Source organism: Acipenser ruthenus, chromosome 10 (assembly GCF_902713425.1).
Source record: "Acipenser ruthenus chromosome 10, fAciRut3.2 maternal haplotype, whole genome shotgun sequence".
Classification (NCBI taxonomy): Eukaryota; Metazoa; Chordata; class Actinopteri; order Acipenseriformes; family Acipenseridae; genus Acipenser; species Acipenser ruthenus.
In genome coordinates, this window is record NC_081198.1 from 38,957,669 (window position 1) to 39,029,757 (window position 72,089).

At 37.4% G+C, this 72,089-nt stretch overlaps 2 protein-coding genes across 5 annotated transcripts in view; both read right to left on the bottom strand.

Moving 5' to 3' along the window:
- znf385b (zinc finger protein 385B) overlaps window positions 1-15,403 on the bottom strand; it is an 85,427-nt gene extending 70,024 nt beyond the window's left edge. The window contains exons 1-2 of one of the 3 annotated variants that reach the window (XM_059032198.1): window positions 15,258-15,403; window positions 8,309-8,411 (exon numbers count right to left, since the gene is read on the bottom strand). The gene's annotated coding sequence lies outside the window, so the exon portion shown is untranslated. Of the gene's footprint in view, window positions 1-8,223; window positions 8,412-15,257 lie in introns of all 3 variants that reach the window. The other 2 variants (XM_059032196.1, XM_059032195.1) reach the window with 2 other exon arrangements.
- A 5,067-nt stretch (window positions 15,404-20,470) lies between these two features.
- Window positions 20,471-58,073, bottom strand: LOC117400668 (pre-mRNA-splicing factor CWC22 homolog). 2 transcript variants are annotated; one of them, XM_034000944.3, is made up of 21 exons: window positions 57,952-58,073; window positions 56,212-56,305; window positions 53,959-54,158; window positions 52,658-52,713; window positions 52,211-52,342; window positions 49,152-49,433; window positions 48,192-48,320; window positions 46,517-46,685; window positions 46,367-46,420; window positions 45,890-46,025; window positions 45,599-45,805; window positions 44,544-44,606; window positions 44,152-44,250; window positions 43,368-43,452; window positions 37,030-37,090; window positions 32,690-32,767; window positions 31,075-31,227; window positions 30,752-30,879; window positions 30,463-30,564; window positions 30,163-30,371; window positions 20,471-21,639 (listed from the first exon to the last, which is right to left on the bottom strand). In XM_034000944.3, the coding sequence occupies exons 1-21, from the start codon at window positions 58,012-58,014 to the stop codon at window positions 21,053-21,055; spliced, it is 3,087 nt and encodes a 1,028-aa protein (XP_033856835.3). In that variant the 5' UTR covers window positions 58,015-58,073; the 3' UTR covers window positions 20,471-21,052. The 2 variants fall into 2 exon arrangements, with proteins under 2 accessions (XP_033856835.3, XP_033856827.3); XM_034000936.3 differs by having other exon boundaries at window positions 53,959-54,161.
- Window positions 58,074-72,089: the final 14,016 nt, after the last annotated feature.

Here is a 72,089-nt window from a genome sequence, read left to right on the forward strand (position 1 = left end):
GAGCTGGATCTCTGTGGGGAAACACTGCACAATGACAGCTTCCTCCAATATTTAATTTAGGCACCTCTCCCCAGGACAGTGGAAATTCTAAACCTTGTCCATCTGTTAGCATTAATATAGCAGAATAATGATTATATAGATAGAGGTCACTCTGTCAGTGAAACAAACACTTACTTGTTACATACTGTTAAGCAAATGAAAAAAACAATGAACTGATGACACCTGTCAAATGATTAGTAAATCGATTTAAGAATGAAAACCTAATGGACAGCATGTATTATTACTGGCTTGGGATGCACGCTTCAGAATTCTGCACATGTCAGGGTTATAAAAACATCAGCAAGCAATTCAGCAGGCAGAGGGAAAGACCTTTGTACTACATATTAACCTGTCAGCAGGTTCCGTTACTTTGTTCATACTAAGTCTTCCCGACCATAAATGAGTGCTGTGTCAAAAGGGTGGCCTGGGGATCAGTGGCTCCCGCCACTCCTGAAATGTGTCCGCCCCCCCACCCCGTAACCCCTAAAATATGTCTTCAGTTACTAGCAGAGAATGTGAGTGGAACAGTGACAAAATTCCGCTCACCCCTCGTAATATCCTCCGCTCCACTCTTTCTTCCATTCCGCTCCGCTGTTTGCAATTCCTGCTCCGCTCTAGACAAAATAGGCACGCTCCACTCCACTCACACATGGTATTATTATTATTATTATCACCACCACCACCATTGTGTTGCCGATTGCAGTAATGTACATCCCCAGCTATGATCAGCAAAGAAAAAAGCCTACATGAAGTACTCAGAGAAGTTATCAAATTCAATTTGAAGATGCTTTTTCATTATTATTGATTGGCACTGAAAAAATGTGTAAATTGAAAATAAAAGTAAAAAGTTAGGAAATATAATCTTGCAATTAAAAGGTTTTTAACAGGTTCCTACAATGTCATGTAAGGTGTACTCACCTATTTCAAACTTTGCATATTATTATTCGTATCAAATTAGTTTTATACTGGGGTTTGTTTGTATCCGAATATTTCATGGGGCGTTCAAAGCAACCCACAAACACATGAGTGAGTCTCAACGGGGCTGACGGACCACTCTGTAGTGTATGAACTATCCTTAAGAGTGCAGAGAATATAAACCTTCTTCACAGCGCTGTATTGGGGCATAACCGTAGAACTGTGTACGAACAATATAGGCTATGTAATTACCATGGACAGATGGACACACTGATAATAATAATAATAATAATAATAATAATAATAATAATAATAATCTTTATTTTTATATAGTGCCTTTCATAGTGGACCACCATCACAAAGCGCTTTACAAGGTACGAAACTAGGGTGTGTGAACTATGCATCAGCTGCAGAGTCACTTATAACAACGTCTCACCCGAAAGACGGAGCACAAGGAGGTTAAGTGACTTGCTCAGGCACACAGTGAGTCAGTGGCTGAGCTGGGATTGGAACCGGGGACCTCCTGGTTACAAGCCGTTTCTCACATTTTTATATGGCACAAATGCAGCTCCACAATTGGGAGAATATATATTTTCCCCTCCATAATGAATTATAAAAGTGCAATACCAATCACATTGAATATAAAAGAAAAAGAAAAACTTAAAAAAAATGCAATTCTCAAGTTTGCAAAACATAAAAAGGGTCTAATTTTGGTTTGAAAAATTATTGGTTAACATGCACAGGCATGATAGAAAATACTGTAAAGTGACTGTATCTATATTTTTAAAACCTTTGTGCAAACTCCATGGCCGAACATATATTTAAGAAAAATAAAACCGTGCTCAGTTCTTCTCAGAGCGAGACAGAAATGTCTGCTCCGTGCTTCACTCCCCCGCTCCATATACAATTGATGCACTCTGCTCACATGCTCTGGTTACTAGACAATAGTACACGAAAAAAATCCAACCAAAGCAATCTATGGTTAGCCGTGTTACATTTACAGCCAAACACATTAAGAACTAAGAACATTTGAAAGCTACATATTCCATTTAAAATGATATGCTTTCATTAAGCCAGTAAAAAGGTAAAATATGTATGAATTTGTCTAGTTTCCTTTCCAATGCAGAGACCAAACTTTCTCCTTTAGGAAACATACAACAGCATGTTATGTGTGATGGTTTACAGGCACATTTTCTGTATTGCTTGGAAATAACTAAATGCGTAAAAAAAATGATGAAAAGAAGATTTATGTTAAATAAGAATGCTATTTGAAAAGTAATAAAAAGCAGATGAATGTGTTTTGTTGTCTTGGAAAACTGTATTGCCGGAATGTGCCCACAGTTTGAAAACTATTTGTTTAATGTCGGAACTGGAGATGAAACGGGACCCATATTAGAAATTTACATTGCATTCATATGTAACATTATCACGATAATTATTAATGTTTCATATGGATAAGCTAATGTCATGGATGGATAATGTTCCGCTTCAGACTGCAGTACATTTAGAGAGGTTCTGATTATCTGTAAGGTGAAACTATTTTAAAAGTTTAATTTATGGCAGTAATATTATATTTTATTGTACACATTACAGTAAGTAAGAGCTACGTATTATACAGAAAGATTTTTTTGTCAAATAAACATCTAGACTAGTGTTTTTCCTGAAGAATTTCCACCTGTTTTTTATTGTGTGTGTGTGTGTGTGACACACATTCTCTCTGTGTGTGTGCTGGGTTAGGGTTAAGGTTAAAAAATAAATAAATAAATAAATACACCTGCCCAAGCCCATCTGTCTGCCACCCCATCACCTCCCCTCTTCCAGAATCTTAGAGTCGCCACTGTTGGGGATACATGGTGTTAAGTTAAAAAATACAATTTGAAAAACATTCAAAACATCCCATTCCAAATTAGAATACTTTAGCAGTGGTGTTTAAATCTATAATATTTTTGTTATCTGTGAATCTGTGCTAAACCCTGTGATGTTTTCCTTGAACGCTGTGCCAACTGCTTAACCCTTATCAAGTGCCAAAGGCTGGACAATAAATCAAGTATATTACAGAAATACAAGAAATGCAGGTGGCTATATTCCTTCAAGATAATCTCCAGTAGTTCAACACTGCCATGGTCATCTTTATATCGTCTGTTTCTTATCAATTCATTTAGTGATTTTCTAAACTGTCCCAGAGATGACTTGATGTTGTCCTGTACTGGTATCAAATATATAACAAAATTGAAATGTCAGTTAACAGACTAGTTTTCATTTTGTAATCCCATTTGCTCAATCTGATCACCTCTAGATATTCCTTGTATATTTTGGAGCGTATATTTTGCAAGCATATTTTTTTAGAAAAATAAATTATCACTCTTAAATGGTGACTATGTTCAAAATATAACAAAGCACTGACTGCTTTAATTTCTAAAACAAAGTGCCATTAGTGGTGCAGGTACAGGTTGTACATCAAGTGTTTTGATGCCATCAGTGCATTAGGTACTTACTGTACTAGGACATGCACTGTAAAATGGATGCATTCACTTCATCTTCAGCCCTCTGCCACATCTCATTTAAAATGTGCATTTTTTTCATTGCACGCTTCATACTGTATGCTGACCTTCTAGGATAAATAGCCTGGGACCTACTGTTTCTCTTTCATAAGTGACAAGATTAGGAACCATCCTGCTGATCTTTTAATTCTGAGACAAAACCAAAAGCGACTACATCAAATACATTCCCCTGGACAAAATACCCGCCAGTTTGAGTCTGAAAGGAACAGAACAATATGTAGTCAATGTCTATAAGATTCTAAACCAGGAATGATATGAAAAAAGCCAACATCTGGTGAAAATGTATGCTGACTTTTACAAAATAATGCAATCACTGATTTAATATTTTGGTTTTCAAACACAGAAATGGAACTGGTCAGCATTAATACATGTGCCATACTACATCATAAAACAAACTGAAAATACAAATGTTTTGTTAAAAAAAAAAAAAATCAGTATTACAGCAAGTCAAATAAAATACTCATTTGGCTGTACAGCTCCTATGCTTTCAGGATTTGGATCAAACCTCAGAATTATATTTCAGTTAACAATCCTACATTGACTAATCCGATGAGAAATGCTGTTTGCAAAGCCAGGCTGTTAACCCATTTGTACAGTATAGCCCTATATGCTATAATTTGTACCTCAAAGCAATCAGATTACTTTTAATCTAAATGACTTGTTTCCTGGGTGGACAGATAATCTTTAAGCACTGGGTTCATAATGTATGGTAAGCCTACAGGCTGCATGCGGCCCTGGTGCAGTTATGTGTGTTTGTTATTTTATGCAGCATATTGTTTACTTAGCCTCACACATAATACTGTGTGTACAGCAACTGGCACTTTAATACTTGAATTTAATGACTTAAAGCAATATCAAATGTAGCTACTGTACTTTTATTTACTGTGTGAGCATTGCTGCTCAGCACAAAAGAACACTATCTAATTTACAGCTACTTTGAAGAAAATGTAACTAGGCTAGTTACAATTACAAATAGTTACTTTTCAGTAACTTATTACACATTTTATAGAGATATTTACTCAGTTTGGTCTGGCTGCAACTCAAAAAATATTATTTGAAGATTGAGCTATCAAACCCACTTGTTCCCTCTTGCAATGCAATTTTTAGGCAAGATGATATCCAAAGTGCATTCACGTGAGATTTAAGGTTTCAACTGCACTGTTGAAGCGTTTCTGACTTTCATGTTATGCAGTCACGGTCTTTTTTTGTTTAAAATGTAACTAAAGTAATTGTGTTACTTTTTCTAGTTCTAAACACTTTGAGGTGTGCTGCTAAGATTATTATGACTAATAATTTAAGCTATGCCCTAAAATATTTTACAGGAATGGTTCTAGACAAAATGTGTCTAGACTATAAATATTGCTTGAACACTTAATTAACCCTAGGATTACATTACCTTAATAGAAGTTTTTACTAAATAACAAAAAGTATAAGAATTATTTGCAATCATTTTATGCTAGCACTGCATAAAATATTAATTTGTGTCCTGTCGAACTGTTCTCTAGTGTGGACAATTTGTCCAGGTCACCTTTTAACCCCCGTTATCATTTTAAAAGCTTCTACTAGCTGGCAATGGTATCCCTTCAACCCTTCAAGGCATTTTCTATTTTTTTTGCCTACTGTCAGTTCTTATTTACTGAGATTACACAAAGGCAAATGGAGAGAGAGAGAGAGAGAGAGAGAGAGAGAGAGAGAGAGAGAGAGAGAGAGAGAGAGAGAGCACTCAATTAGTAATTCCTTCCTACAGCAAAACTGTGAAATCAGCCGATTTCAACAATAATGTGTAGCTGTTTTTCCAGGGATTTCTGTTTGGTTTTCTTATCAGACCCATTATTTAACTACAAGGCAAATGCATTTTTGGGGTCATGATTTTATCAATCACCACTGATGGAAAACTTTTCTATGTATTTCTTCATTGAAGGATATTGAATATGTATAAGTATTCAATACATTAGCACTCATTTCATCTCTGCAATAAAACAAATAGTTCAGTGAAAGCTTTACATGAAATAACCATGAGGCTTTGAAACAAAATCTGATTATAACCGTTTGCTAAGCAATACAAATTAGTTAATGCAAGATTTGAACTCACAGAACAGCTTTAACCAAAGCATTTACTCTAAATATAATTTTTAGACTGCTGAACTGTACTCTCCTAATAGACAAGATTTCCTTTTCCCTTAACTGCTTACAGATTGATATCCTAGCTGTTCCGTTGTGTCAGTAAAGCCTGGGGGGAGGGGGAAGGGGGGGGGGGGGGGGTAATAAATTAGAAATGGCCTACCCGGAGGCATTAAGGGGAATCGTGTGTGTCAAAATTAAGTACAACAAATGGTTTAAATAAATAAATAAATAAATAAATAATAGTGAATATACTGTAGTAAGCGGTTGGACTGAATTGTAATGACTAAGGCCACTGGAGTCATAGTTACAGTTTATTTATTATTATATGCAACTTCACAAGTTTCAAGACGTGTTTACACTCTATTGCTTTTGCCACCATCCCCCTCCTCCCAATTTCTCACTGTACAACTTTACTGTTTGTGTCCTGTCCTCACTTGGTAACCTACAAGCTGCAGACAGGCTCTTGGCGTGGAGTGCCAACTCACTAGGCATAAGAACAAGACAAATTGCTATGGATGTATTTAAAGCAACAAAGATAATTTCTAATGGCTACCACTGAACTGACCAGAGAGAGAGAGAGAGAGAGAGAGAGAGAGAGGACTGCCACAGACACACAGTCTTTGAAAAGTTTGTATTTTTAATTCAGGAAACATTTGGTTAGCATCTTTGAGGTAAGACTGTCTCTGGCAATGAAAGGCAATGGCACCCTGCTAGCTTAAAATACATACCATCTGAAGTCCGAAGGATTTTAAGCTCAGCCATTAAACACCATTTAAAATAGATTAGATGAGACAGATTGTGTTAAAGTTTTTAAGTTTTCTGATTACAGCTTTTTAAAGTCATGTTACTCTTCCATTTCTGCTGGTCTATAAAGTTTAAGTATGTCCAATTGATTCATAAAAATCAGGACCAAATTTTGCCCTCATCAAAACATATAACTTTTTCATCATGACTCCTGTAAATGTAATTCCATACCCCCACAATATCTACTAGATTTTGTTCATGTCCATTAATTCACTATAACTGCATTTGGAGGCTCTACTACTGACAACCCCCAGGTGTGCGATTAAAAAAAAAAAAAAACTGTTGTGGCTTATTGCTTAATTAGGACTTCAATACAAATTAGCAAAACAGAGACAGAAGATCTAACGCTACGTACACACACACTGTAGTTAGCTCGACAACCGTATTTACAAACAGCACTCTGCAGTTGTTTGTTGTACACACACACACACCTTTCATTACTGAAGTGAGTGACTCCCTGTTTAAACAAACCACTGAACTCGGGCCATCATTACATGCCAATCATGAGGTTTTGTGTGAGAACATGGAGGCTGTTTTTGTTTATGCTTTTGGAAGAAAGTACTGTACGTAATCAATCGAGAGCTCATCAAGCACAGCTCTGCTCTTTTCTGCAAAACCAGCAGAGACGCCGTTTTGCTTTTTCTGCACTGCTAAATACAGTGGTGACGATCTGCAGTACCATGACGGTACATCGAAACATTTGGCCAATCTTCCGACCAGAAGGCTGGTGGGAACGACTTGAGTGGTTTCCAAATGACTGGGTTAAAAATGTACGTATGTCTAAGGAGTCGTATATGCGTCTTTGTCATTTCCTGAGACATTCCCTGGAGTGCCAAAACACACAGATGAGTCGTTCGGTATCGGTGGGAAAACGAGTTCTGGTTGCACTGTGGTGTTTGGGGATACGAATTGTCCCATGTTGTTTTGTTTTTTTTCTTACAACAAAATATGCGCTCGTTAACCAAGGGGTCATGGTTGACGGTATATAAAGGGGACGTAGTGAGGTGATCTGTTCCTTGCTATTGTTACGATGAAACCGGAAGGACCTGTTATAGAGAAACGTGAGTTTTTTATTTGTTTTGTCTGTCTGTCTAAAAACTCTGTGATTGTTCACTGTTCACCAGACTAGACAGCTAACACCATTATTGCACGTAATAAATTGCACATCACCACAAGCACTACAGCACTCACTTTGGACTTGTGAACGTGTTTTGTGTCTAATTGTGTTTGGTACTGTGCTTATTATTATTTATGGGACTGCAACCCTTTATTATTACTGTGCAATACACATTGCTTTGTATTGCAAGCTCCTTATTATTTACTGGTTGGTCATCAGACTGTTGAACAAACCATTTCACCCTTACTTTGTTGTCTGTTTGTTTCATTGGATTACTGCACCTGCACTTCACCTGCGCACTAATTACCACTTTGCCACACCTCATTAACAAACCTTAGGTCGACAATACTTTATTACCCTTAAGTCATTAGCTGACCATTTAGTCCTTAGCTAACCCTAATACATTCTCTGAAAAACAATATAGATTAACCAATATTTTATTTGGAAATATCTGACCTGAAACAATAATGATGTGTTGTAAAAGGAAAAAAAAATGGCATTTGGTAAGAAACAGCAAGTGCACGAGATGTCAAAATAGTAACACAATACTATTATATAAAAAGATGATGCTCACAGCAATAATTCACTCTCAACATTCTACCAACATTTTATGAACTGTGTTTTACATCAGCAGAATGCCTTGGGCGAATTAAGTTCTTGTACCTCAATGTCAGGTAGGCATAATTCTCTTTGTTTTGACCTTTGCAGGCGGTATGCTATAGTATCAGGTGTTTTCATCTCAAGTTACCAGTGTGGTTGGAATCAGAAAGACTTAGATGTGTGGCAAGTTTCCAGATCCCTGCTGCACCTGGCAGGGGGTCACCACTGACAGACGGTGTGAGAGCTTGAATCTTGGGGAAAGAAGAAAGGAAAGATCAATCTGTAATACTGAGATACTGAGATACTGAGACAACTGCTTCCAGATGACCCAGAAGACAAATGTATGTATCATTCTGCACCAATACACAGCCCATGTTGGATGCATGGCAAATGGCATGGGATAAATATTCAAAACATACCCATATTTGCTTCCCAGTTACATAGGTTTTGATAATATATTTGGTCTATTCCTATATATAATAGCTGCCTGTCAAGAACTACCGCTTGGCAATGATTAATTACCCATAATAGGATCTCTTCGTTTTTTCTCCCCACCTTCAAGCCTGTCCTTGCTGCTAATTACTGAAACCAGCTGACCTTCTCCATAGCCTAGTTTTTTTGCCATGGCTATCATTTGTTAAACTCCACAGAGACACGCAAGACATGTAGCCAATTTATTTCTTCCATATTCCCACAATGTTCTGAATTGCTGCCCTCAGGCTCCTACAAGAATAAAATAATAATTCCTACAGTACATTAAATATTTCCATACATTCTACAAAGGCAGAGTAGCAAGGAAGCAATGCAATCAGAGACACAGGCAGGCAGCAACCTGAACAGGGACAATATTCTTATTGCTAAATAAATAATTAAAAAAAAAGAACAGATACAATATGTCGGGTTATGAACAACACTGCTAACATGGTTCATGGGTAATTTATTGCATGTTGTTAATTTTCTTAGTATGGTCTAACAACATAGCATGCATGAGCCACATTACATGTAAGCCTGCAGCAAGACATTTCAGTCTGCAGAGTGCATTAACAAATAAATCATAAACAGAAAAACACCATGAAAAGGTGTTTTTGTTTTTTTAGCAATAAACCCTTTTCCCGCTGATGATGTCACGGATGATAAATGAAGTCAGATTTTTACTGGTGCTTCCCTGTCAGCACACACACACACACACACACACGCAGGTTAGTTGATCGTGAAAAACCATTGAGACAATTACAAGTACGAACCAACACGGTTGCTTCATTAAGCCGTACATCATTTTAACGTAAGAGTTAGAGAGTTATAAATCACCACAGGACAGAATGAGAACTAATTAAAGGGTCACTTAAGCATATCATTTTGAATGGTTAGGAAACTAAACAAAATTACTAATGACTATGAGTATGTATTTATAAAATATGATGTTTTATTTGCAATGATTTATATTTCAATGACGAAAGCAAAATGTAATATTTGCTGCATGGGTTGAAGAAACCACTTCGCTGAAGAACCCTACTTATTGGTTATTGATACTGCTACACTGTCACATCCACGTACTATTACAGGCATGGGAACCAGTTATCTGTGATAATTACTTTCAAACGCAATTTTGCAAGTGAATGTTCCTGTGGTAGCAGCTTACCATTTAATAAATGTATTTCTCTAATAAATATAATAAATCAGCTTTCTTTGTGCAAGAGAGACTTCATGCAAAGGCAAGGACTACAAATCTATTATATAAAGCTTCTGAAGAGTACCAAACTTAAACAATATTTTTTTAAATACTATCTGTAAACTTTAAAGTTCAGGTAAAGCCAGTTCTTTGCTACATCAGTGCCTTAGTGCTCCCTTTGCAGAATCATCTTCAAGGGGGTTCATTCAGCAATAAGGGGGTCACATATTGCACTGAGGGTTGTGGGTGGAAAGAGCAACTGGAAGAAAGCAGATTATCATTACTGTACTTCATAATAGCCCTAGGAGGAAGCAGTGGTCCGGAATATCAATAAGAGCAGAGTGTAGCCTTATAGCAGATTTACTGGCTGTTCTATTGAGAAAGGTTTATGCAGTATATCAGTAGAGATTTGTTTACACTGTCTTGCAAAATAGGCTGTGTATTGCAGCAATCAAAGACAGGCCTGACATGGAGTCCACACATTGGAAAACAGCACTCCCTTTACAAACCCTGTCTAATCTTCTGGGCTGAGAATTCCATGTCCATGATGTTGGATACCAATTGAATTAAGATCTGATGTGCTCAGGTGAGGTCATGTGCTAACCGTATCTTAACATCTTAGCAAATGAACACCACATACTCTTTTCTGGCAGGGATGGGTACAACCAACGTATCTGCAAGGACCTCAAACACCTCATCTGGCCTGCCCAAATACAGGATACTGTATCTACTGAATCTAGTGCCTCGTGGGGGGAACTTGATCAATCTCTCCAGACAAAATGAACAACCAGCCCAAAGTTGTTGGAAAAAACATAATTCTAAATAAAATCTATTTACATTGATAGTTTATGATTTTGTGAAAAAATATTCATAACAAATAACACATGCAGAGATCATTTAGAACAGTATTACATAAAAAAAATGGCTTTCTTAATTTGTATTATATAATTTATCTTATGTAACAGGGACATTCAACTAGGGATAACATCTGAAGTTATTAAGATTAACTATGCATATTATAACCCAGTAAAATTAAATAGCTACAACCAAGACAAAAAACCCATTCCAGGTTTTTATATGTGCTTAATTAGCCACAGTGTACAGGTAACAAGCTCAGGTGTGTCTTATTAAACCAATAATAATGGATCAAACTGCTATGCAATGGGAGACTTATTTCCATCCCTGCAGGTGTTCAGTGACAAATGGGATCAGTAAAACATTCACTTGATTTTATTATTATTATTTGTTTATTTAACAGACGCCTTTATCCAAGGCGACTTACAGAGACTAGGGTGTGCGAACTGTGCATCAGCTGCAGAGTCACTTACAACTACGTCTCACCCGAAAGACGGAGCACAAGGAGGTTAAGTGACTTGCTCAAGGTCACACAATGAGTCAGTGGCTGAGGGGGGGTTTGAACCGGGGATCTCCTGGTTACAAGCCCTTTGCTTTAACCACTGGACCACACAGCCTCCTGATTGATTAATTGATATATGAATCAGTGTGTGCTAGTATTTCAAAATTACAAGCCATATATATATTTAAAAAAAAAAAAAAAGGTGGTGAATTCAGGCCCAAGCTGGATCTAAATTTAGCCCAAATTATCCAGTGGGATTTGGTCTCTATAGAGTGTACAAGATACTATTTGGATGTCCTTGGCAGAGAATGAATGCATTTTTTTTTTTAGAACTTGGAAACTACCACTGTATGTTACTGAAGCTGCCATCAGCATATTGTAGAACACTCCTGATTGATAGACACTAGATGCTTTTGGAGCCCAAATCACTCAGGCCTCTCTTTTACTAACATTAATCACTTTCGACAGCCATCAGAATTCTGTGCGTGTGGATAAGGGGATAAATGCCATTATACAATTAAACAAGCTGAATTCTATAAATAATCAAATCAGATTATTACCCCACCCATTCTAATAAATCTGTTCTCAAAATGGACAGAAAAGTCAAAGAACAAATAAAAAAAAGTACTAGAAGTACAGTAGTAACATACCAGTATTATTACTAGATTGCTCAGGCAAGTTTAGATACTGATAAAATGTTAGTATTTAAGTTTGAAATAAATTAGAAAATAATAAATAAACTCGAAATTGTATGTTCCTGATTGGCAATGTAATTTAAAGTGCACTGCTAAAAAAATTAATGTTAGAACATGGAAAATATTAGAGCACACAGAGTAACTACAGCACATCAATCAGATAAGTTATAGCACATACTGTAAAGTAAACCCACCAGTGTCATTTGTACTTTGTCCAAAATCCTAAGAGAATACCTTTCCAAAGAAATTATTTGGGGTCCTACAGAAAATGACAAACCATGCTTTTGTACAGGAATAGTTAATACTTTACCAAGTAGTACCAATGTACCATATTTGACTCGATATGTTTTAATGAACATGAGCTTGTTGTAAAGTATATTAAATTTTATTTTTCTTTTTTTCTCTATGCACTGTATTTATTTATTGTACATTTGTTGTACAGTTTGCAGAATAGCTGAAACAAATCGACATTATTTGCACTGGCCGGATAGCAACTCTGTCTTGCTGGAAAGAGAGTGATGTCATCTTCAGATAATACAACTAGGAAGAATCACAATGACATGTAAAATGGGAAACAATTGTGTAAAGTACAGGAGTTCTACAAAAAAAAAAATGCTCCCTGCATTTCATTATTTTACAGTACAACAGTGCATTACATCAAATTCATTCTTCTAGCCTAAATCACTTTGTAAAGAATGTGTCTTAAGAATTGGAACTACACACTGAGTGGTTAAATGTGTCATTTCAATTCATCATAACGATTACAATTTAATGATTAAGTTTCCTAGAAATGTGTAGTGTATTTGTTTTATGGATTATGGTCGATTTACCCTGATAATTAATCAAGGGCATCAACATGGTAATTGTATATCATCAATTTAACACAATGCAATCATTACACTGAGGTGTCAAATTAAATACTAAAAATCAGTGGTAACATGACTTACACATTTGAGTCAATTTGGGTTAATTACAACACCACACAAAAAGAATCAAAAGCCAATATAACTAATTAATAACACACAAGCCCAGTAACAAGCAGTCAACATACAGGCTACAAAGCACAGTACTGATAAGCACCACGTGCCACTATCTCAGTCAATACTCAATGTACTGCAGTGTTACATCAGTGTTAATTCTGACATGGGTTGGATGGTGTTTACTAAGGTGACGCATCGCCTTATTCATCTGCCTTAGTCCATACTGGCAACATGATCTGCCTGAGATATTTAAAGGCACAATACTAGTAGAAACGTGTAATGCTCAAATTAACACCACATAGCTTTACATTATAAAAATGTACAAAGATGTTAATATATTTAGATGCCTCTGTATTGTTGAGGTCACAGTCAGCATGTGTTTTCTGTTAATAGTAATTACAATTTCCTCTTTTTCATCACAAAACAAAGTGACATTAAGCATGTTTAATTTAAAGCATAAAGAGCAACCATTTCAAAGCTTTTTTTGTATTCTTTTACATACAACTGAAGTCTACTTTGAGTACCTATGTGTATAAACACATTTTGAAACACTGTGTGTAAGACTAGGTTTATAGAACAGAAGAAAGTTCATCTTTGTTCTCAAAAATATCTATCTACCTCTCTCTCTCTCTCTCTCTCTCTCTCTCTCTCTCTCTCTCTCTCTCTCTATATATATATATATATATATTAAAAAATCTGGTATTTAAAAACTATGTGATACCCTATGATGAATATAAACCCTGCATATATCAAGAAGTGTACAGACACAGAAGCCTATTTTAATGAACTAAACAGTGAGGATCTAAATACCAATATTAATCCAGCAGAGGTTTCCCCCTGTGTAATTAAGATCTGCTACTCTTTAAATTGTAAACCTATAAGGTTGTTAGTTAAGTTTTATTTACAATATACACCTGCCTCAGACAAGATAACCCCAGTGAATGATAGTTATACTGCATTAACAAAGGTTTTCATAGGCAGCTTTGTAGCCTAACCATGAAATATGCCCAAAGTGATGATAACAGCATGAGACTTTTTACCATCTGTTTTAATCTTGGCAGCATTATTTTCGTATTGTGTGGGCATGCACCTTGTTATTTTGTTGACAATACCCTTTTACATGAAATGCTCTAAAAGGGCCAACACTTAGAGCATCACATTCCAGTTGTATTTTTTTTTTTTTAAATGTACTAGCCACAGAATAACATAGTATGGTGTAGCCGTCATGCATTTTATCCACCAGCTAGTGCACCCAGGTATGAAAGCAGAACTGCAAAGCTTTTAATGACAGGTCACTTTATCCCGATGCATCTTTATACTATATTTAGATCACAATGATTGATATAGAACCGAAGAGGATTACAAATGTGGCTTTGGCTTTCCACTGCTGCCACCACAGCTTGACAGATTGAAGAGGTGCCTAAATCCTCCCACTCTGTTATCAATTCAACCAGTTTGTCAGAGGATTACAAACAAAATGGGCTGTTACATTATTTATGAAGGTCAGGTCTATCTAAAATGTACCTTGTTTTATCAACCTAAAACAATGCAGTAAACTATTTGTTTGCCCTTTGAAAAAAAATAATAATCATCATTCTGAACAACAATTAATAGATTTAGATGGAATATTACTGAAAATCCGTTCACGCTCTTTTGACTGGGAAAGGTTTGTTGTAGTATTAAGATGTTTGCAAAGGAGCAAACTGCTTTACGCGGGGTTAAAAATTATTTTTAACGGATAATGTTACTTTAATGTATTGCAAAACTCGTCACATTAGGTGTTGATGAAAAATCTGTGAATAAACGTGACTACGATATATAAAATACTCATAATTTCGGTATATACATTTAGGTAAGTGCAGAGCGTTTTTTTGTAGTTCTAGAGATAGTATCGCGTAACCGATGCAACTCATACACACAGCTCTACAGCATACACTGCACTGACTTAGGTAACGTCAAATGCAATATCAGTTCGACTTTATCAAAACTTTCTTGGGATGCGGGACGCGGCGTTTCCATTACGTAGGAAAAACAAATACAGTAGAAGCGTAATCTATTTTATTAACACCATCCTACCAAATCTCTCTCACATAACAACCTTTGCTTTCTGTTCTCTGCAACTTTTGAACAGTAAATGATTCCAATATCGTTAACAAAAAAAACAAAACAAAAAAAACACCATGCATCTCTAAAATTAAAGAACTATAACATATTGCAAGTATGCACAGCAATAAATGTATTTTTCTATCATGTGTTAATTTGCATTTCACATGCAGTCTCAAAATATTATTTCTCGGTTCCAATCCATGCAAAAAAAAAAAAAAGAAAAAAAAAAACATGTACTGTAGCAAGTGATAATGTAATGCCCAATTAAATTAGCACTGTTTTATTCTTACCTTGAGCAGACTGTAACTGGTTGGAAATAAAGAAGTTGTTCAGAGTTCGCTAATGCAGCGGGCAGGCGACTCCTTTCTCGAGTAGAGCTTTACAAATGTTTGACAATACTGCGTTCTACCTCCAGGACCTTTCTACGCATGCTCATTATAAGCTCGCTCTTCAGTACCTGAGTACAGAAATGCCCTAGTTTTCCCCCTGCATGTAGTCCTCTGTCACTGCTGTGATTTGTAGATGTTCATGGATTAGTGTGATTTGTTTTAAATACTTAAAGAACATAAAAATCATATTTCTCTACTACGCTAGTCTAGACAATAACGCGATCTAGTGCAGTTGTAGGAGTAGCCTATGTTGGCAAGATTATGAACACACGCACACACACACACATTATTTATTTATTTCTTTCTCATAACACACATCATACTCAAGTCACATCATGCATATTATTTAGTAGGCTACATATTTATTTAAAGCTGCACAAATGACTGATGTTTCACACAAAACATTTGTAAAAGAACAGTACTGCTCCATATTTCCATCGCCAACCTCCCTAAAGGAAATCATTGAGGAATGGTCAATTAAAACAACAACTTGCTGACTTCGCACGTCAAACCAGTCCCATCTCTGCTGTCCATGATGTCCCCTACACCCTGTATTCAATGTGGAGAAGATTATCATTGTGATAATGCATTTACAGTATCATAAGTGCATGGGAAAGAATGCCAAATACTGTACAAGGAGATTGCTTCTGCCAGAAAGAAGGCTGAGTGAACTGGTTTTGCATGACTGGATTGTGTGTGATGAGAAAGCGTGGCGCAAAGAGCACTAGGAGCACTGAGAATCAAGAGATAAAGCCCTCAACCAGGATGACTCAAGGGACAACCTTCTTTGTAGTCAACACTATAGATACCATGTTTAATACAGCTGGTGACCAGCTGGGAACAAAGATTTTCTTTGTGCATAACAGTAGCCTGGAAACTGTGGAGACTTTTCAAACTTGTTAAATTCCAAACTCTGGTCTGGTCTTCAGATATGACAGAGGACTTTCAGTGCTTTACCGTGTAGTCCTAAAAAAAATGCTGTTTTAGGCAGTTCTGGAAAATACAGAACATAATCATTATATTGAATAGTTGCAGTTGTTTTTATTTTGATAATTTACAATTAAGAACTCAAAAAGGACAACTCAGTAACATCCCCTATTTAATGGATTTTGTGCAGACTTTTATCCTCTTCAGTGTCTCTGAGGATGTACACGTGACATATTCCCAGAGCTGAGCTCTAGACAAGGCATATAGTAAAATATATATTTTTAATTACAATAGTAGAATCATTCTTGCTTGTCAAAGGTTAAATAATGTGCTGTAGATGTATCAATAGGACATATAGAAGGTTACAGAATGATTTGTAGATGTATCTATATGACAAATATGTCATATCATTAAGGGAACTTACTTCTAGTATGACCTACAGTATATCTAATTCTATAAAATGGAAATGGATCATATGCTAAGGTCTGAAATGGTAAGAGCCAAAGTTTAAATATAGTGCTGTAAGACACCACCCAGTCTCCACCGTTACCAGTGAATTTCCTGTGGTCATCTTGTGGATACTTAAAATATTAGTTATTTCAATGTTTTTGCTAAATGTATGGTAATGGAATCTATTAGACATGAGAAGAACCTGGAAATTGTTTCCTTTTTCAGATGATGTTTAGCTTTCATTGAAATGGGAGTTTTATACATAGTGTTCCCTGCTAGCTGCTTTTATTACAGCGAAACTGAAATCCAAAAGTACATTCATTCTGAATAGTTCTGGGTTGCCCTAATATTGTGTTGAACAGACTTCTTTATTCCTTCAAATCATGTGACAATGCACCCATCAAATATGTGTGGCCCACATAAAGTCTATTAGAGTAGGTTGGGTTGGTGGATCCAAAGATCACATTGTGACTGGAATGAGGAAGTATGTTCAGGGACGTCACTTAGGATCTGCAGACAACCTCAAAGCAAGGAAAAGACAGATTTAGAGAAAAATCCTGACTCAATATTGGAGCAACAGAACCCAAAACCTTTATATTATGCACAGTAATTCCAGCTAAAAGCACCAGGAACTAAACTGCTCTGCCTGCTACCCTGGCACTGAGAGCTCTTCAATAATGTGCCTCATCTTTTCTTTCCCTGTATGAAACAACTTATTCCATCATATGTGGAAGTGACTCGGCAGTATCCATTTTTCTCCCCTGAAATGTGACACTTTAAAAATGTGATCTCCTTTTGGCCTTGAACAAATGCAGGCCATTAGAAGCAACACGCCTGCACTATAGATCTTTTCCCATGTAATGACTAATTTTAAAAAAATGAACGAATCATGTATTAACTGGAATAGCTATGCACTCTGAAGAACTTTTAAACTGCAAGAATAATAATCTGCAGCAGGGTTTCACAACTACTGATGGCTCATTTCCTTCCCCCTTAATGACCATTACATGAAACAATTCCAAGCTCATCCAGGGAAAAATGGCTGATACCTATGTATTTGTTACATTTTTAAAACACATTTTTACTGTTTAAAACAAGTCAGTTGGCACTTTGCAGAATGAAGCCAAGGTCCAAATGACTGTTAACATTGCGTGCCATGTGATGTTGAGTGTCTATCTAGGTCTGTACGTAAACAAAAATGTAATGCAACAAATTGAATATGCCAGGGGAGAAACACGGACATGTTTCTTAGGCCAGAGATACACAAGCAATTTTTATTGTCAATTCTCGTGACAACAAAAAATTGACCACAGTATTGTTGTTAAATGTGCCAGACGCACACTGGAAAACTGACAATCGTTTTAAGCAATTTTAAAATGGTGCCTGTTTGCAGTAAACATAGCTGGTATAGTAACTGGATTAATTTTGAAAAACCGTTAATGTAGAAAAACACTGGAAAATCATTTGTTGCACTCCCTGATTTCTCGTCGATATTTTCCTTTTCTCGGCAAAATACTGAGTTCAGAGGTTTTTATTTGGTCTTTTATCGCCGCCACTTATATTAGACTTCTTTCTTATGGCTATTGGTTAGATATATGCATGAATAGTATACAGTTCATTGATTGCATAGTCAAACGATTACAACGACAATAACATCATTAGCATACATGGTTAATATACTAATATTAAATATGGCTTATCACACAAAATGTCTACTTTGCATTAGTATTTGTGATGTACCAAACTAATAATATGTTATCAACCTCAGTTGATTATATATTCAAATTAACTCAGAAGTGGGGCAATGATCAAATTCTCTGCATTTACGAGGCAACTCCTTTGAGTTGCACATTTCAACAAACAAAATACATTTCTTACACACTCTAAAACAGGAAGTTATATTCTATTCCTAGAACAGTTTATCCACTAACTTGACAGCATTTACTAGTTACTTTTTCGAGTCATAAAGTATTTAATATTAGATATGTTGAATACTTATCGATTTCCATATAAAGAAGTTAATCTTTGTAGATGAATACTGCAGCTCTATGAATCTGAAATTCCAATGAAAGAAGATAGTACTTTGCTGTACACATTGTATGGCATAGGCTCGCAATAAACAAATAGTTCTTGTTGATCCCCAAGTCTTGCAACATTATCTTTGTTGTCGACAGTTTTCCAACTGGGAATAGTTCCGTTGATCAGACGTAACTCGGTTCATATAATGCATTGCAAGTGAAAAGTTATTTAGTTTGTAGAAGTGTTATTGTTGCAATTCTCTTGGGATCTTCCAAAAGCAGAACTGATGGCTTCGATTCAGTTTGTTTCGTGCAGCTACGTGGAAACAAAGACCCGCTTTCCGATTAATGCAGTATGCCGTTTACTGATTCAGTCTCTTGTAGGACAGATGGCAGAGCCCTTCCACAGAAGATGATTTTAGCCATTATTCAGAACATTGGTTCTTCCTTGCCTTCCGTCAATTCGAGCAATTATGCTCCCATGACTTCAGTAACTTTCTTCAGAACAGTTCAGCTTCCATTTCTCCCTCAGCACTCCTTCTGATTGTCAAAGTTCAAAGACTTGTTCCTTGAGTGGAGAGCGCTCTCTTGCCTGGAACGCTGTTCCTTCTGTGGGGCACACTTCTAGTGTGGGGAGCTCATGGGCAATATGTATGGGAAGCTCTCTCTCTTGGCTTGAGCGCTCTTCCTTCTGTGGGGAACTTGCTTAGTGTGGAAAAACTCTTCGTTTGTGGCGATCACGCAGTATGGGAAGCAAGCATGGAAAACTCTGTGTTTCTGAGTGTCGCACTGCTTTTTGTGATTCTCTCTTCAACCGTGATTGGTTAGTTTGGTTATTTTGGGCTGTGCCCGAGTCCACGTGGGGCATTTCTCATTGGTTGTTCTTGTTCAAAGACAGCCCATTGTTCTCAGTTAATCCGTGGTTTCGACCCGTCGGCTGTATTTATGAGGGGTACTGTTCTCTGTCCGAGGTGTCAAAGCATACTCAAAACTGTCTGGCTTGCCTTTTGCAAGATACTGCTGGTGCCTAAATGATTAATTCAGCAATGGGGAAAGATAAAACACTTGTCCAGCAGTTAGTTTACGACTCTTTCTAAAAGCATTCTTTGTCAGTGGGGGAGTTTATGAGCAGAAACCAAGTAGACACAGAGAATGACTTAGGATCCACCTCTATATATTCAATTTCTGTTAATTTCATACACAGAATGATATTATGACCCACTCTGACGCTACACCATTCAATTAAAAATCAGTTGGGCCAATAAAAGAACATCTTTGCCTTGCAACTTTTTACTTGACATTTTTCATTGAAGGACAGAATGTTTTTCCAACCATTCAGTAATTGGGTATCTGCAATAGAAACAACCTTCATAAAATGAGGTTAAGTAGTAGAAGACTTATTCCTAAAAGGAGGCTGCGTGGTCTGGTGGTTAATGAAAAGGGCTTGTAACCAGGAGGTCGCTGGTTCAAATCCTGCCTCACTCACTGTCTCACCTTGAGCAAGTCACTTAACCTCCTTGTGCTCTCTTTCAGGTGAGATGTTGTAAGTAACTCTGCAGCTGATGCATAGTTCACATACCGTAGTCTCTGTAAGTTGCCTTGGATAAAGATGTCTGCTAAATAAACATATAATAATATTGTATTTCAGGCAGCTTATTTAACAACCTTTTGCATTTACTGTGTAGTCAATGCAGCTATAAGAATTATGTACAAGGCCTACACTGTTTAAAAAGTCACTTTTATTAAAAACTCACCCAAGCAAAATGCAGACAAAATCCTTTATATATAACAAGAATAATAATTTCAAAATAACAGATTTATTATTATAAAACAAGACATTTGCATCATGTAACAAATACTTCAACAGCTGTTTATACATTTGAAAGATTTTATTTTAACAAAACCCCCCCCAAAAAAACAAAAAAAAAAACCCCAAAAAAACACACATTTACAAGACAGCAATTAAAGAGGTTGAAAATACCTCTTTAAAAAAAGAGCAAGGAGCAATATTCAGGTCCATAAAAAAAAATTATGAATACTCCATCAAACATCATCAAATTTCATTAGATTTTACAAGATTACTCCTAGACTGCATCACATGGCATTTACTTGTTTCTTAAAATCATCACATTTTAACCAGTTTACAAAAAGTTAGCTATTATGTGTTGTTACCAGGAAAAACAAATCATGACTTTTGAAGGAATTTGTTTTGCGACTATCAAATACACCGCAAACAGCCGTCAAATTTACATACCTATTTTTTTTTTTGCATGGTTTGAGAAAAAATAAATGTGTTCTACACTATCTCCGTCTTCGTGGAGAACTTTCCCTCCTCCTATCATCTCTTCTTCTGTTGTCCCTAGATCTATCAGAGTGTCTACTCTCCTTGTCAGATTTTTCTGCTCGTCTTCCATTGCCATTCTTGTAGCCATCCTCGCTACCTGCTCTTGAGTTTGTCTCCTTGCGGGCCCTCTCTTTTGACTTTGACCTCTCTTCTCTCCTGCTACTGTACTTCTCCTCCTCCCGGCTCCGGTATCTGTCTCTGTCATTTTCAGAGTGGGGGTTATTTTTAATGTTCTCTTTGTCTTTCCGAGAGTCAGAGCGCTTGTCTTCAAACTCTTGGTTTCGCTGACGGTCAGGGTCCTTGTTACTGCGCCTGTGATCCTCTCTGTCATGTGTTGAGGTATCCTCCGGACGATCCTTTTGTCTTTGGGCTTTGCTGCTGTGTTTATGGGAGGACTTCTCTTGTTCTTCATTGTTGTCGCTGTGCCTGCTAGCCTGTTTCTTGCTGGGAGGCACCTTTTCTGAAGATATTTTTTTACTAGTAGATTTTTTAGGTCCTTTGTCTTTCTTCTTCCTTGATTTTTTCCTGTGTTTTGAATCTGAATCTGTTAAGAAGGTACAAGACACTAGCATTATTACAAACAATATTTGCAGTATGAAATATCCTTAATGCAGCATTAAAACAGTATATTAAAACACCCTTAACATAGAAAGCAACAAAGGTAAGCCTGGTATTTCATGACCTTGACCTCAATTGTTTGCCACCATCCCTATATGTCACTTAGTTTACCTGTGTGACAATGGCCTCCATGATATTTCTTAGATTGTGACATACAGAGCATGAAGGATGGACAGAATGCATAAATGTAGTTTACTGAGCCTCGCTTCACATGGCAGTAGGTGATTACACAGATTACTTGATTTTAATATATATTTTTTTTATATTAAAAGATACAAAAGATTGATATTGCACCATATAGCCAGACTGCCATATTTATTTGTATCTCTTCTGTGTTTGTCTGATGGGGCAATGTATAGGTAATGGTCACAATTGACCTCGGGTGCATTCAATAGCAAAGCACTCTGGTGGCACCCTGTAACATATGTTAGCAGCTATTGAAAGGTCGGTTAGGAGCAAGCAGTTTCAAAATAGCAGGCAACACATTGCTGTGTATTAAACAGTTGCTTTAAGTGGGTTTTGCAATTTTTTTATGTAATTATTACTACTACTGTATTTTTGTAAAGTTACGGACACTTTTTGGTTTAGCATCTTGAGGCCCGAGTCATATTTGTCCATGTTTCCTTTTCTAATATAATCATCACTTTAAAAAATACCATAAATCCGTTTTAAAAAGCCAAAATGACAACAAAAATATTACTTCTCACACATGTATTGGTCATACAAATCTATATTTGAAAAAATCCATTTGTAGCCATCGCACTGATAATGCAGGTCGGCCATTTTGGACCTCCAGCGAGGCAGTTCTGAGCTTGACTCTCTACTGTTAGGTTTGTTCTCGGCTTGCAGGTTGTTCAATAGAAAGCGCTACATATCACCCTGGGACGATTTGCCTATTGAACGCACCCCTGGTTTGACTGTCTTCCTGCCTTTGAAAAGTGCCTGTGGTAGAATTTGTCAGTTGATTGTTCCCCAACAATTTTAGCTCAATATAGGAATCTTTGTGAATCAGGTATTTTCTCTGGCTGATGGTCTATGGTCTTGAACGTACTTTATGTGGAAAAAACATATGGAAAATAAAATGAAAAAATGCTCTCATTTCAAAAGTATTTTATATAAGACATCTATCTGGAGTAACAAATTAAACTAATCTTTCATTGCTCTCTGTAGTTGCCACCACTTACTCAAATGAAATTAAACAATACATCCTTGTCTACTTTAACCCTTTGCGGTCCTATGTCAGACCTGGTCCAACATTTCAATTTTCCCTTTCCGGTCCAATGTAGGACCCTGTCTGACATCATCAAAAAGACACAAAAAAACAGGTCTCTAGTCGTTTTTTCTCCGGAAAAAAACGAGAAAACCATTCAACGGTCGAGTGAGATCGATAGGAGCTGAGAGAAGCCGAAAAAAGGGGCGTATCTCATGAATACAGATAGCCCTGGCATCACATAGATAACACGGACATAAACAAACAAGATAGCTGCTTCTGCATCCAGCGCTCAAAGAATATCACAGACATTTGCAGACCTTTTTTTAGATGTCATAGTAATAAAATAATGACTTGGATCGCATTATTGAGGAGTTTGGTGATAAAACGAGTGATCAGGAGATGATTCATCGGTATGCACTACTATCAAGAGGTATGTGAAAAAAACAGCAAACGAGGGGTGGGGTGGGGCTGGAGATGCAGTACTGAGTGTCCTGTTGATATGCAGTGCCTTTTAAACCTGTTTTACTTTTAAACAGCGTGTAAAATAAACTGCAAGTGTGAAAATAAATTGGACCTGACGTGCCTGAGGCGCGCTGAATAAATGGACCGCAAAGGGTTAATCCCTTAAATGCTCAACAAAAAACAGAGGAGCTACCACGTGTCACAAAGCAACCACGATACCTTGGCTGAAGCTATGAGATTAGCATTATGTACACTTATGGTCATTACATGATGGCATTCATTCAGGCAGATTGATGGACATCAGACTAATCTGTTTACATTGAACAACATCACCGTTTATAATGATTAGTGCAAAGCCTACATCAATATTAGGTTTGAAATAGCTACTTTTAAAAGTTCTACGTCAGCCTTTTACAAAGGAACAACTGGACTGTCCACCTGACCATTGTTACTGCACTTGCTTCTTTGAAGCCTGTACTCCTATACAGAATTAGCTTTTGAAGATGATTTTTTACATTCTGGAATCATATATATATTTTATATGTACGTCTACTGTGTCCACTGTACTGGATTCCTAGAACTATCCTAAGGGGGTCCTTTATTTATTTTTTTTAATTATAGGGCTTGGTGTTTTGCAATTTTCGCCAAATACAGATTCAATAAATAAGGCATATTTCTCAAAATATAACAGTAATAAAGCCCAACTGCCTAATGTGCTTCTAAACTGCTTGATTTAGGTCAGAACGAGATCTTGTTCCAAGGTTTCTTAATCCGAGTATCTCTCCACAGCTCCTGTCAAACAGTTCAGCAGAGGTGCAGCTGTCCATGTAACAGCCATCTGGCTCATTGTTGAATCACTGTTTTTCTGGCACACTTCAACTATGCGTCTTTCCTAAATATCCCTCGTAACATTTCAAATCACCCAACAACTTGAGTTGTGTGCATAATGTCACATTCTTTATGGAGCTCCACAACACTACGTTGATGTGGATAAAATGTAATTATTAGGGGTCCAAGCAACAAAGTCACGAAACTTGGTACGGTCCTAGAGGCCTATGGGAAGTTGTGTCAGAGCGAAAACGAAGGTCATAGGTCACATGGTTGGGCAGCCATATTGGATTTTTCGCAAAAATTGGCCAATTTTCGAAAATGTTCTTCGAAATCGCAATTAGCCGAGATCTGAAACTTGGTGCACATACTCCCTTCAAGGCCTACATTCAAATTTGTTCACGAGAAGAAAATCTGTGGCGTACATTGCGGCCACATTGAATTTGTCAAAAATATTCAAAACGTCTTCTTCTCTGAAACGGTTATGCCAATTGAAGCGAAACTGTGCATGCATAGCCTTGGCAAAAAAACAGGTCGCTACATTATATTATATATATAGGTATGTGACAGGAATGGCTGAGTGGTCTGACGTCACGGCAGAAGAAGGGACAACAAAAACAAAAAGGTATTGCGCAGTGGCGCGTGCGCCGTTTTATTTAACCCTTTGCGGTCCATTTATTAATCGCGCGTCAGGCACGCCAGGAATAATTAATTTTCACACGCGCAGTTAATTTTATACGCGCTGTTTAAAAGTGTTTTTTTTCACAGTCAAACGGGTTTAAATGGCCCTGCATATCAACAAAGCACACACTAGGCATCTCCAGCCCCTCCCCAGCCTTTTGTTTGCTATAGCATTCAGCTGTGTAAGAAATAAATAATAATAATAATAATAGTCGTACATACCGATCGATCATCTCCAGATCACTCGTTTTATCACCAAACTCCTCAATAATGCGATCAAAGTCATTATTTTATTACTATAACATCTGAAAAAAGCTCTGCAAATGTCCATGATAGTCTCAGTGCGCTGACGCACTTAGCCAGCTTGTTTATTATGGACGCCCATTATCTGATACCTGATACCATGTATGACTATTCATGAAATACGCCTTTTTTTTTTTTTTTTTTTTTTTTCCGACTTGTCTCGGCTCCTGTCGCTACCACTCGGCAATTGAATGGTTTTCTCGGCTTTTTCCGGAGAAAAAACGACTAAACACCCGTTTATTGCGTTGCTATAATGATGTCGGACCCAGTCCGACAAAGGACCTGTGAGGAATAATTGCAATGTCGGACCCAGTCCGACAATGGACCGCAAAGGGTTAAAGAATCCAAAAAAATAAATAAAATATTCAAACAGAAAACACTCGCTCACAGAGCAAAATAAATAATTAATCAAAAAGAAAGCACTAACACAAAAACACAGGTCAGGCTGGGCAGATCGCCGTCACTGTTCCTGTTTACTGTTAGTTTCGTTTTAATCCTCTCGCTCACTCTCCTTCCAACACCCACCCCCATCTAGAGAGCTGCAGGCTTTTTATAACAGGTGACCATCTCCCGATTAGCAACAAATTAAATCGCCTAATTAATTCGGGAGATGGCCACCTTCTGCACGAGTTTTAATTATTACACCTGGCAGAGGACGAGCACCGATCTCGCCTCTGCCAGGACATGTTTTAAAAATAAACAAAACACGGCGCTACGCCGTCATAAATATAATACAATAAAACTAAATACAAAAGAAAAAAACACACTGCACAGGGGCGGAGGGGGAGACCCCGATCTAAAAATAAATAAACAATGTACAGGGCTGCTCGCCCTGTTACATATCCCCCTCCTTGTGCGAAGCACACATGGCCCCAACGGCCACCTCCCCCCTCAGTCTCAATGTCCTCGGAGAGGGGGAAGCAAGTTGCTTCTGGGGGGTGGCCATGGTGGAATCTCCAGCACCCCCCAATTCTTTGTGGCCGGCAGCTCCCTCTTCTGGGGCTCCCTCCACACTCTGTCCTGCCGCGAAATTGCGGCTGGGGGAGCTGGTCTCCTGACCTTCCCCCTCCTCTTCATGGCCAGCAGTTCCCCTCCGTGGGGCTCTGACCACCCAAACTCCTGCCGCGAAAGTGCGGCTGGGGGATCTGGTCTCCTGACCTTCCCCCTCCTCTTCATGGCCAGCAGTTCCCCTCCGTGGGGCTCTGACCACCCAAACTCCTGCCGCGAAAGTGCGGCTGGGGGAGCTGGTCTCCTGACCTCCCCCCCTTTCTTGATGGCCGGCAGCTCCCCTCCGTGGGGCTCCGACCACAGTGTAGGGACCCCAGGTGAAGCAGGATCCCTGGCGACCCCAGGCGACGGCAGCGGACCCTCGGGAGGCGACGGCAGCGGACCCTCGGGAGGCGACGGCAGCGGACCCTCGGGAGGCGACGCAGGACCGGCAGCAACCCTAGGAGATGCAAGGGAGACACAGGCGACCCTAGGCGATGCCGACGGCGGGAGGGGAGCCCCTGGCCATGAAGGCGGCAGCAGGAGCTCCACTTCTCCCAATGGTGGTGGTGGTGGAGGTTGAGGTAGCGCCTGCTCCTCTCCTCTTGACAGTAAAGGCGGCAGGGGTTCCTCCTCTTCTGGCGGCCAGGGCGGCAGGGCCTCCTCCCCTTCTGGCGGCCAAGGCGGCAGGGCTTCCTCCCCTTCAGGCGGCCAAGGCGGCAGGGCTTCCTCCCCTTCAGGCGGCAGGGCTTCCTCCCCTTCAGGCGGCAGGGCTTCCTCCCCTTCAGGCGGCAGGGCTTCCTCCCCTTCAGGCTGCGAAGGCGGCAGGGCTTCCTCCCCTTCTGGCTGCACCAGGGAAACCAGCAGGCATGTTCCCTCTGCTGGCAGTGGTGGAAGCGGAACCAGCAGGCATGCTCCCTCTGGTGGTGGTGGTGGTGGGAGCGACATGTCGTCCTCCCACGGAGACGGAGGTGGCACCAGCAGGTATTCTCCCTCTGCTGGTGGTGGGAGCGACACGTCGTTCTCCCACGGCGGTGGAGGTGGAACCAGCAGGTATGCTCCCTCTGCTGGCGGAGGTGGGAGCGACTCACAGTCCTCCCATGGAGACGGAGGTGGCACCAGCAGGTATGCTCCCTCTGCTGGCGGAGGTGGGAGCGACTCACAGTCCTCCCACGGCGGTGGAGGTGGAACCAGCAGGTATGCTCCCTCTGCTGGTGGAGGTGGGAGCGGCTCACAGTCCTCCCACGGAGACGGAGGTAGCACCAGCAGGTATTCTCCCTCTGCTGGTGGAGGTGGGAGCGACTCACAGTCCTCCCAGGGCGGTGGAGGTGGAACCAGCAGGAATGCTCCCTCTGCTGGCGGAGGTGGGAGCGACTCACAGTCCTCCCATGGAGATGGAGGCGGCACCAGCAGGTATTCCCCCTCTGCTGGCAGGTACCTGGGCTGTGGACCTTCGGCCTTCCCCTTCTTGGGCCGTGGACGCACCGACTCCCCCCTCTCGGGCCGTGGACGCACCGACTCCCCCCTCCCGGGACGTGGACGCACCGACTCCCCCCTCTCGGGACGTGGACGCACCGACTCCCCCCTCTCGGGACGTGGACGCACCGACTCCCCCCTCTCGGGACGTGGACGCACCGACTCCCCCCTCTCGGGACGTGGACGCACCGACTCCCCCCTCTCGGGACGTGGACGTTCGGGCTCCTCCCACTCAGGCGCAGGACGTTCGGGCTCCTCCCTTTTAGGCGCAGGACGTTCGGGCTCCTCCCTTTTAGGCGCAGGACGTTCGGGCTCCTCCCTTTTAGGCGCAGGACGTTCGGGCTCCTCCCTTTTAGGCGCAGGACGTTCGGGCTCCTCCCTTTCCAGGTCCGTGTTCCCTCTCTGCCTCCTTCTCCTCACCTTCCGCTCTCTCCCCTCTCGCTCCTGGTAGACCCAGTCGATCTGGGTCATCCACTCCTCTCCCTGGTATTGGGTGGGGCAGATGGCCACGGTGTGCCCAAACTCCCCACAACCAGGGCACCACTCATTCACCACAACAACCCCTGGTGGCCGCTGTTGCAGCTCCTTTTGCTGCCTTCTGCAGCTCTTCCTCCTCTCTCCTCTCATCTTTCTTCCTCCCATCCTCCTCTTCAGTCTCCTTTTCTCCCTCCACACACTCAAAAAACGAAAAAAAAATGAAAAAGATGCAGTACCCTCTTCTGCCCGCGTCTTGGAGGCGCTGCGATCCCACGCAGGACACCACGTGTGACAGGAATGGCTGAGTGGTCTGACGTCACGGCAGAAGAAGGGACCACAACAACAAAAAGGTATTGCGCAGTGGCGCGTGCGCCGTTTTATTTAAAGAATCCAAAAAAATAAATAAAATATTCAAACAGAAAACACTCGCTCACAGAGCAAAATAAATAATTAATCAAAAAGAAAGCACTAACACAAAAACACAGGTCAGGCTGGGCAGATCGCCGTCACTGTTCCTGTTTACTGTTAGTTTCGTTTTAATCCTCTCGCTCACTCTCCTTCCAACACCCACCCCCATCTAGAGAGCTGCAGGCTTTTTATAACAGGTGACCATCTCCCGATTAGCAACAAATTAAATCGCCTAATTAATTCGGGAGATGGCCACCTTCTGCACGAGTTTTAATTATTACACCTGGCAGAGGACGAGCACCGATCTCGCCTCTGCCAGGACATGTTTTAAAAATAAACAAAACACGGCGCTACGCCGTCATAAATATAATACAATAAAACTAAATACAAAAGAAAAAAACACACTGCACAGGGGCGGAGGGGGAGACCCCGATCTAAAAATAAATAAACAATGTACAGGGCTGCTCGCCCTGTTACAAGGTAATATGCAAAACTAGCTTATAACTCCTTAGAGTGTAGATAGGGTAATGGTTACTATGAAACACATATAGCAACCAATATATGCTCATATGGTATAATATACTATAAAGTTTAGTAGAGGCTAATGGGCTACTATGCCACATGTGAAATACGGTCATAGGTCGCATGCGCTGGCGCTTGGACCCCAGTCATTGCTCATTGCAGCTATATTTACGCCTGTTATTATGTATAAATGGCCATGCTAAGAAACTTACCAGCGACAGTTTCTACTGTTTATAAAATGGCATAAAACCACTGCAATATTGTTTGCCGTTTCACAAAAAATCCAATATAATGCAAGCCAAGCACATCAAGGCATCCATGTCACAAATCTAATATATTTTTGGCAGATGCAATTAGTAAGCAAACGTACCATGCACAAGCATGCTGTGCTTAACACCTGCTCTTGAAACAAAATGTGCTACTGCACTAGACAATAATACCTGTCAAATTATCATCATTATTTTAATTTTGAATGCCGATCATTCGGGTTGGGTTAAATTACTGTAGTTCACTATTCAAAGCAGACGCCAATTAATGTATTGGTCATCCAAAATTCGGCATGTTTTGAATATATTGGTCTCCTTGGGATATCGAACAGTAGAGTCATTGTAAAAGTTTTCAATCTCTGTATTTCACAGATTACCTAGTACAAAGTAAAAGGACAAGAACGGCTATTACTGTTACTCATGTACTGTTATTATTGGCAAGTGGATTACACTTTAATTAAAATAAATTTGGCTTAGCCTACTAAAACTTTCCAGCGCTTCCAAGTTGGCTTGGCTTTGGAGGGAATAAAAAAAAAAAAGTATAGTATGTCAACTACTTGTGTTGTGAAGCACTGATATAATAGGCTGTACCAGGAATTTCTGCACCAGAAGTTCCCAATCCATGTAGAGTAGGTTGGAAGCACCTGATGTTTTGATGTTACCTTCCTCCAGAAACGTGAATCTCAAAATACTGCACGCTTTCTTTTTCATGGTTATTATTACAGTGCGCCTATGTGTCTAATGTGCATTTCTAATAAGTGCATGGCACACATTTATGTAAGGATCTGTATTAGCTATTTGTTATATACACAGTTAGCTACTGTACCTGAGATGCTGCTGCTTTCACTGCTGCTAGTACTAGAGGAAGAATCACTGTTGCTGGATGAGCTGCTATCGCTGTCACTGCTGCTGCTGTCTGAATCGGAGGAAGAGTCAGAATCCGAGGAGGACGATGATGAATCGGATGACTCCACTTCTTGTTTCTGCGTCATGATCATTTTGGGAGCATTTTTTAAATGTTCTCGAAGCTCATCTCTGTCAAAAGTAAAATACTTCATTTATTTTATTTTGTCCCACAAACTTAAAAGTTAAATATTCAGAACAGGCCAAATCTAAATGTACTTACGTTAGACCTCCCAGACCAATAGAGGTAAAGAAATTGATGGCAAATCTTGTGTTCCTTGGATTATCTCGAGGAAATAGTCCCTCAAAGTAGGGCTGTAATGTCCTTTAAGAAAAAAAAATATATATATATATATTGTACAACACTGAAGTGATCTTATCAACTGTTTTTTCTTTTTTTTTATCCCCTTAGGAACAAACAAGAATCTTGTCAATATCTATGTTCATATTAAAAATTCTTAAATTATAGTTTAAACAATCACTGAAATTGACATTTGTATTGTCTAACTTACACATCTTGAAGCCTTTCATTGAGTTTTGGAAGTCCCATGTAAGCACAAAGCTCCTGGAACAGAATCTTCACAAAGATTCTACTGGATGACGTAGTGGTATCTTCACTAATTAGTATACATTCCAGGACCTTAAAAAAAAAAAACACATTAAAAGATGTACCTTTTTTTTTAAATTAACACTTAATCAAGCTGTAATATTTATAGCATACAATATTAAATAGCATACAAATGATTTACTCAAGATAGTCCAGCTACAATGTAACACTTGTCTACTTTGGATGCAACAAACTAAAATAATGAAAAATAAAACTTATTTTACATACACTCCAAGGGATAGAATCTGTATATAACAGATGAGCAAACATCCTGGCAACGTTTCGTAATTTATTGGTTTCAAGTCGGTGAATGGTTTCATATTGTTCTTTGAATATTGCTTCAAAACTCTCCATGTAGTCTTTTTTTAACAGACAAAAACGCTGTAGAAAAAGAAAAAAACATTAAATAGTGCATGAAAATGAAGATATTCCAGGCAAAAATAAAAATACACACCCACATTGCCTATAGAAAGTCTACACCTCCTTGAACTTTTTTCACATTTTGTTGTGTCAGTGCCTCAGAGTTTCATGCATTTAAATGAGGATTTTTTTCCCACTTATCTACACACCATACTCCACACTGTTAAGGGGAAAAAAAAATTTATTGAGAAAAAAAATTATAGATTAAAAATACAAAACTGAAAGATCATAATTGGATAAGTCTCCACCCCCTGAGTTAATACATGATGGAAGCACCTTTGGCAGCAATTACAGCTGTGAGTCTGTTGGGATAGGTCTCTACCAACTTTGCACACCTAGATTAGGCAATATTTGACCATTCTTCTTAACAAAACTGTTCAAACTCTGTCAAGTTCCTTGGGGAGCGTTGATGGACAGCAATCTTCAAGTCATGCCATAGTGCCACAGTCCCTGCCGATGAGAAACATCCCCATAACATGATGCTACCACCACCATGCTTTACAGTAGGGATGGTGTTCTTTGGGTGATGCACCGTGTTGGGTTTGCCATTGGCCTCTTGGTAGCCTCTACGATCAGTCTCCTTCTTGCTCGGTCATCCAGTTTGGAGGGACGGCCTGATCTAGGCAGGGTCTCTCTTAGTGGTGTCATACACCTTCCACTTCTTAATAATTGTCTTGACCGTGCTCCAAGGGATATTCAAGGCCTTTGATGTTTTTTTATACCCATCTCCTGATCTGTGCCTTTCAACAACTTTGTCCCGCAGTTCTTTTGAAAGTGCCTTGGTGCTCATGGTTGAGTCTTTGCTTTGAAATGCACTACCCAGCAGAGGGAACCTACAGGAACTGCTGAATTTATCCTGAAATCATGTGAATCACTACAATCTAACACAGGTGGAGGCCACTTAACTTGGTGTGTGATTTTTGAAGGCGATTGGTTACACCTGAGCTAATTTAGGATTGCTATTACAAGGGGGGTGGACACTTATCCAACCAAGCGATTTCAGTTTTTATTTTTAATTAATTTTCTACAAATTTCTAGAATATTCTTTTCACTTGGAAGTTGTGGGGTAGGATGTGTAGATAAATAATAAATATATATATATAGATATATATATATAGATATATATATATATATATATATATATATTAATGCATTTTAATTCCAGGCTATAAGGCAACAAAAGGTGAAAATGTTGAAAGGAGATATAGACTTTCTATAGGCACTGTATATAATTAAATGCAAAGGTTGCCAAACTTGGTAGCCAATTTTTATATTTTTATATATATAACATTTTTTAGTCCAAAGCTAAATGCATTACACTATTAACAAACCAGGATTCTGTAAATGTAGCTTTCCATTAGAAGAGTGAGATGCACAGAAAAAGGGTTTTCACATCAGATTACATCAATAGAGCTCAACTCACCCCAGCAAGCAGGCCAAAGAATTTCTCATATGTTCTTTGCTGTGCACAGCAGTCTAGTATCATATTGCAGAGTTCTTTCTGTAAAAAGAAAAGATTGTGTTTCCCTTGAAAAGTCACATTCATAGAAGGCACTGGCAATAAGCTAATATACATTTGACAGTTTGATGAAAGGAAATTATGCTGGTATTGGTAGCATGCTTTTTAACAGTGGATACAGCAAAAGTAATTATTCAATTAATTGTGGATACACTTCTACCTCATTACAACAGAAGACCTTAAATAAAATGTGTTGATCGCTTCATGTACTCAAGTTACATGAGCTTTAAATGCTATATTTAAAATGAAAACTATAAAAAGTTAAATGTTATCTTTAGGACACAGGTGCCCGTAAGTGGACAACCCACAATAAAAAGGTTGCAAACGCTGAAGTTGTAGATTTGGCAAGTTTACTGGTACGTCTCAAAATTGAGCAGTTATCCTACCCCAGGCAAGCACACAGACCTGAAGGCACTGATGGTTACAAATTAAATTCTCTGCTCATGATTGGTCATATTGTCAGATATTTGAAACTAATCAAATGCATCAGCCTAATCTGTAATGGCCTGTGTAAAAAAGATCTGACATATTTTAGAAATACTATTTATAGATTAAAAATCAGGGAACAAAAATGCTGCCATGTATACAGTGGTACATTTATACTCTTCAACTATGATACAGCAAACACCTTTTAATTATATAATTATATATAAAGAAAAAATACTTCATATGGTGTTTCCATCACTGAAGAGTGAAGACGGCAACTCTCGCTTAATGAAAAACTTGTATCCCAAAGCGTCTCTCAATTATTCATATTTTACTAAGAATAAGGTAAAAATAAAAACTAAATAAAGCTTATGCATTTCAACATATTGGCTTCATCAGAGCATGTTGAAAATGGAGTTCATAGAATCTGTTAAATGCAGCCGATATTCATTGTCAATGAGGTTCTCACGTGAGTACCAGCAGAAATAGTTTGGTACGCAGCAAAATTAGGGGTCATCATCCAAGTCGCTGACTAGCTCCACCTCCTCCTCCTCCGACAGTTCAAACAACTGGGATGGCAGTGTAAGCGACCACATCAATAGTTTCTGAATGTTTGAGCAGGAGTCAGCATAGCTGGTTATTACAATTTAACAAATTGTCACACATTCTCTATTTATTTCAATAGACTATCACAATCAAAAGCAAAAACCCAAACACTTTGTCACTTTATTAGTGTTGTTAAACACTGTAGCTTGTTGGCACAATGGTATTTATAAAAGGTTATAACTGAGGGCGAAAAAAATTATTTTAAGTAAATGTACTTTTTTTAAAACTCATATTTAAATGTAACCGCTTTCAAACATCAACACCTCCTCTCAACTGCATCCCTTTTCTCTGAATTGACAACTTAATAGAGACCCCGGCTATCATTGGTTGTTTCAAGTACCCATTAAAAGAAAATGATTGATCTTATGAACTGGAGTGGTTCCACCTATCACTCTCCATTTTTTAGTAAAAACTTGAAGCAGCCATTGGTAGCACTAGCTGGGAGGGACTGTAGTTAAACTGGAATGCTCCTGGAGTTCACTGACAGAGCCCGGAGACCCTGCCTCTGTGAAAGATCCACAGGTTAGGCAGTGCCTCACTGCCTTTGCTTCTTAAAAGAACAATATGGAAGTCCACATTTTTCTTTATTGGTTCTCATGCATACTAGTTATGCGAGCCACTGTATATAAAATATTATAATATGAAAATATGAGGGGCAGACAGACTCCATACATCTATAGATTCTAATACTATTAATAACATGCTTGCAAAATACATACGTCTCTCAGTCGCCACAGATATGCATGCCCAACCAGGCATAATAAGGGTTTTAACAGCTTGCATATTTTTTTCCTTCACAAACATTTAACTGTCAAGTGGCAACACCAATATGTAGTAGTAACAATATGTACATAATAAACTTTCTGTGCATGTTATATATTGGCTATTATGTGTTATTAGCAGCAGATTAATACCTGTATAATCACATATATTTCAATGTGTATCATTTTTGTTTCCAAATGATATTGTCTGAATTGATAATTGCTTCTATTCAACATGATGTGGCAGAAAATGCAAAGTAACAGCTGGGCTTAGAAATACAAGTTGTGTAGCTAAGTAATAAAATATTAATGATTTCCTTACATATTAACTTTATTACTGACCTCAATAACATCCATAAATAACTATGCCATGTTGAGCAGAAGTTAACTAACTTTCTATCTAAAAAGCTATTAGTGGTGCTACATTACTTCGTAAACCACATTTCAGCACATCTGTAAATATAGGTTAATATTTACAACAAAGAAAGAAATCAAGAATAAAATAATTGACACCATAACCAAAGTCAACATTTCTTGCTAAACACATTAATTGCTTTCTCTTAAGCCCACATGCAATTACAAAAATATTATCCCTTGTGGATGATATGAATTATGACTGAAGGCTGTTTCACGTGTTGATTATGCGAACCCAAGAAACTGACAAAAGGGTACCTTCTAATTAGACTTACCCCCCAAAAAAATAATAATAATTTGACTTTTGTTTACCTGTACCCAGCTGCTTAATATATCACAATGCCAGTGTGTTAAGCCACTCTCAGATACATATTCATGAGAATATTAGCTCTACTTTACTGACAGGGACCCAACCAGACTGGTCAGTTCTTAAATCTCAAAATGTACTGTGTGTATCACTTCCATCACTGTCGTGGACCATTATTTTACTTCCGACATAATAAAAGCATGTCAGTGACATAGATCCCTGGAACGTCAGTAAATAAAAAATGAGATCCATCAGTATCATGAAAAAAGTGAAGCCCCTTGACCTACAGACTATTTTTTTTTTTTTTTTCAGACTTCACTCAGTAACAGTACAGTATTAAGATATGTTGATGTGTGGTTGCTTGAGTGCTGTTCTAGCCCAACCGAACGCCTAAAGCCAATTTGAATTGGTCCATTTCATGTCTGTGAAGTGACTTATTATTTTGAATAGCCTTCAAGACATTCAAACTGAAACCAATTTATATGCAAGTAACACACGTTCTAGTTTGTTCCTGGGCATGGGTAAAAAACAAACAAACAAAAAAAACAACAGGTACAGTGAATAACAAAGCAACTGAAGCCAGTATCGTCACTGGTGTTTTGAGATTTTGTGATATAATCTTAAACTTGAAGTTTTAATAAATGAAGAAAAAGGAAATAGTTGTATGGCACCATTTTCCCTTGGAACTGTATACGTTACCAAATCCTGAATAGCATGCCATACATTTGTTTATTTAAAACTTGGCTTAAAATTTAAGTTTGTAAACAGTACAGTATTGTATTCTCTTAAATCTCAAAATATTTACATGTGTGCAACAAAATCACGAACATACTTGTTACAAAACTTATAACCCTTTAAATATTACATTCAGGGAATAAGTGACTGTAAAAGAGACTTGATTGCAGGTGGTAAATCCAACATTATAGCTTTATAATTATTTTGACATTGTGGTTTATTATTACAGAAGACAGGATAGCATGATAAAACCTTTAATTAGATTATTTGTATTTCACCTTGTGATTGAATCTTGCAGAGAGACTTGACTTTGATAAATTGGCTTTGAATGTATAACCTTAAATGATCTATAGAAGTTCCTTGTGAAGCAGTTCAAAGATGATTTATAGATGCTTAGTCTCAACTCAAATACCTTTTCTAAGACCTAATTCTACACTTACACACTTTGCTGAGAACTAGAAAAACTGGGAAATGCTTACAAAAATGTAACACCAAGGAAACATTTTGAAAGAATAAACAACTACTTCTAGTAAAAGGAATTAAGGGACCACTGTAATAAAACGTCAAATCAGGCAACCAAACAAGCATTGCCACATAGACACTAGGGAACAGCCATACTGAGCATTGAACTTGTGTGATGTCCGTAAAATGGTAGAAGATGTGTAAATTATTAGGATGGTCCTTATAGCATGGTTACTTATCTATGTCAGAACAAAAATAGATCCTTGGACAGACCTCTGATTTAAGCCTGCAAGTCACACTGGTATAAGCAGTGCAACTGTAACGGATTAAGAACATGTTACTTTCAACAGTCATGTTACCTTTTTTTGATTTAATAAAACTTACTACATATTGATTTAAAAATACCTTGCACTCCCAAACAATTAGGTAATTGAGAGCTTTACTACCAATATGCAGAGCAGATATTGGATAACTTAATAGAATGCAAGCATGGTTATTTTGAAAAGTTACATTTTACGTGAAAAAAAACATACCGTTTGGCTGTCTGGAAAATCCATCTTTATTAATTTGTGGGCACATTCTTCAAAGTCCAAGCTGTGAAAACAAAATGGGAATACTTTAAACATGTCTTAAATTATTAAGTTATGTAATTTTAATGTAATATTACTCAAAAGTAGAACTTATACAGCAACTAATAGTGCAAATGAACTCCTTTTGAAAAAAGTGTTACTGCAAATATGTAAATAGTGAATTAAATATGGACACCAAATAGCTAGAAGCCCCTTATTTTGGTCCCTGATTACCATTTTGGCATTCTGAGTTTGTCAATGTTGAAGGTGCCAGTTAACAGTTTATAGAATACTGTACTTTATGGTGAAAGGAAAATGGTTTGTCCTGGAGGTACTACCGGTAGTATGTCAAAAATGTAAGGCCTGTTAAGTTTAAGCTAAAGATTTTTTTTCTTTCTTATATATATATATAAACACAAACAACTTGGAACAACTTCACAGTGGAGTGTTGAGAAATAAGTCACATCCTTTCCTTGTGTGTGTGTGTGTGTTTTTTAACCAGACATTACTCACATTTTTCCAGCAAGGGAAACCAGTGTGAAACATTTTGCCATACATAAATAAAGTGAAGTCTATCTTGGTTTCTTGCAAATATTTTGGTTTTAAAATGCATATGCTAAATGGGGTATGAAGTGTAAAATGTCAATGTAAACCATCTTTAGTAAATTTCCCTTCCCATCATAATTATCCCAATCAATCAATCAATCTTTACAAGACACAGTAAAAAAAAAAGCATAATACATTAAGTACAGTAAAAAAAACAAAAAAAAAAAACAGTAATACTTAGATACAGTGAAAAACAATGCATAATACATTAAATACAAGGCTAGGATGTGAAAATTCTAGAACATTGTGGATGCATATGTTGTATAGAATCAAGAGTATAAGATACAATTAAAAAAGAAAGTTATAAGTAGCAAAGACACAACAGCTAATAACAGATATCAGGCTTACAGAGCCTGGAAAGCAAGAGAGAACAAGTGGGTCTTGAGAGTTGATTTAAAGCGAGTGACGGTGGGAGCATCACGCACCAAGGCTGGGAGAGAGTTCCAGAGATTCGGAGCCACGAAGCTAAATGAGCATTCTCCAAGTGTGGTGCACTTTTGCTTGGGGATAACAAGCAGGCCAGAGTCGGAGGACCTCAGCTTGCGGGCTGGGATATCTAGCGGGTCAGCAGGTTGAAGAGTTACTCAGGACCTGTGTGATGCAGGGCATTGTAGGTGAGCAGGAGAATTTTGAAAGTAATCCTGAACTTTACAGGTAGCCAGTGCAGCTGGGCAAGACAGGGGGTGATGTGTTCACGTTTTTTACATCCGGTAAGGATCCTGGCGGTGGCATTCTGAACTAGCTGCAGTTGGTTGATGGTGCATACCTGAAGACCAACATAGAGAGAGTTGCAGTAGTCGAGTTGAGAGGAGACAAATGCATGACAGAGTATCTCTGCATCAGGGAGGGAAAGGTAGGGATGGACTTTGGAGATGTTTCAAAGGTGGAAGGAGGAATATTTGACCATGGAGGAGATGAGGGCATCAAAGGAGAGGTTGGCTGTCCAGTACACCAAGGCTTTGCACAGTGGGGGAAGGCAGCAGCAGCAGCAGCAGGGTCTAGGGTTGAGTTTTAAGTAGAGCTGGGTGTCATCAGCATAGGAGTGAAACATGAGGCTATGTTGGCGGATGAAGTGACCCAAGGGAAGCATGTAGATATTGAAGAAAAAAGGCCCAAGAACAGACCCTTGAGGGACACCACAAGTGACTGGGTTTGCAACACCACTGCATCCAGCATAGAAAACAGACTGCATGCGTCAGGCAAGAGGAAATCCAGGAGAGAGGTTCCAGAGATCCCAGCATACTTCTGAAGGTGGTGAAGAAGAATGCTATGATCTATAGTGTCAAAAGCAGGTGTTAGGTCAAGGAGGACAAGCACAGAGGGAGCACCAGCATCAGCATTAAGCAGGAGATAATTTACAATCCGGCGCAGAGCAGTTTCAGTACTGTGGTGCGGCCAGAAGCCAGACTGAAGAGATTCAAGCAGATTGTTATCCGTGAGATGTTTCATCAGCTGACTGGCTACAGCCCTTTCGAGAGTTTTGGAGAGAAAAGAGAATGGAGATGGAATGGTAATTAGGTAAGACACCCAGGTCTCTCTGTGAACTGTTAGTCCAGATGACCTCCACTTGCCCTCAAGCTTGCGTCAGGCAGACTTAAGCAATCGAAGTTTAAAGGTGTACCATGGGCAGTTGCGATCTTTGACTGTTCTGGTTGTAAGCTGGGCAACAGTGTCGATGATCTGAGTAAGAGTGGCATTGTAGAGGCTCACCGCATCATCAACGAAAGACAGGAGAGTATTAGTTAGAGTGGATGAAGAGACACATTCTGAGAGTTTCAGAGGATTGAGCAGATTCTTGGGACAGAAGAAAACAGTATCAGTAGAGGAGGAAGGAGCAGGAAGATTAATATTAGCAGTGATTAAGAAATAAAATGGTCAGAGAGAGAGAGAAAGAGAGATATCTGATATGGAGAGATTGGAGAGGTCAAGACCCCTGGTAATGAGCAGATCTAGGGTGTGTACTCGGGTGTGAGTGGGGACGTTGACAGATCGAGAGAGTTCAAGACAGTCCAGGAGCGTGTTGAAGTCAGTCAGATTTTGTCAGTAAAAGTACAGATGAGGGAGAGGAATTCCGAAAACTAAAAGCAGAGTTATTCTTTGGTGGGCAGTAGATAACAGCAAGGGTGAGGGACATGGGAGAGGGGAGCTTGATGGTGAGATGCTCAAATGAAGAAAAGGCTGACAAAGAAAGAACTGAGGAAGTGAACACAGAATTAGCAATAGCAGCAGTGCCCCCGCCTCGGCCAGTGAGGGGAGGCTTGTCAAACTAAACTATAAACACTCTAGTCTAGTCCAGCACCAAACAGGATATTTTAATAAGACCACAATCTTAGGAAAATCTGGGCTGAACAGAAGTGCAATAATACAGTCACGAAATAAACACATTCCTTACAGTGAATGCACTGGAAATGGAAAATGAAATGATGTTGGGAGTAGAGAAAAAAAGGTAGGTTAATACTGTACATAATGTAGCAGTGTATATGTTAAAACAAATAATAAAAAAATAACTGAAGTCAAAATAAAATCTCTCTTTAAATCTTAATGTTAATGTTCCCAGTAGGAAGTTGGATATATGAAACATGAATTAACAGTTTTATTAGGTACTTCCGGTGAAAAAATTCAATACACAGCTTCTATAGATCTGTTAGTTGTGAGTGAATTGGTGATCACGACATAGATCAGATGTACCAGAGCTTGGACTGGAATGGACTGAAAATGCACAATTATTGAACAAACATACTATTAAGGACCCAAATTGGCCAGCTTTAAAGGAATCTTGCTGCATTAGATAGTTAATTAGATAAGATATTTAGCACTTCCACAACACACCCATGAAAATACTTCCCCCACTCCGTTTATCAATGTGATGTAAGTTTACAAAGTACACAGTAAACTTAGCAGCTCACTCTGACATTTTTGCAAACATACCACACCTCATTGTTAACACACACCACAGCTCACTGTGTATATTAAAAATAGTCAAAATAATGATCAACCTCAGCACACTATGTACCAACTGTACACAGTGACTTCAATGGAGCTGAATGTAATTCAAACTCATCTTCAGATTAATAATTTAATAACAGAAGTAATAATATGTGAAGTGGAAAACTGCATCTTCTGTTTTTCTTTTTCTTTTTTTTTTTTTACACTATTGCAATTTGAAGTGTTCCCTTTAAATCACACCCCAAAATTTAACAGATTTGATTTGGTTATGAATAGAACCACATATAATCAATTAAATATATACCCTGGGTTCTCTGGCAAATTCAAATGCAGTCTATTAAATATGTACAACTGAGCCCCTAAGAAAGTAATACTGTGCTAGGTTGGCACAAAATTTGCTACACTTCCACGGTAAGCAGTTTAGATATTTTAACAGGTCTGCAGAATGACAAAAAAATACTGTAGTCTTAAATCCCCACATGTAAAGAAAAAATGATTATATGACATTAAATTGCATTGCCTGTGGAGTACTTTGATATGTCTTATTAATTAGCCATCAGCCACTGACAAGTATGATCTATGAATCTAGTAAACAGCACATTTAAAAAAGTTATAACATTTATCAGAAGCTATCATTCTACAATTTAGATAAAATAATGTACAAGTGTGTATCACATTTCCAATGTAAGCAAGATTAACATAAAGGTTACAGATTATTAACAGGCCTCTGGTAATTTAATTAAGTGTGACTAGTGTTGGGATAGTTTAGAAAATAGGAGATTCATTGCAAAATACAAGGAGTCTCAAAAAAAAAAAAAAAAAAAAGAACCAAACACCACAAATAACCTGCAAAATCAAAAGAAATGGAAACCTTTGGCCCTCATTCTAATTAACCTTACATGGGGAAAAAAAACTAGAATCATTCATTTGGCGTCACTGATTTTATCAAAGAAATGTAAAACACAGGGCCATGGTGTGCTAAATTTGCAGCATTTTTTGTAAAATCAAAAGCAAACTTATGTTACAGAACAAAAGGTTCATCCAAGAGTTGAGACATTTTAAAGATATTAACCTTGGTCTGTTTATTTCCAACAAGAAGTCACATCTATTTTTCAATAACGCCAGCCCAGTTGCATTTGAAAACTGTCATGCTTAGATTTAGAAAAATTCTCACATTTAAAGTTGTGTTTGATACACAATTACATCCATACGACTATATATTTCTTAAATGATAAAAAGGTAGCTTCAGATCAAATGAAGAGAAATTACTTTCAGTTTACTTTCCTTTGCATTGTTGGCCTACATTGTGCCTGTCAGAGCTAAATTTGGGGCTTCAAGTTTCTGGAGACAGAAGATGTCCTGTGAAGAGGTTAATACCACACGCAGGACTACATCTCCCATCATTCATGTTTTAGTGCATGCCAACACCACCTGCACCCAGCTGTTATAATCTAATTGGGACTTTACTAGGCTGCAAACCATCCCGGAACTGACCCAATTTTCAGACTCATTTTAAGCATTTCTGGGACTTCATGTCCCTGAAAATTTTAAATTGTAGTTTCCAGCAACAGAGCAAACCAAGAACCACAGCAGACAACCCAATAAGTATTTACATCACAGGAGTTAAAAGTTAAGTGCACATATTAGCTAAACATTTTATGATGGCGAGAGATACTTCTTAAGTGTTACTAGATTTAAGGATATATATTAGGGATGTAAATATTGTTTAATAAAAAATCTGTTTAAACTATTTGATTTCTAATCCGTTGACTGTTTAACCGTAGTTACACCGTCATGCTAAATACCATTTAAATAAATACCCTTTTCACATATATTTAGTCTTTGTCAGGCGCTCACCTTTGTTTACCAAACATAAAAAGAGGCAGCTTAGAGCACAAATCCTCTTTAATTGCATCACGATTGTATCACATTGCCGATAGTATCTCTGTCATAGTTAATCTCGATCCACTACAGGGGACACTGGTTTCACATAAAACAAAACACCATTTAAAAAAAAGAATACACACGTTACCATACCATAAGCTTAGCATAGCAATCAACAATTCATTTTTCAACATTATTATGAATTAACGCTATGAATCATTTTAAAAGCAAAGTACATAAAAGACAAGTTTTTATTTTCGTTGCTTGAAATGACCACAGATAAACTGGAACTTTAACAAACTGTGCCCACAACTACCGAACTAAAACATCTTAAGTTTAAGAAATAATAATAAATGAAACCACTGTACTCAAAGATGAACGAAAATGTCATGTTATCACACAGCAGCGGTTCTCAAACTTCGCTGCACTGTGCTCCAATAGTTTGATAGATGTTTTCAGTCAACTAATTATGCCTAACCCGACATCATGTGTTACCAAATAAAAAAAAAAAGTTACAGGCAGAGGAGTTGCAGAGTTCAGTGGCAGTGCGTAAAGAGCACATGTTTTGTTGGATATTTACTTTTAAAACACAAAATGCTGGACACATTTTATCAATTTGTATTATACGTTAACGTATGTAAAAACGGTATGCATTTATTTATCGGTTAACCATTTAACCTATTACATCCCTAATTATCATTCACATATATATATATATATATATATATATATATATATATATATATATATATATATATATATATATACACACACACACACATATATATATATGTATATATATATATATATATATATATGATAATCACATACTCCGAAGAACCACATAAATACAAAGTACTACTGACCTTGACTGAATAGCAAGATAGATGGTACGTCGAAAGGCAACCAAGTTCACCTCAGTCTTGTCATGAATGGTAACTTTCTCTTGTTCTAAATTAATGGAAAGAAACAGTCAATTTTACAGTAAAGCATATCAGTCGCATTTTATAAGTTTTCCAAACCATGCTTATACCCCCCTCTAAAAACATAGTTTTAGGTACATTTTGTCTATTGTTTTCTTGGTTATTTTGTATTTTATTGTGTTTTCATTGTGTGCAAATACTCTTGAAGCATTCCATTCTCACACACCGTCATAATATAGCCAAAAATGTAAACGGATGTATGCCAAGAGGTAAAAACGGAATATCAACCACAGACAATTCATAGGATATGTGCATACATAGTAATTTTGTACATATGTACTCAACACTCCTTGGTTACTGTGGTGATTGGTCAATCAAATGGAGAGATGCAGAGGACGATGGACAATCTGAATAATAGCTCCTTCAAGCATATACTGCATTTACAGAAACCTAGAACATGCAGGGGGTGGATTTTAGCAAGCACCCTGAAGCACCCAATTAAATTGGAGAAGTCTGTTCCGTGTTTATCAAGACATGGCTGTCAAAAGTATATTATTTGTTTGCTAAAATGTTAGGATTAGATTTCTGTACATTCAGCTCCAAAAATGATGATCTACAGTTACATATTATTTAATTAAATGCAAAGGTTACCAAGCATGGTAGCCAAATGAATATAAAAGCACCTTAAAACTATTGGTTGTCACATTTCCTTTATAAATAATAATACCTTCTCCCTCTTCATTCTCTTCCCCCTCGTCATCATCTTCATCACTGCCGTCTGGATCATCCCCAGACCCTGAGTCACTGCTGCCTTCATCAAGGATATCTAAAAAGCAAGATTACAATATATACATACACACAGTACATTATTACAACAAAACTGTTCAAAAATCAAAGTTTCCCAACAAAATGTGTATTTACACACATCATTAAAATACTGCTTGTGTGTGACAGACGAGAAATCCTGAATTGTAATGCTTCTATAAAATGTAGATAGCTACATTCCCAGTGGGTACTGATCTTGATTAATTGCAACAAAACTTTAAAATGGATCTTGATTTAACTCTTCATTGCACAATTACTAAAAAACAAAAACAAAACAAAAAAACTTTAGCTTACCCCTTTTAATTGTTTTATACTTCTCTTCATTTTCCAAGAAATTAGGGTCCATCTTGAAGACATCTGCAAAGTTAAACATTTTGTTGTAAAAATATAATTTGTTTGCAATTATGTATTTTACAGCAGTTGCAATTATCAAAAGGCAATTACCCACAAAATGCATTTAGAATAGTATAAAAAAAAAACATTAATCTTCATGATATGCTAAAAGTGTTAATAGCATTTGGTGGACCCAGAAGTGCTTTCTGTAGATTATGGTAGTAGTCATTAAAAGCTGAAAAAACCCTAACAACTATAAAACTTGAAAGCATCACTGTTAGCATTGTGTAATAGAAGGAATGCTAACGCTGATAATGGTTTGTAAACATGAAGTAAAACTGATCTGTGGGAAACCAGCGAAGTGGCTGTAAAGTAGAAGTATATATTGCTAGCACTTTCTGAGGTATAGCCAGTAATAGAAATTGGCTGAGAGAATCGAAAAATACAGATGTGTACCAAATATGAAGACAATATTTCAAAGTTTGCAGTCTCCAGCAGAACCCTAAAATACAATTGCCTAAATGTGCCATATTAGGTAATTTGGAAAATATCAAGTTAATCTAAAATGTAGTGTTTAGAAGTACAACAACAACTGTTGTACCATGTGCAAAATAAATAAATACAAAATGTTAAAAAAGGGAGATTTAACATATATACGTTTATTTACATTAGTGTACAAATTTATTAGCACACCTCATTGCTTCTGTAGTTTTGATTTGTTGTGCACATGAAACCAAACCAATGTAAATGACCAGAAAAGGCAAATTAATTAAAAATAGTATGAGAAAAGGAACACATAGGCACAAAGGGTAAAATGCATGAGACTTATTAGAAGTTGTTCAAGATGCCTAATTAAAGCACAAAGTGTTTTTTACACAAATGCCTATTGTTACTATATTACTGACCGAAAACTCAAGCCCAGTTTTCATGCAGGTAGGTATTTAAAGGATGTAATATTCTAATAAATGTGCACACTACTATATGTAGTTCTCAATTTGAACTATTGAGCTACTTACTGAGCACATCCTCTTGGTTGTACTCATCTTCCAAAGGAAGCATATGAGTAAACTGATCCTCTTCTTCTACCAGATCAAGGCCTTCAGGAACTATAGGATGATCCTTAAAGCCGTCTTTACGAATTGCAAACATGACTTCTATCATGTACTGGACACGCTTGTCAATCTCAGATTCATGAAGAATGTTGCGTAAGCGTTCAAATATAGCTGCAACACAAAGCAACAGTTACATTGTGGCATTTACTGGGAGTGGCTTACCAGTTTTATCAAAGCAGGCTCTACTGCACTTACCATTAATACCACGAGGGGATACTTCGGTCAGTTTGAGCCCACACTCTTTCAAAAAACTGATCGCTACTTCCACGCTGTCATCGTTAGGCCGCTCTAAAAGGAGAGTGAGCATTTCCAAGCAGAGAACTTCATGGGCCTTTACAGAAATTAGAAATATTTATTTTATTCACACAACTCGCACAATAGTAACTACACATCCACAGGATTTATATACCTCCACTGTGTGTGCTTACCAGGAAGCTATTGTAGATAGTCTATTCCACAAGGACAATATAAAAAAAAAAGAATAAAAAAGCCTCAGGTCAATAAATTCTTCAGACAGCCCTTTGCCCCAATCAGGAAAACCCCTCAGGTCCCTTGCAGCCTTGTAGCCAAACAGTTTAGTCCCTATTAGTATGCACAGGCATTTTATTTTAATAAAAAATAATAATGCCAATAACATTAAGAGATTACACTGCATCAATAAATCAGACTTACCACATTCTGATTAACGAGGTGGGCCACAAATTTGGATGCTGCCAAGCAAAGTTGCTGAAATAAAAATTAAGTATATATTCATTGAAATGAAAACTAAAAAGGAGCAGGTATTTTTAGCCAAGCATAGAGAAGAATTATATTCTCACTCACCTTATCATTTCTTCTATATCCCTTTCGGAAATTGATAATTAATCTTTTGAGCATTAGCTCTCCAATCTGCGGGAACTTTGAATTAATAATTGCTACAACTGCCGCATACACATGTGTGAATATTGGAGAGGCATTCTGTGCCTGTAAGACTGACCTGGCCAGCTGACCTCTGAAAAAAAAAAAAATAATTGCATAAGAAAAAAAACCAAAACAACATTCATATTTAACCCTTTGGCACCTGTGCGAGGTAAACGGCACCTGCTAATTTATAAAACTGTTGCTTGGTGTTCTAGCAGTCAAAAAAAAAAAAAAGTTTTGTTTTTCCATTTTCATATGCAATTCTAAATAAGTTGGTTCGGATCGTTTGGCGGCCAATGTTAAATATCAAAAACAACTCAATAAAAAAAAAAAAAAAAGTTTATTTGAAACCATACTGAGAGAGCCAGAAATGTGGTCTGGGGTCGACCGGACAATCAAACCAGTCAATGTGACAGTATTACAACAATGTTAAACATAATGAAGTAGATATATTTTCTATGAAAACACACTGGCAATGAAACAGAAGCAAGCAGCAAAAGAGGTTTACATGATCTCAATTCAAAGAGTAACACACACACACACACACATTATATATATATATTATACACATATACACACACACAGTGTATTTTTTTTATTAATAGTGTCTTATTGCATTGATATACAATTCCATAGTATAAATTATGCACTTTATCTTTAAAACTTACAACAAATATGCATGTATCCTCCATTTAACTCAACTATCCAGCCACAGAATTACATGAAAAATGCATTAGTCTTGCAGCATGTAAAAATTAAAAACAAAGAACAAGTGGCTGTACTTTTTTGCATTTATTTATTTTTTAAAGAGGAGCACAGTACCAACAAAGCATTAACATGAATCCTGCATTTTGAAATGACTGATCTGGGACAGAAAAGTAAGTCTGAACAGGGAAAAGGGGAGACAAGTGAAGGAGGAGAAGAGTAAAATGGCAGTCACAATCATTAGCCTTGCTACTGTATCTGTGTCCTATATCCTAAAATTCTCTACAACCTTTTTTTTTTATATAAAGTAAATGCAAGGACAATGTCCTTTTTTATTTCCAAGAATAGACAAAAGTATACCCAGCATGATTAATATAAATAAAGCATGAATCGATGATTCTGCAGTAATATATAGAAGAAAAGGAAAAGTTACTGAAAGAGGCAAGTGTTTGAAATATTAACTTCTTGTTATTCTGCAAATGATCAGTTTGTTTGCAGAAATTGTGTGTGAAATATACACGCTCAAAGGAAATGAGAAAATGAACCAGTCAAATGAGTTCACTTCCAAATGGTCAGAGTTTGGTTGCAGTGAGAAAACAGATTAACTCAGTTCTCTTCCACTTGACCAGAACTCAATAAATTGCAAGAGAACCAAATGTGAAAAGGCCCCTGCATCCCACTCAGAAAGGATTCTTGATTAATAAAAAATAAACACCTTGTAGTTACCAAGTGCTCTTGGCTGGCCAGAGAAAAACATTTCCCAGTCTTAATAAGCAAACTCAATTTTACAATACACTACTCAAGCACCAGCAAATCAGTAATTGTTCATTTTTAAGAAACTGCTTCTGAATGGAAACAAAATGGAAAGTTTCAGCACCAAGAAATCACTCACCTTCCTCTCACAATGTTCTCTTGTAGAAGTTCATGAATTATATTGGCTATGTTTGAGACATTCACTTTGTTGATGAGACCATTGATTGACTTCTTCAAGGCTTCCCAACTCATTCTTTGATAGGCCAGACTGCAAAGAAAAAATGCTTAGTAGTACCGCACCTCTATTGTTTCACATGATACAAATGATTATGTAAATACTGTTGTTTTACAGAATAAAATTACACAATACACAACTGAAAGCACTTTATGCTTAATATAGACTTGACAGTTCATAAATGCAGCACATTGTCCATTGACAGATAACTTATCCTGCATGTTCCTCTCCTGGCTGAGCACATTTAAATACAGCCTTCAGATATTATTCCCCAGAATTTCCTCCAGGGGGCCAGGATAGGTCAGATATACAAGGCAACACCAAATCCTTTAGCAACAGATTGCTAAATCTGTGCCATCCATACATATTCACCTATTTCAGAATCACGGAGTCAGCTGGAGATGTCATTTTAGATTCCCACCCAGAAAACCAGAAAAATCAGTCAAGCATTATACTCTATTGAATGCCTCAGGATTGCTTGCAACAAGATGCATAATGTTTGACACCAACCATATTTCACCCCCCAAAAAAATATAATAATAAAAAATGCACTTTTTTTTCTTTCTTTAAGAAATGTAGGAAGGTGCCCAACTTCCATATGTCCTTAAATAAACTTTACAATTGTACTTCTTGAAAAGTTATCCATACTTAACACACTGATGTTTCTAGGTATTTACATTCTGTATGGTGTTATTTCAGATCAATTGGCTTCGTATTGTAATATGGCTAATTTCACCTATAAGAATTCAAAACACATATGTTAGATTCTAATATATTTCAGTTTAAATCCTTGAAGCTTTTACAACTCAACAGTGTTCAGATTACCAATGTTCCGTTGTGCTTGTATAGAGGTTTCCTGCCTACCTGCTCTTGTCAGTGATTTGCGCCTGCATCATCCGGAGCTTAGCAGGTGGAATGTAGGCTCCACCTGTCCGAGTCAGAATTGGATCCAACTCTTCTTTCTTCTTTTTTACTGGAGGCTCTTCCGCAGCAGGGGAGGGTGATCTTCCTCTTCTCCAGAGATCTGCATCCCTCTCTCTGCTGGAAAGGCGATCACGGACCCTCTCTCTGCTGGGGTAGCGTGTCCTCTCCCTCTCTCGTTCCCTCTCTCTATCCCTATCAGGGTATCGTTCCCTCTCCCTCTCTCTAAATATGGAAGCAAAAAAAAAAAATGTAAATAGACATAACCCAAAGCTTGAATGCTACATCAGAGAAAGCAGTAAATAGTAATCTGTACTAAAAACAGTTTTCATTTTGATTTTGAAACTTGAAATTCTAGGTGTTCATTACACAGTATGTATTTTAGAGGTAATTGCCAATAGAAGTTTCATATATTACATTATGCACAAACTTGGTATAAACTTTTTTGCTGTATGGGGCAGATTGAAAACTTAACTCACTTCTGAGGGCCACTAATACAGTATTTTTTTATTTTTTTTTAAAAGAATGACTGTATTCAGAATCAGTCAAAGATAGTTTTGTTGTACAACACAGGAGACCAAAATATAAATGTTTGTTAACGGGTTAATTTATTTTAAGCTTTCTACAAAAACAAAATACAATTATTCATGGTAACATTGTGGAATGATTGTTTCATTTCAGTGAACCTGTGGGTGTTTGACAGCATGTATAAATAGCTTTACAAAACAAAACGAGGCGTTACATACCAGTTGGATGCTCTGTTAATGGGACATGTTGCACTGCTTACCAATTTTTGTCAGGCTTTATTTTTAATTTTGCCAGTCGCATAACAGCTTCAAGATTATCGTCAGAAATCTGATTGCACCGTTTTGATTTATTGAGACTAAGTATTGAAAAGGCATGCTCATGAAGGAAAGTGCTTCCAAATAGACTAGCGAACTTCATGGCCCTCCGTCGCAATTTTGGAAATTTCTCAGAATCCAGGCAATTGTAGAAATTGAGGAGATTTCCTTCATGGAATTTGCTGCGAAGAGAGTCACAGCATTGCAGGTCGGTAAGTTCAAGTTGAATACTTGATTCCACAGCTTGTGGATCACCTGAATATGGGTCAGCAAACAACTTCACTTTGTCTTTATCCCTCCAAAAGTCTGAGAATCGCTGCTGAAATGAATGCTGAAGCTTCTCCACGACTTCAGAATAGGGCACCGAGTCACAGTTATGATTAGAAAACATTTGCTGACAGGTAGGAAAGTGAGAGAGGTCACCTTGTTGCATTTGCATATGTGGAATAGTTTCAGTTTAGTTTCCAATGTTGTGATTTGGTTGTCGGACATTCAGATCGTTCAGATGGGCAGTAAGGAAAGTGAGATCACAGAGCCACTTCGCATCATCCAGTGGGGTTACAGGTCTTTCTTTCTGTCAGAAAAGCTCTGAGCTACGCCAGCAGCACCACAAAGCTTTTCAAAACTACCTCTGCTGAGCCACTGGACTGCGGTATGATAAAGCAGATCACCATAATCAGCATTAATTTCTTCTAAAAAAAAAAAAAAAAAAAAAAAAAAAAAAAAAAAAAAAGCTCGAAATTGACGATGGTTGAGTCCGCGAGATTTTATAAAGTTCACTGTGGAGACCACAAAATGCATCACGTGCACAAAGCGAAGATCTTTTCTGCACAGGTTTTGCTGGGGAATAATACAGTGATACTGGAGGATATGTTCCTCCCGATCACCCAGTTATTGCTTGAGATGTGCGATCATTCCATTTTTTGTCACCGGTCATCAAAGGTGCACCATCTATTGCAATGCCTGCCAGTTTTACCCATTCGAAACCCAAACTCTCAACCTTACCTCTGAGACTGTTGAACTGATCAATACCTGTGGTTCACCCACGAAGTGAAGCCAATCCTAAAAATTCTTCAGAAACCTCAAACTCATTCGTCACACCATGCACAAATATTGTCATCTGAGCTGTGTTTGAATGATCAGTTGTCTCGTTCACTGCCAGGGAGAAGTATACAACATTTTTTTGCCACATTTTTCAATTGACACAAAACATCTTCTCCCAGTTCTGACACATGCTGCTGCACAGTCATACGATTCAAACAGACATGTTTAAAGTTCGCAGCTTGAGTAGGACAGAGTTTTTCGCATGCTATTAACAAACAGTCTTTCACAAAATCCCCATCACTAAATGGTCGAGATGTCTTAGCAATTAATGAAGTTATTTCATAGCTTACGTCTGTGGCACTTTTAGTTTCTTTATGTGTCTTTCGGAAGACATCTTGCTGGGCACACAGCTGTCGAATATCTGCAATTGTTTCGTAGTTCTCCTGTGTACTCATTAAAATTTGGAAATGCTTTGTGTCGTAATGCCTCTAAGTTAAATTCCTTTGGCACTGCAACAGTTCCCTTACAAATTAAACAGATATTTAATCCTCTGTCTTCCACAAAACAATATTTTTCGGTCCAAGTTTTGTTGAATTTCCGATGTTCATTATCAATTTTTAGCTTTTTCTATTCCAGCCATAACTCATACAAATGAAATATGCAACTATATTTTAAAGAAACGTACTAACAGTCAACTTCAACACTAAGTCAATATACCACAGGCACCAATCTAGCACAGCAAATTCCCTATCTTGATTCGCTTACCTGTCATTTTTGCAAAGATACACAGTACACCCTGAAGAACCACTGCACGCATGAATGTAAACTTCAGGCATGAACCAATTACGATGGGGAGTTCTCCGTTTAGCCCCTGCCTCCGTTGCTAAGGAAGTGGCAGGTGTGTATATTTGAACAGAAAGAATGTAGACCCATTTATCAGCGTTATTATGAATAAACGTGCTGTTCTATAAAATTGGTTAATCAAATTATTTTGCGGAAAATTTAAAATAAGAGCAAGTATTGCGGGCCACAGAATGCCTCTCTGTGGGCCTGTGGGCCGTATGTTGTGCACCACTGGTATAGACTATCCGATTTACAGTTTAAAGAATGGGTCACCTGGGGTTTTCATCTCTGTCACTGTATCTGCCAGCGCCAGGACGCCCACGGTCGTACCGCCTATCATACCGATCTTCACCACGATCTTCATCACGGTCTGGTGGGGACCTAGACCTCCGGCGTTCGCCATCCCTGGAAAAAAAACAAAATGTGACAGTACAATAAAAACAATGCATTGTTATTGACACAAAACACTGACAAAATGTCCTGAAGTTTTGAATGCTGTTCTGCTTCTGAAATGCAATAGGCATGTATAGTATTGTGTATTGAGTAAATGTGATAGTAATAATAATAACAATAATAATAATAATAACTACAAATAGCTTATGTTTGTATAGAGCAGCTTTCCCCATGATGCACATTTTATTTAGCCACATGAGAAACTAATCTGACTGAAAATTCAGCAGGGAGTCATGAAAAATGAATTTATACCAGGTTATTATGTACCTGTATTCTGGAGAGGGGCTTTTGCGTCTGTCTCTTCCTTCCTCATTGAAATTATGCTGAATCAAGAAAAAGACAAGCTGAACATACAAAATAAAAAAAAATAAAAAAGCAACACATTTGTCATTATTTAAAATATGCTTAAAATAGTATTATGCCTGGAGCACAAAGACAAGGCTATTTAAATATGAGAATGTGTTTGTTTGTAAAAAGAACAGCAGGACAAAAACATACCAAAAATAAATAAATAAATGAACTATCCTGCCAAACTGTAATCAGTTAAACATGATAAACTGCTGATACTATAAAAGCAAGTATGCACATGCAACATTAGATCCTTACATCTGTAACCCTAGGGGTTCAGTACTAGTCTGCATTGGGGTATATCAAACATTTTAGGTCACTGTTTACAATGTTCACTATTGCATTCTTATTAAAAATAAATAAATAAAATAAATATCTAATGTTTGACTTAACTGGTCTGGTTTAATTCACTGAGTTTTTCTAATGACAAAAAGTATGTAGCTAGTATAGTTTGTGCTGTGGTGAAAAAGAAAAAAAATCATACTATAAAACAAGAATTTACTAGGCCAGTAAAGCCTCCTAAATTAAAACACACTTCTGTGAGTGAACTGAGAAATTCCAAGAATCTGACAAGGACAAATAGACATCATTGACTTGATGCCCAGGGGACATTAAACGGCATTGTGTAATATATGTGCAGTGATTCAGTGACAGCTAGAATCAAGTTAACTCATTTTCATCTCTCTTGGATGAAGTGCTGTCATGTTGCGTGAAGCAGTGTAATGTACCTAAATGATTAAATAAGTGAAAAACCAAATTAATAAAAGGGCAGGAAATAAAGGCCAGAATATGCTTTCGTTACAATACAATTATAGAGGAAATTACCAGTAAATAAGGGTTATATGGTCAGGGTATAAGTAACGTATTAATGTTACTCAGATTATTCCTGTCCGTTTTTAAAACAGACATAGGCTTTAATAAGAATAATATAAGAATCATATATATATATATATATATATATATATATATATATATTATATATATTATCTAGTAATCTTTACAAGAACAAGTAGAATGTTTTACATTAAACTGATGAAGGCACTAGGTTAAATCATTTGTCTAATTTAGTTCCTTTTAAGTTTTGTCATATGTGTTTTTAAAGTTATGAATAAATAAATAAAATACCATAATCCAAGCTGGTGTTCCCGCAGTAGATTATTATTATTATTATTATTATTATAAAAGCAAGTGTACGATGAACTAAGGAAGGCAACACTTACTGTGATTTGTGACACTCTGCTTTTCATTTTCCGTGCCCCACCAGCACTGGTTGAACTCTCTTTGCTACTGTCACTGTCTGAGCCGCTGGAACTGTCACTACCGCTATCGCTGTCGTCGTCCCGTGAAGCATGCCCCCCTTTCCCTTGAGGAGGGCTTTCCTTCCTTCTGTCGTCTGGGCTCTTCTCAGCATCTGAGGGCTCTGCTAGACAGATGCACCATACATTTAACCAGTAAAATAAAACCAGCCAATAACAGTTGGTGGTCATACATGACTACACGGACAAGATGGGGGCAATGCCACAACTTTCATTGTTGAATTTTGTGTCTCTGTCATGGGGTTTGTCAGTTGTCTCAGGTTCCAAACGGTTGAAATAAAATGATAATTATCTCAGACTCAAATGAAAGCTCCACATGGGAATAAGGTGCAAAATGTGAGGCCCTACTGATTTATTTAATTAATCACCTCCATCTGGCTGACATTTCTTCATAGGTTATCTCGCAGTGAGTTGGGCATAAAAAGTGATGTAGCCTTGAGTATAGCTGTCAATTCTGTTTTGACCAACAGAGCTGAAAGTGACATTTATGTGACTTAAAATCACTCCATTCAGATGTTTTACTTGCAGTATTTCAATCAAGGAAAGACAAGATCCTGCTTCCATAGCTACTGATCGCCTACTCTGCGTGTTGTGTAAAAAATAAATAAATCATTACTTTTCTTAAGACAAATATTAAAATGAGATGCACTCATTATTAAAAAAAAAAACTGTCACATTACAACACATACCATGATCCATCAATACAATAATGTGTTTATGTACCCTATAGACAAAAAGCATGCAAAAGCTTACTATGCAAACTTTTTTCTCGTCACGATTTGGGCAGTTATACCATTGAATGTGTCGGCTGGCACTGGGGTCGATACCTCCTGCATACTTGCTTTTACTTTTGTACAAATAATTCTGTACCTTCACAGCGTAACCGATTTGCACTTTTCTGTACAAAATTATTCTTTATACAGCAGGGTATGTACAGTATAGTTACTCCTAGTTATTACCTGTGCATTTTATGCAATTGGTGTCTGCAAGATCCACGTTGTAGAACACGTGAATGGCATTTCAATGTACAGAAATGCGTTGATCACTGAAATATGCCACCTGGTCTAAATGCCAACATACTTTGTTGTGTTCACAGTTTCATTAATGTAGCCTAAGGGCTACAGACTGATCTAATCAATGATGGATTTAAAAAAAAAAAGATAGATTAGGCTACTACACTGTATAAGCGAAAAAAATGTATATGTATACTGTACAGCCATGATGGTGTCTTGGTAGGATTGTTTATAACTTATTTATTTCTGCGATCCTGCCTTTCAAACGCCGTTATAGAGCATTTAATACATATATTTAGTAAAAGTCAAGAACTGACAAACGCGTATCTCAATCTCTGCTCATTTCTTTATAGTCAGTGGCCCCTATGTTGTCATTTCATTAAGATGCACCTTATCTTCTGTGATAAGGCATGTCTTAATATGCTAATGATTTCCATAGCACATGTCTTAATAAGCGGCATTCACATTAGTACATGTTATGGGATTGTGTTAACACAGGGCAGCAGTGTGGAGTAGTGGTTAGGGCTCTGGACTCTTGACTGAAGGGTCGTGGGTTCAACCCCGGGTGGGGGACACTGCTGCTGTGCCCTTGAGCAAGGTACCTAGATTGCTCCAGTAAAAACCCAACTGTATAAATGGGTAATTGTATGTAAAAATAATGTGTAAAAAATAACGTAATTGTATGTAAAAATAATGTGATATCTTGTAATAATTGTAAGTCACCCTGGATAAGGGCGTCTGCTGAGAAATAAATAATAATAACACGCGTCTTATGGCTACTTTTAAGAACCTTTAGTAAATGAGGGCCATTATGTTACATGCTTTGAATCTGTAAATCACATGTTTGGCCGCAATAACACCAATGCAAATTGCAAATCAAAATAAAAAAAAGCTCCATACATGACTCAGAAATGACACACAAAACAATAACTGCAATGATAAATTCAATAAAAATTGCCTTAATTGATCCACGTAGACATGAAGAGACATGTGAATTCCAATGCCTTAAAGCAACACTTGGTAATATAGGATTAAAGGGATTTCTGTCACTCACTAGTGAAAAAAACAAGCCTGGTCCTGGCTGTTAGGAGAATCATAAAATTTTGGATGTGGCGACATCTAAAATAATGTTTACTGTATTAACCTTTTTTATCTTTGCCCTTGTCATGTTCCTCTTCCTCAGACAAGCTCCCACTCCGACTTCTTGAAGGCTTGTCCATATTGCTTGAACCGGATGGCTGTGTACAAGAGAAAAGGAAAACAGTCAGCTTTCAACCACTTAAAGTATACATTCTGAAGTAAAATAATTGTATTCATACACTGCACAGCAATTTATTGGAGATTTAAAACTTTAATGGTGTCCATTTGGGCAGTGTATGGAGAGACATAAAAGTATTCTGACTAGGAAGGACTAAAGTACAAAAAGGTCAGTTGCACCTTAAAAAAAAAAACAAACAAACAGGATATACAGTATAATTCAGTAATTTTTTTTTTTTAAGTATATCATTGTTTGTCTCAATTGAATCAAGCAACATGATTGTTATGGATCCAGCAGCTTGGTGAAAGCAAGCTCCAGCTTACTAAACTTTTTTTTTTTTTTTAAACCTGGGGATGCTTGGGTTTTAGGGTTAATACTCTTCAGCAGTGATCCCTATTTGTGTTGAGGATTCACCAACCCCTTCATGATTATTTTAGAGTTAGTGTAGTTGCTACAATAACATTAAACTCATGGGGATGAAATACATTTTCCTGAGTATGTAGAACAAACACCGTGTTCAACATTCCCAGAATGGTTTGCTTATATATATATATATATATATATATATATATATATATATATATATATATATATAAGATTACTGTATGATACAGTAGATAAGTCAGATTCTTGCACAATTTACTATTAAATGAAAACTTAAACTTGGTATTTGATCATGTTTGTCTTAAGACCAGGTTGCACAAAAACCTATTTAAACACAATACAATGTCATATTTTTTCACGCATAACTGCGAACTATGCTTTATCCATACTTTGAAAATATAAGCATACCGGTACCTAGGAACCGAGATATTGTAATTCATGGAATGGTAAACACACACTTGTGGACCTCTCATAACCTAAACTTTGACATTTGTATTCGACTTCAGCCAACAGTACTGTATCAAAGGTGTCACTCACTGGTCTTTCTCAGTTTATTTGGTTAAAGTAACATGCCAATTCAAAACAATCCCAGGAAATTTAAACCTGTTTATTATAGTACCTTCGCCCAAAACATTGCACTGTACACCATCACTACAAGCATTCGTCTTTTGATTTTTTTTTATTATTATTATTGTAAAATATCCCAGTACATTGATACTAGAGGGATTGTTAATAGTTTCATCATACCGAAGTCTTTTAGCCTACTTAAAGTTTTAGTTAAGTTTGAAAATTAATTAATAAACATTAGGAACACGTTTCACAACATATGTTCATATCATTGTCATTTTTTAATACGTTATTTGTCTGCACAACAAACCTAAATTTGTCTAAATATAGGGTTACGTTACCATATATTTAACTTTGTAAACGTTGACGTAGGGCGTCTGGAATATACGTATCACTTACAATCAAAGGCCTAAGAACCTACATTGATTTGAATTCCCGATTTCATATAAAGTAAACGGTAAACATAATACTTAAGAAAAGCAATGTGTGCGCGATCAGACTTGACAGTAAAATCATGAAGGCCTGTTATCTGTTCTGTACGCGTATAATCAGTATCACAAGCTTACAAACAGCGCAATAAACCATTGAAATCCCTATCTGTTGTTATATCCGAATTTGAATATTGACGCAATAACACTGGTTGTATCTAACATTTGTTAAAACACTTTGTAATACCTCTTTTTCAGTTGTAGAATGTACTCTCATTTCGATTCCGAGTTGATTTGATTCTACCTCCATGTTTCCCGATATCGCAACACACGTTCTACGGGTATTAAATGAGGACAAAATACGCAGACAGCAAGTCATTGCAAGGCTAAATAAAAATTGGCGAATAAGAAAACCCGAAATTTGAAAACCCAGGGGACCAGCTTAATACTAATACCTATAGGAGTAAAATAATGTTTGGATATTTGTTTCCCACAGGTTCACCCAGCCAGAACTTTACTCCTATATACATGGTGGAGGTACTATCGGATCTCAACGAGTAGCACAGCAATGTTGTACACAAAAAAGTAAGCTTGATCTGAAATGGAAGTTCACCAGGTGGGTATGTTACACATATACAGCCTCTATGGCAGGCAACTAGCCCGTAAGAGCAGCTTCTGAACTCCAGGGAAAGCAGCTTAAGAACAACTACCAAAAAAATAAATATATATTTTATTACTTGCAACAAGAACCACTTAATTATTTTCAATAATTATGAAAATGTAAGTAGAAAGTAAAAAAGTGTATGCTATATATTTATGGACAACATTTGTTCGAATTAAGTTTAATGAAATTCAGGTTTCTAAGATAATAGCCACCCTTTCCTGTCACCAGTGATATAAATCTCCTGCCAGGGACAACAGAATGTATGTTTAAGGCTTGTCTGAAACTGTAATGGTTTTAGGGCACCTCTCTACTGCCAAGATATAAGCCGATCAGAATTTAGTTACAGAACAGCAAGTCCCTTTAGCTTTTGTTCATTTGAGCGCACAGGATGATGTTCTCTCCTGTCCACTCCACTATGTCAGATATATAGATATAAAGGATTCTATACCGGTAGAGGGAATCTTTAATAGGGTGAAGTCAGGTAAAGAAGAAATGCGTACAGTACACCCTCCAGCATCATCAGTCTTGCAGTGTAGGCCTATATAACAAAACATTCTCTATTGAAAAGAGGAAGAGAAAATGAGCGAGTTTTACATTGTTGAGCGGGCACTAATGATAAATCTTGCAACTACTGTACTTTTGTGTCAGGCAGCACACTCCCAAAAGATATATTATAGATGGGGTATGGAGCTGAAAATAAAGATAGTTTGAGTAAATTAATGGAGATGAAAAGACGGGACATTATTTTGGATTAAACAGTAAACACAATACAATTTTACAAATAATGTCTGTAATATAAATTGTATATGTTTAGTAAATAAGTTTTGATCATAATTACAAACCTTTTAAAATATAAACATTTGCTACAGCCTTCTGAATTTATCACAGCTTTTGGAAGACTGTCATAGCATGTGCAGAATATTTCTCAGTCCATTATCAGATCAGTTTCAACTGCTCAATACTGGGTGACTGTCATTTTTTGTCATCTCTTTAACTAAATCCAGCAATGATTCAAAACTGGACTATGGGCAAAGCACATCCACCCCAGTGTTAAAACATCTAATCAAACTCAGTGTTTATTACAAGCTCAATTTAGTGACTCCCTTCATATACTAAAGGATTCAACCCTGGTTACTGCTATTAACACTGTTATTACAGTATATATTTAGTCATTATTTATTATTGAAATATTTATACATGGAAACTCCCCAGAGATGTCAAGAGTGACACCATATTGAAAAATATTTTGCCTGGCAGCATCAAATAAAACTGGAATGTAATTCTAATGAGTACTGGATTTCAGTGGAATCAATCCACTCTACCAATAAAGAAATAGAATGGATTTAATAGGAAACTGGTCTTATTAGGGTAGGTCTTTGGCATACTTAGAAACCAAAAAGGACTGACCAAGAGTGGACAAGGACGGGGAGTATTAAGAAAAACAAAACAGTTCACAGATGTTGAACAGACTGTTTAACTTTGAACACCTTTTTATGTACCTAAAGTAGGTGAAATTAAGGTGACTGATTCAGGCAGTGGAGTTCACTGGTTTGGCTCTGTGTTGAAATAACTGGGTTTAGTCCCACCCTGACGCTCCACAACAATAAAATGCACAGATTTATATTTTTCTTTCTTCATTTAAATTTACATACTAGAATATTCTTTTTTTTTAATCTCCACAGTTTAAAGAAATCAATAGAACCTTTAAGAAGTACAACCACAGGATGGTACTACAGCTCCCTGCTTGATACAAGACACATTTACTGATGGCCAAGCTTACCAACAGAGGCATCTGTGTTAGGAGATACAAGGACTACATTAGGAAGAAAGAGAATTACAGTAATTATAACGAGGCAACAGTGTTATTATGGAGAGAGCAAGGAATTGAAAAAGTGAGTGAGTTAACCAGCTCTTTAAGAATGTATTGCCTTAAGCTTTAGTAAGTGATGTTTAAAATAAGCATAACTGTATATAGTTTAAGGCAGGCACTCAATAGTAATGTTTAATTGCAAAACAAAAGATAAACCATGTTTTAAGGAAATCAGCTAATTAAAAGTCTTTATGATCATCAAGTGTGTCTTATTAATTATGTATTCAGCTCATTAATTCACATTACAGATTTGACTACATTTTTTAGGGTTTCCCAAAAGGTTTGTGAGAGTTTTTTTTTCTTTTCTTGCTGGCACACAACCTACCATCTGTTCATAAAAACAGACAGTGAGATGTTGTTAGTGAAAACCATTGAGTCGCTGAAGTTTGCTTTAAACAGAGCCTGTGTGAATGTTCAGATCCAAAGAGCGATATTGCAATGCTGGAGGTAGGGGCGTAAAACTGCTGTAAAAGAAAATATTTTCTTATCACTCATGTAAAGGTGTGATATGATATTTTCTAAAGATAAATTCTGGTTATTAATACAAAATAAATTAAATAATTTGTCTGTAATAAAGGTCTATTTTTTTTACAGGACAATACCAATAATGAAACATGACTCAGAGAATTATAGAATAATGTGATGTTGTTTATGATACAGAAAGCCTAAACAGTCACTTGACCTCAACATGGCAACTATATTGATACATTCAACCTAGACATGTATATACTGTAGATCTACTGTACAATTATGAAGTCAGTACCGCAAAAGTTAAATGTGATAACTTTTATACCCATAGTGCAGGTGACCAATAAACTTGTGGTGCAGTAAACCAAATGTTCTTTACTAAAATAACATACTTTTAATGGATAATACACTATTAGTGGATATTTTTACATTGCATTGTTTTTTAATAAGAATGAAGTGGTGTTTTCTGTTACCATATATATATTGTTATCTTGTGAAGCGGGCAGTCCACTGAGATACTTATTACTTTTGCAGGCACAGGAGCCCACACTGCACTGTTATCCTGTCATCTTCTTCCACTGTACCTCATTAACTCTTAAAGAGCAGGACCCTAGTCAGTATGTGCATTGTAGGGGTGTTGTTATCTTGTGTATTTTAGCTGCAACGTTTTGCCTTTTAGGGGCCCTTTCTTCGCTGTCTTCACTTGAGACAATATGTTTTCAGACGCAAAACAAGACACAGTGGCAGGACTATCAGCCAACATGAGGATAAGAATGCTTCTTTATTTGGAGCAATGTTTCCCTGACTATTTAAGACTTCATTATCCATTCCCAGAGGTGTCTTTTCCAAAGAGGAAGGATGCCTCATTAGCAGTATAGGGGTTAGATTGCCAAAATACCAGAAACATGCATGCTTAATATCGCCTGTACTATAGGGATTTGAGTGAGAGGAGTATCAGTGTTCTTCTTGTTTATAAAGTGGAACACTTGAAGCCGCTAATGATGAATTATAATTCCCCTTAAGGTATTTATTTTGTTTGCTTTCTTTTATTCCTTAAATAATAGGAATCACATTTCATCATAAACCTGAGCATGACTGTAGGACACTTTGTAATATTTGTTGAGCATGTGTGTCACTAAATTATTGCACATGGTAGACTAATCCTTTTGTGATTTAAACCAAAGATCTTCATATTACTGTTCAGTATGTCAAACCTCTGCAGATTTATGGATCTGGAAGACTTTTTCCTTAATAAGATGGAGATTTACACCTCAGAGGTGGAATTTTTATGCCATAGTAACTGATTAAGCTCTCACACATTGTTGAACCAGTGACAGATGTCCACCACAGGCACTGGTTATGGGGAAGTTTGCAGGGACTCCAACGCTAGCCGGATATATTCAACAGATGTCCAAATGTATAAATATATGCTTTTTTTCTCCCATGAAATCCTGTCTTATTGTACTGTGACAAGAGCAGAGAGAAGTAACATTTTTCACTTCAGGACAATTTTTAGTTTATTTTCTTCTTTTTATTTAGCATTCTTATATAATTGACTGAATTTACCTGAGTGAATCTGTCTGAACTGAGCCTACTGTAAATATTGAGGAATCCTCCAGCCAAGACTCTCTGCATTCCCCTTCTGTACACAGTTCCAGTTTTTGCTGCAGAACTGATATATGGAAATTGTGGTTAGTGCTAATGCTTCTAAATATAAAAGTATCAGGTCCCTGAAGAAACAGAAACCTCTTCAAGATGACAGCATTATGCTATACAAAGAACATCAACTCCTCTAAGTGGCTTTTGAGCAAAATATGTTTCCTTTCTAGATACATAAAGCAATGTATGACTTTCCTTTACAGTCGAAGCAGGGCAAATGGCTCCAGGGGATGTATGTTGACCTCAAGTTCGGTATACAGTGCTCACCCGTTATAACACGCCTCGTTATAGTGCGGAATCGCTTATAACACGGTAGGGTCATGGCTCCCATTTGCTCCCTAATGCCATTATAGTAGCCCTTTTATGCTCGTTATAAGGCGGAACACAAATAGCACGGTAATATCCTTGTCTGTAATTTCCTAAAAAAAACAAAATATTTAGCAAATGTCACTTCCATTATTAAATTAACAATTCCAGTTTTTTGGAAAGCATCATTCTTTTTTGGAAAAGCAGCCTCTATTTTTAAACATCAGTGAAAGCTTTCAGTCCAAAAGGGAAAACCATTTGAAATCCAACAGCCCCGCCTACTGGCCAATGCACAGAAAATAAATAGTAACTCAAATCAGCTATGAAATGGGGAATGTTGCCAAAATAGATTGTGTGCAGTGCCAGATTCCAACACCAGAGGATGTGCTGGAGACAAATGAAATGCTATCAAAGTTAAGCCAGAACATTGAAGCTGTGGCAGTGTTGTTATTATGTTATATTGGTTTGTAACACTGTAAATGACATCTCTTCATATTTATAATATACATTTGCACTGTTTTTTGCCTTTTCTCATTTACCTTGCTTTATTATGTTTTATTCCATCAATAGTTCCCTTTCAATCTTGAAATGTCAACCATTACGAGTTGGGAAATGACCCTCATGTCACATGATCTGAGCACATATTTAAAAAGCTGCCTGCTAGGCCCGGTGTGACCATGTGTCTGTTACATCCTGGAACAAGATGCTATGTCACACAGCAACCTTCGGCATTTGATTCCTCACTCCAACCTGGGTGAACATGTAACCACTTGCTCCGTTATTATATATATATATACACAGTTGGGTTTTCACTGGAGCAATCTATGTAAAGTACCTTGCCCAAGGGTACAGCAATCTAGGTAAAGTACCTTGCCCAAAGGTACAGCAGCAGTGTCCCCCACCTGGGATTGAACCAACAACCCTCCGGTCAAGAGTCCAGAGCCCTAACCACTACTCCACACTGCTGCTATGTCCCTGCCTGCAAGCTGAGGTCCTCCGACTCTGGTCTGCTTGTTATCAGAGACCTTAAATTAAACTACTGAGTTATTTGGTTATAATGTTGTAAAATTAAGACAGGTATAGGAGTAATTTATAGCCTGGAGAAAAAATGATTTGGGAATAGCCCCCTTTACATTCACTTCCAGTGCAGCATGAATTAGAAGTTATAGGTATAAGACGTACAGTACATGGATAACCTTAACCCCAACCCCAACAACAAACCCAACCCCTAACCCCTAACCCCAACCCCAAACCCAACCCCAACCCCAGCCCCTAACCCAACCCCCAACCCCCAACCCCCAACCTCAACCCCAACCCCCACCCCCTAATCCTAACCCTAAACCTAACCCTATCCCTAACTCTTCTTTCCCAAATATAAATGACTCCTCTATAAAAATGTAATGTGGTATACCATGGTAAAAGTATATCAAAGTGCAGTAAATATTAAAAGTATTGTAAACCACAAGTTAGCACACTATGGTACAGTGTTGAAAATAAATAATTATAAAGGTCATGGTAATGCACAGTGAATGCATAGCATATGTTTTCTGATAATAGTCCGAGCAATGAAATAGTAACACATTACTGTACATCACTGGGATTTCAGTGTATGTTTGAGCACTGAGTTGAAATTAATGCCTGGGTGGAGAGAAATAGCTGGAAAGGTCAACTCTGTAATGAATAGGGGTGTTCTGGCCAATTGCTTTAGCTGAGCATACATATGAGAATTCACTGTCTTCTCTCAAACCATGTTGAACTGGAAAATCATTTTATTTTTGCAATTGTATTTGTTACTAGTGGCGGTAGATAGAAAAGTCAAAATGCCAATGAACTATACCACTACAAAATTGGGTTGTAAAATAATACAATTTAATAAGATATTATTATTATTATTTGTTTATTTAGCAGACGTCTTTATCCAAGGTGACTTACAGAGGCTAGGGTGTGTGAACTATGCATCAGCTGCAGAGTCACTTACAACTATATCTCACCCAGGGGATGTATGTTGACCTCAAGTTCGGTATACAGTGCTCACCCGTTATAACACGCCTCGTTATAGTGCGGAATCGCTTATAACACGGTAGGGTCATGGCTCCCATTTGCTCCCTAATGCCATAAGGAGGTTAAGTGACTTGCTCAGGGTCACACAATGAGTCAGTGGCTGAGGTGGGGTTTGAACCGGGGATCTCCTGGTTACAAGCCCTGGTTACAAGCCCTTTTCTTTAACCACTGGATGACACAGCCTGATTAATATGTTATGAGAATGGCAATGACTGGTCTATGTTGCATGGTTTGTATAGCTCGCTACCAAACAATGAAAATAAAGAAAAGGCTGCTTGTGATCTGCAAACATGTTTATTCAAACTACAGGACCCAGTAAGACATTGATCTATTAACTGGTAGTCATTTTAATACAAATGGTTATTGCATTATTGTGACCGAAAGAAAGTTGAACTGAAATGAAAGCTAACAATGAAAACAACAGACTTAAACTGAAATGCATTTGAATGAAAATCAGGATATTATGCTTCCCACAGTTATTGGCTACATCCTCATTAAGTTCATCTGTGCCATGGGAGCAAAACAAATACCTTCAATGTTATCCCTGACTTGCTAGTGATAACATAAAAGTAATATGCTGAGTTCTTCTTGGTATAAACCTTGATGGTTATTCCAAAATATAAATGTGAAATGTGTACATTTGACTTCTTTATAGGGTCAGGATTACAAACATAAACCGCATCGACTTGATAAACCAGACACCTCTCATGATGACAGATTGCTATTTTAGTGTTGTTGGTTCAATACCATGTCTGAGCTAAAAGTAAAGTTAACTTTAGTGACGACCATGCCACAAGGGAGAAATTAAGCATCAAGTTACCAATTAGTGTACAATGGTTTCTTTCCTTGGGATTTAAATCTGACAGAAAAACTGATTCTCACTTTTTTTTTCTAATTAAGCACATGATTTGAGAGAACTCAATAAATATTCCATGCCAATTAAAGACTGGTAGTATCACAATTCATATTCTATCATGCAATGATAGTATGTTAGTCAAGCAACATTAAAATGTATTTAGTAGAAATTATGCATTTCAATAACTGCATCAAACAAGATATTTAAGATTTAAAATATTTAATTCTGCACATCGGTACCAGTTTAACTTGATTGGTAGCTGACCTGACAAAGCCCAATCTTACAGTAACCTTTATGGATAAATTTAACTTCTGCCTAAATACACCAGAGGGACTGCTACTTTATTACATTACACACCAATGTGGATCTTAAATGTTAAGTTTCCTCTAAAGGGTTTATTTTATCAGCAGTGATTGCTCCTGGATGAATGGAACTGATAAATTATATTGTAGAGTCACAAGTCTGAATGGAATCAGGGATATGGAATGTTGCAATAAATAAAGGTTAAGTAGGTCCAGCAAATTAGCTGGAGGAGTTCTGATTCTGGCTATTCACTTTGCTCGTGAGACTGTGTTTGTGATAAGTGGTCATGCTTTAATGGAAATAAACAACGAAATCTAGTTAGACCCTTAAAAAAGTTTAATGTGATATGTCATGGTAAATTGCATAGTTAAGGGTATTAGTGAAACACAGGGAAACATGTTGCTGTTAGATCATTAACATAAACCCCAGTGTGTAAAAAAGTCTAGCTGTCCTGCAATTGAAAATGTTTGCCAGCACCTTGGTGCCATGTGCCATGTGTTTCAGTTATCAAGTTGACTCCATGGAAATTGTTTTCATGCAAGATCCAGGACCAGGTCACACCAGACATGTACAAAGCATTTTATTCCTGATGTCAAAAATTATTTTTTTTATAAAGAGCTAGGCCTGATATTTATAAACAGTAGATGGCTTAATATATGTTTGGGTGAAAATACAGCCTATGTATGGCCCGATTTCTAACAAATAAAATGTTTCAACTTGGGGCCCACGAAAATATCAGTACAGTCCTAAATGGCTCAATATGTCACTTTTTTCAGAAATAATGTCAGTTACAGGGGAGGCTGGAAAAGCCTTCTCAGCCACAGCTTCACTCAAGCAGAGGTCAGCTAAATAAATTAGCTTAATCCCATCAACTGCAACAATTACTGTCTGCTCACATTACCCAGTCTCTGAGCAGGAACAGAAAGATGTTTGCAGGTTCAGCAGCTGCTCTCACTTGCTCCCTCTGTCTGAGGCCTGAGGTTGCACGGTACCCTTCATCAACTGTTGTTTCTAAAGCCTCCTGCCGAGCAGAGGCGTCTTTTCAGCTCCATCCTTCAGCAGACTGACGCTGGGACGTCAGATGACAAGCTGCTAGCCCTCACTTCTGACTCAAGTGTCAACCAACATCTGAATAAACACTACACTTAGAAGGGGTGGGCGAACAATTAGAAACACCTGTGAGATTTTAGCACTGCCCTCAGGATTGATTCTTTTGTTATACATATAGCCTCTAATTCCTTGCCTAACCCTGAAGAAGGTGTAAACCAAACAGTTTAACTGTTTGTAACTGAATCCAGACTAATCTGAAATGGTAGTTAAACATTAATTGGGAAACTAATAAATTAAATCATTTAATTTGTAAGGCTGGAGGTACAGTAGAGCAAATCAATTATTATTATTATTATTATTATTATTATTATTATTATTATTATTATTATTATTATTATTATTTATTTACCAGACGCTTTTAGCTAAGGCAACTTACAGAGACTAGGGTGTGTGAACTATGCATCAGCTGCAGAGTCACTTCCAACAACGTCTCACCCGAAAGACGGAACACAAGGAGGTTAAGTGACTTGCTCAGGGTCACACAATGAGTCAGTGAGTGAGCCAGGATTTGCACCGGGGACCTCCTGGTTACAAGCCCTTTTCTTTAACCTCTGGACCACACCGCCTCCTGATGTAGATGTGGCCTGTATAACTGAAAGTGATGTAGACATTCAGAACATTAAATCCATCCATCCAGACACTGGACACAAAGCACCTTACATTTGCATTACATAAATGTTGGAGCACAAGGAATGGTTCTACCGCTGAGGGAAGTGCAACACAAATGATGGTGTCACGACTTATTGTACAACCTCTGCTAGAACATAAATTGATGACATTAAACACATGTCTGCAGAAATAATATTTATGACAGTTTGGAAACACTAAAAACAGGACATACATACTGTACGCTTGCAGACTTGGAATGAGTTTAAACATTTACATTTATAGGTTTCAATAATACTATTGTATGTATTATATGTTCAATTAAGATTTAGACACTAATGACTTTACTTGCAAATAGTTAACTGGAGTGATCTTTAATTCCACATCCCTGTTGGATTCACGGTAAATTTTTAGTTCCTTGGCTAATTCTAATCTACTGCTTATAATTATAATTGTACTGGGCGGGAGACAGGGTTTTAGGCTAACCTTCAAATTATAGTATTATCTTAGTTTCAGGATAATTAATATGGCATGTAATGTGAATGTGTTTTTTTTTCATTTTTTTTTTAGGTCGATCAATTGTGACAATGAAGTATCTCATAGATATATGAGTTATTGCTTCCTAGAGTGAACTTTTGAGGCTTTAGTATAATCTGAAAATAAGCTTTCTGAGTTTTCACAATCTCCCTGTTCTGATGAGTGCATTTAATCCACTTGAATTCAGCTTGTTTGATAGATGCTTTGCGTGACAAGACATGATGTGCTACAATGTGTTTATGTAGAATTACTCCTGGATCCTTTTTTTTTTCTTATGAGCCAATTATTTAAAAAATGCTTAGTAATTCAAAAAGAAGAAAATGTTTCACAAGACTATGTGTCCAATTTTCTAAACATGTTCTCCATTTCTGCAACAAAGCACAAAAAAAACTACAGTAGACATAAACAAACCATAATATTATTTAAGGGCTTCCTAGTTGATTAAAAACCCAGAAGCATGAAAATAAAAAATAAAAATTGCAATTGTGTTGGAAAAGATGTGCAGTATACTGCAAAGGTGACAATAGTAAGTACACTGTAAAGGTTTCTAAAACTCTGCTCAAAGCCAATAATTACTTCAATTGTAACTGGAATGAAATGTCACTTACCTTTTGTCTAATTTCTTCTTCTTGTACCCTCTGCCACCTCTGATTCTTGGATGAAATGTATGTATTATTTTATAATTTTACATTAAATAAAATGTATGCATACTTTTGGCTTTGAGCTACTTTGAGCTTTTCTGGAGAATCCTAAGTGCCAAGACTGAACAGCCTTTCTCGTTCCATTCAAATAAATGTGACAGCGCAACATTTCAACTCTGCAAAGCTCAACAACTGTATATAAATGTATAATGGGTTGGCAGCATTGAAAGCTCAAAGCAGCTCAAGTAAAGTTGCATTTCTAGAAAAATATAACATTGGAGCAACATAACTCAGAACCACTCAGAATGACTGTAAACTCCACAAAATAAAACTAGCTACTCTTTAAAATATTGTGGAAAACAAATTGGATGGAAAGATTTAATTAAGTGAATCAAAATAATCAGTCTGGTTCTAAATAGACATTCTTGTCTACACTCAGCGTATTGGTTTTCGTCTCCACATTTGCCCTTTTCTCCTATGCTGGACACCCACCTCTCTGGTTACCAAACAGACCACAGCGAAATGTGCTTGTTTTTGTCTTGTACCTCAAGGGCCTGGTTCTAAATCTTAATGAAGGGTGACATATCATTCAAACATTAATCTCTAGCCCAGCTGCTTAATTTGTGTTGAATGATTGGCTAGTGTCCAGGGCAATTATACCGCAGTGCAGAGGTCACTGTATATCCCTACTGGAGCACTGCATGCATCATGTGAGTTCATAATTACAGGTCTCATATTACTCTAACATAAGTATTGGGTATTCCTTACACCAGATCATAAAGAGGGAAAGGGCATCAGCAATAACTATTGCAGCACTGCCACTGTATCAGCAAGATAAGCAGAATGAGATCAGTTCATATTTTAACAGACTTTTACATTCCACAGATAAGTGTATTTTTTCTAACACATATTTTCTGTACTGTGGTCAAAGTAAAAAACCTAAATTATATAATGGATTTCCTGCTGGCTGTTTGTCCAGTTTTCATCTGATTTCATTGAATTTATTATAGCAGAGTATCTAAAGATATAAATCCACACATCACTTTGGTACACACAGTGATGTTTTTCAGTAGGTTAAGGAAAGGAAAAACTTAAGTGTATGCTTTTGTATAACATACAGTAGGGTTCAAAATTATGAATCTACCTGCCAAATAAAAAGACAAAGATGATCATCAGTCAGTCACCTTTGAACACATCAACCCCAGAATCTTATCTGCACACCTTTAGATGAAAAGTCATCGCTCAATACATTTTGTATGAAATTAATTTCATGTTTTGAGCAAAAATATCAAGAAAACACTCCTAGATGATTTCCAACCTGCTATATTGCATAAGAGGTCAGTCAAGTTTAACAGATTGCCAATTGGTGGTTAAACCTTCCAAGTTTCAAGTCATTACAAGACTACAAATATGAGATACAGCAACAACCAAGCATCTGGCAGAAATTTCTCTTTGGACTGCCCCATCTGTACTTTCAGCAATTGGCTACTTATAAGACTGCTGCACGTGGGTTAATCATTTTGAATCCTAATCCATGTACAGTAGGCTGTTTGTGATGCTGAAGGATGGCTATATGTCGTAAGGGTTTCTTTTTCTGATCTCCCATGTGTAGAACAAAACAATCCTACTTGCAGCTCTCTGTTTCCAAATGAGCTCTTCTTTGATTCAGTTCTAAGATATATCTCATAGGGCATCTAATCTCCCCCTCTGGCAGTCAAATCCCCACCGAAAGGCAGTGCTCTTAAAAGTATAAACAATGGTGCAGCATTTCAGAAAGCTGTCATTTGGCACCTAAATGAATGTGAGGTTTGCTTAGACCCTTTGACTTGAAGTTAACTGTGATTCAACGGTAAGAGCAAAAATATCCTCAGCTAACCCATCAGAATTTCTAGACAAAGGCATTAGACCTATATCCAATCATATTCACATTACATGTCACAAGGCATGTCTAATTGAGTCAATGCTATGAAAACATGAAATCCTCTGCATTAGGAGGATACAGTGTGATGCTAAATTGGATTGCAAATCTACCATGTTAAAGTATCATGAGTCTCAATTTCCAGATATAATTGGACATTTAAATGTCTTGAATTTCTGCAGGTCACAATTATTTTATTGAATAAAATTACTGTACTTCTTTTTGTCAAACATGATGTACCATAGACAACAAAGTACAGTGTACGTACTCCCGTAAAAAATGTGTGTAGATTGGGTTACAGAGTAATGTGGAAGTGTTACACTCGTTAACTCAAGCAAGACCATTTAATTTAAATACAAAGTTTATGATTTTTGGTTTTCACTTCTGGGCTCTGTCCAACCAGTTCCCTATTGTCACTTGAAATCAAAACAGAGTGCAAATAAAGGCAGTAGTCCTCCTTGCTTAAGTGAACTGTCTGGAAATTGAAATCATTCTTTAAATGGCAAATATTGCCTCTAGCTGAAATGTTCAGTGCTTCTAACTGGAAAAGGATGAACATTTTAAAATGTTTTATAATGCTGTTACAGAGCCTGCTCTGCTGGGTGGTAATACAGGGCAGGGAAGATAAGCGAGGATATCTATCAGTTAACATTTCTTGTGTAAGTACAATAATAAGAACATAAAATATACGATTGCACAACATTACATTTATTGTAGATTCATTAAAAGAGGAAAGGAACATTTTTTTTGAAGAATAATTAGGCTCACATAGCCAACATATGTAATGAGCGTAGCGTTTCTCAACAAAAACAATCAAAGCATATTTTGCCTTCTCAAGTACAATAATTATTATTTTGATTTTTTTTATAGTATATTTGAGACAAAATAACATTGTATAAACAATATAGAAATAACTTATATACATAGTGGAGCATCTGCTTATTATTTATTTGTCTGAACTTTCTCCCATATATTTAGCGCACATGATAGATTAGTACCGTTTCTGTTAGTAAATTTAAAGCGTGTTAGGCTCACTATTTAACGCACAAGCTAAATCTAAAATCAGTGCCCTTAGTAAATGAGGCCCTTCAACTACAAAACAACTAAAAGGGAAAGGTTTGTGTTTGTGCTTAAGACAAGTCCCATGCAAGGGTGTGCTTGTATTTTGCTTGGATTGTGCTTGGATACATTCCAAAGTTGATTAATAACCCAGAGCATGTGAATAATTATATATAAAAAATTTGCTTACATTAAAAAATATATATATTGAATGGGTATACACAGCAAAGCCTGAGCATATTTCTTCTGAAGCAGTTTAATTTTGTAAGCAATTCATTACTCAAGGCATTTAAATGCATGTCTTCATTTTCTCTAAGCAATTTATTT

What these genes read in the sequence shown, in the direction of transcription:
- LOC117400668 (XM_034000936.3), bottom strand. Translation starts at nt 58,014, where the DNA reads ATGGAGGTAGAATCAAATCAACTCGGAATCGAAATGAGAGTACATTCT. An exon ending in GATATAGAAGAAATGATAAG is followed by an intron (nt 46,421 to 46,516) that starts GTGAGTGAGAAT and finishes TTTTTATTTCAG; the next exon opens with CAACTTTGCTTGGCAGCATC. An exon ending in ATCCCCTCGTGGTATTAATG is followed by an intron (nt 45,806 to 45,889) that starts GTAAGTGCAGTA and finishes TTTGTGTTGCAG; the next exon opens with CTATATTTGAACGCTTACGC.